This window comes from Megalobrama amblycephala, linkage group LG6 (assembly GCF_018812025.1).
Source record: "Megalobrama amblycephala isolate DHTTF-2021 linkage group LG6, ASM1881202v1, whole genome shotgun sequence".
In the NCBI taxonomy this organism is placed as follows: Eukaryota; Metazoa; Chordata; class Actinopteri; order Cypriniformes; family Xenocyprididae; genus Megalobrama; species Megalobrama amblycephala.
In genome coordinates, this window is record NC_063049.1 from 44,950,678 (window position 1) to 45,008,177 (window position 57,500).

General features: G+C 37.5%; 1 protein-coding gene across 1 annotated transcript; it reads right to left on the minus strand.

Annotated features, from left to right (window-relative positions):
* Positions 1–17,921: 17,921 nt before the first annotated feature.
* On the minus strand, positions 17,922–43,089 carry nlgn4xb (neuroligin 4 X-linked b). Its single transcript, XM_048194829.1, is given in 7 exon segments — positions 17,922–19,184; positions 20,160–20,949; positions 22,572–22,757; positions 29,086–29,176; positions 29,178–29,239; positions 34,080–34,710; positions 42,815–43,089. Coding segments are annotated over 6 exon segments (2,415 nt in total). The 5' UTR covers positions 34,510–34,710; positions 42,815–43,089; the 3' UTR covers positions 17,922–18,328.
* Between the last annotated feature and the right edge of the window lie 14,411 nt (positions 43,090–57,500).

Below are 57,500 nucleotides of genomic sequence, written 5' to 3' on the forward strand. Positions count from 1 at the left end.
TATCTATCTATCTATCAGCCAGATCTGAGTAAAGGTAGCACAGTTTAGATTGCAGAGATAAAAATTCAGATTCAATTCAATGAGATTTCTATCTCAGTGCTCATGAACAACACTGACGATCCTGAGGGCTGTTCTCTAGTCCAACATTTATGAACATGTTTTATTAATCATAGCAAAGATTTAAAAATTCCCTTTAGTTTCTCTGTTTTTTGGTCCAAAATTAATCATCATATTTAACACTAATTGGGTACTATAAGAAATTTATCTTTTTACAGTGTAGAAGAATCTAACGTCAGCTATGGAAAAGCAGAGAATACAACTTGTAATTTCAGTCTGCATATGATTAACAATCAGAAAATGGGATAGAGGAACTCATCATCAATCTCAAACAGATCTGCTTCACAACTGACCCTGTCTAATTTCAAGTTTATTTGGTGAGAGCTGGAATGATTCAGTCTGTCAGTCGTCTTATGAGACAAATGTGAAGTTTTGAGCGATTCTGCTAATCTGCAGGAAAGGCATTAGAAAATAAATTACTGTTAAGACGTACTCAGATAAGGCGACTAACCTCTATTACCCCGATTTGCATTTTTCCCCGTTGGGAAGAATGACAGCGTAAATCATTCAGGTGTCGTCTCACTCATAATTAGATCTAGTGCTGACTGCTCGATGAAAAGCACAAAGAAAGACACTGAAAAATGAGCCAGATATCCATGAGATGAAGAAGAGTTAAAGGGCAGCTATTGCAACAAGCAATTGACAAAACGTCCCGTCGCTCATCAAATCATATTTAAATTCAAGAGATGGAAAAAATATACAGATTCTTGAGACACAAGACAAAACATGTCCTGCATTTTTATCTGCAATAACTAGAATGTTCAACAATAGTTGTATATGTATATAAAATACTGTGCAAAAGTCTTCGGCCACCACCAGCTTTGTTGTTTTAGCAATGTTTTAATGGGTGTATACACACACACACACCGGCTATTAGCCTGCAACTTTTATCACGTGAAGATATCAAGACAAATCAGGTGCAGGGTGTGCTGGAAATGAGCATCACATCGTCTAATCTCAGAAAACATTTCAGTAAGAGCATTTCATGAAAAGAAAGCACAACTGCCCTGGGCAGATAGAGAGATGGACGGCTCAATGTGAATGTGTTCATGCAGCACTGCAAGTAAAACAGATAAAAATGACCTTATTTCAAGCACGACTGCGGTTTTCATTTCCGTGTGGCTTTATAGAGCATGTTATGGCACACTGTAAAAAATCTTTTTTTCATTTTAGTAAAATAAATTTAATTTACTGTGTCTATCCAATTGATTTTGGGAGTAAGTAAAACTCAAAAAAGCCTATACAAAAAAATAATAATATAAATAAATAATAAAAAGATTTTTTTACAGTGCAGCATCAAAAACACCGTTTATATGGAATCAAAACCATGCAACAAATGTACTTGTAAAAGAATGAAAGTTTTGCAAACGAAAAAAGTATTGAACAAATGTTTTTTTTGCAAACAAGGGTGTTGCAAGGGTATATAGGTGGTTGCTAGGGCGTTGCTACGGTAGGAAGTTGCTAGGGTGTTCTGACTGGTTGCTACCACTTTGTTAGAATGTTGCTAGGTTGTTCTAGGTGGTTGCTAGGGTCTTGCTCCAGTAGGCGGTTGCTAGGGTGTTCTGACTAGTTGCTATGGCTTTTTTAGTATGCTGAAAGAGTGTTATAGGTGGTTGCTAGGGCCTTGCTCCAGTAGGCGGTTGCTAGGGTGTTCTGACTGGTTGCTATGGCTTTGTTAGAATGCTGAAAGAGTGTTATAGGTGGTTGCTAGGGCCTTGCTCCAGTAGGCGGTTGCTAGGGTGTTCTGACTGGTTGCTATGGCTTTTTTAGTATGTCACAGGAATGTTATAGGTGGTTGCTAGGGCCTTGCTACAGCAGGCAGTTGCTAGGGTGTTCTGACTGGTTGCTCCAGCTTTGATAGAGTGTTGCAAGTGTTTTCTAGGGGGTTGCTATGGCATTGCTACTGTAGGTGGTTGCTAGGTTGTTCTGATTGGTTGCTATGGCTTTATTAGAATGTTGCAAGGGTCCTCTAGGGGTTGCTAAGATCTTACTACAGTAGGCAGTTGTTAAGGTGTTCTAGCTGGTTGCTATGGCTTTGTTAGAATGTTGCAAGGGTGTTCTATGTGGTTGCTAGGGCCTTGCTCCAGTAGGCGGTTGCTGAGGTGTTCTGACTAATTGCTATGGCTTAGTTAGAATGTCGCAAGGGTGTTCTAGGTGGCTGCTATGGCCTTGCTCCAGTAGGCGGTTGCTAGGGTGTTCTGACTGGTTGTTATGGCTTTTTTAGTATGTCACAGGAATGTTCTAGGTGGCTGCTAGGGCCTTGCTACAGCAGGCAGTTGCTAGGGTGTTCTGACTGGTTGCTCCAGCTTTGATAGAGTGTTGCAAGTGTTTTCTAGGGGGTTGCTATGGCATTGCTACTGTAGGTGGTTGCTAGGTTGTTCTGATTGGTTGCTATGGCTTTATTAGAATGTTGCAAGGGTCCTCTAGGGGTTGCTAAGATCTTACTACAGTAGGCAGTTGTTAAGGTGTTCTGGCTGGTTGCTATGGCTTTGTTAGAATGTTGCAAGGTTGTTCTATGTGGTTGCTAGGGCCTTGCTCCAGTAGGCAGTTGCTGAGGTGTTCTGACTAGTTGCTAGGGCTTAGTTAGAATGTCGCAGGAATGTCCTAGGTGGTTGCTAGGACCTTGCTACAGTAGGCCGTTGTTAGGGTGTTCTGGCTGGTCGCTATGGCTTTGCTAGAATGTGAAAGAGTGTTCTATGTGGTTGCCAGGGCATTGCTATAGTAGGCGGTTGCTAATGTGTTCTGACTAGTTGCCATGGCTTTGTTAGAATGTCACAGGAATGTTCAAGGTGGTTGTTAGGGCCTTGCTCCAGTAGGCAGTTGCTAGGGTGCTCTGGCATCTAAACAGATAAGTGAAGTCTGATGTTGTCAATTGTCTGCAACAGTATCCAGCTCAGCCATTAATAATGAATCACTATTTTAATGCCGAAACAGAATCTAGAATCCTTTAGCAGAACGCATCTGACGCAAGTTCAGTGTTAGTATGTGATGCTGGCTGTGTTTCTCTTGTTCATGTCATGTGGAATCTCTGACAAGAGTTTGAACAACAAAGAGATGAGAAAGACTGAAGAGCATCAAAGTGAAGCTCGGATGTTCTCAGACAGACTCATGTTCAAGCATTTTAAGTGAGTGAATGAATTAACTATTTCATTTAATACACTATTTATTTAACTTTTATTCAGCAAGGATGCATTAATTTGAACAAATTTGACATTAAAGACATTTATAATGTTACAAAAGATTCTATTTAAAATAAATGCTGTTCTTTTGAGCTATCTATTCATCAAAGAATCTCACATTGATGATAATCATAAATGTTTCTTGAGCAGCAGATCAGCATATTAGAATGATTTCTGAAGGATCATGTGACACTGAAGACTGGAGTAATGATGCTGAAAATTCAGATTTGATCATTGGATATAAATTACACTTTACTATATATTCACATAGAAAACAGCTGATTCACATTGTAAAAATATTTCACAATTTTTACTGTATTTATTTTAAATAAATGCAGCCTTGGTGAGCAGAAGAGACTTTCAAAAACATGAAAAAAAAAATCCCCAAAGTTTTGAACTTTGGTGTATGTCTTGAATCGCTGTAGTGCTAACTTATTAAATCCTATTTGACAATGAAACATATAGTCAGATCAATATTTGACCACCGGAACATGCTTTGAATTTGCATCTTAACGTTGACAGGATTCAGAGATTCTCTATAATAGCACATAAATATACTGTTAAATAAAAGGCAATTTCTTCTGTTTCCCCACTTTCACACACATTTTGGCGAGTACAAGCAGCACCTTGCTTCTCCGAAACGCCCTTTTCCATATGAGAAAATGTCAAGGATATTTCCAGGAAAGACAGAGTAATTTCTCAGACTAAATGACTCTGGCAGGTATTTGAATGGCCTCTGAATGAGAAGAACAACAGAGCACTGAGTCTCTCTTCAGAGGTCAATCTCTCACACATCTGTGAATGTTAATGCTGCGAGACTGTAATGAAACAAGTGAACTGATTCGAAGTGATTCACGACAGTAAAGCCGCAGAAATGATGGCCTGACCGTGACGTTGTGTTTTCTGTCCAATGCAGTGATTCACATGTGAGCGTATCGATCTGCTTGTTTAATTCTCCTGAACGAGTCCAACACCTCTGCAGAAAAACAGTTGATGTGGAGGAGTACTTTCCTCCCAGACAGTTACATTCCCAAAATAGGAGCGCTCGACATGTGCGCAGACCCTCTCAGCTCTTGTTTGTCTCGGTGAGACGAAAGTTAGAGGTTAGGTAAGATAATGGCCATGTCTACCTGCCTGATTCTCTCTCTGGTCCTCTAATGCTCCCTCACACACTAATAACACAGCACAGCACCGGACGCGTGTTAATTATAGAAAACCCTCATCTGTCATTTTAGTGTTCACTAATGAGTGTTCGTCTGCTGAAGGCTCAAGAGGGATGATGCAGAGACCCGTGTCGCCTCTACAGCATGAAGAAAACAGCTGTCAGGTGTGTGTCCTGAGCGACTCCAGTAAAAATGAACTGAATTTGGAAACAATTCTTTTCTGCACTTTATGAAACACAATGTAAAGCATCTTGCAAGTGTAAAATGTAAATGTTAATGTAAAAGCAATACATACATCGGTCAGAAGTTTGGAATAATTCAGATTTTTTCAGATGTTTTGGTAAAAAAAAAAAAAGTCTCTTCTGCTCACTAAAGCTGCATTTATTTGATCAAAAAATACAGCAGAAATTGTGAAATATTATTCCAATGTAAAACAGCTGTTTTCTATGTGAATATATAGTAAAGTGTAATTTATTCCTGTGATCAAAGCTGAATTTTCAGCATCATTACTCCAGTCTTCAGTGTCACATGATCCTTCAGAAATCATTCTGATATGATGATTTGCTGCTACAGCTTTATTAGAATGTTATAAGGGTGTTCTAGGTGGTTGCTAGGGTGTGCTGAATAGTTGCTATGACTTTGTTAGAAAAGTTGCATGGGTGTTCTAGGGGGTTGCTACCACCTAGGCAGTTGTTAGGGTGTGCTGACTGGTTGTTATTACTTTGCTACAATGTTGCATGAATGTTCTAGGTGGTTGCTAGGGCCTTGCTACAGTAGGCGGTTGCTAGGGTGTTCTGGCTGGTTGCTATGGCTTTGTTAGAATGTTGCAAGGGTGTTTTAAGTGGCTGCTGGGCATTTGCTACAGCAGGTGGTCATTAGGGTATTCTGGCTGGTTGCTATGGCTTTGTTAGAATGTTGCAAGGGTGTTCTAGGTGGTTGCTAGGGTGTGCTGAATAGTTGCTATGGTTTTGTTAGAAAAGTTGCATGGGTGTTCTAGGGGGTTGCTACCACCTGGGCAGTTGTTAGGGTGCTCTGACTGGTTGCTATTACTTTGCTAAAATGTCGCATGAATGTTCTAGGTGGTTGCTAGGGCCTTGCTACAGTAGGCGGTTGCTAGGGTGTTCTGGTTGGTTGCTATGGCTTTGTTAGAATGTTGCAAGGGTGTTTTAAGTGGCTGCTGGGCATTTGCTACAGTAGGTGGTCATTAGGGTATTCTGGCTGGTTGCTATGGCTTTGTTAGAATGTTGCAAGGGTGTTCTAGGTGGTTGCTACGGCATTGCTACAGTAAGCAGTTGCTAGGGTGTTCTGACTGGTTGCCATGGCTTTGTTAGAATGTTGCAGGAATGTTCTAGGTGGTTGCTAGGGCCTTGCTACACCAGGCTGTTGTTAGGGTATTCTGGCTGGTTGCTATGGCTTTGTTAGAATGTTGCAAGGGTGTTCTATTTGGTTGCTACGGCATTGTTATAGTAAGCAGTTGCTAGGGTGTTCTGACTGGTTGCTATGGCTTTGTTAGAATGTTGCAAGGGTGTTTTAGGTGGTTGCTACGGCATTGCTACAGTAAGCAGTTGCTAGGGTGTTCTGACTGGTTGCCATGGCTTTGTTAGAATGTTGCAGGAATGTTCTAGGTGGTTGCTAGGGCCTTTCTACTGCAGGCTGTTGTTAGGGTATTCTGGCTGGTTGCTATGACTTTGTTAGAATGTTGCATGGGTGTTCTAAGTGGTTGCTATGGCATTACTACAGTTGGTGGTTGTTAGGGTGTTCTGACTGGTTGCTATGGCTTTGTTAGAATGTTGCAGGAATGTTCTAGGTGGTTGCCAGGGTCTTGCTACAGCAGGCCGTTGTTAGGGTGTTCTGGCTGGTTGCTATGGCTTTGTTAGAATGTTGCAGGAATGTTCTAGGTGGTTGCTAGGGCCTTTCTACTGCAGGCTGTTGTTAGGGTATTCTGGCTGGTTGCTATGACTTTGTTAGAATGTTGCATGGGTGTTCTAAGTGGTTGCTATGGCATTACTACAGTTGGTGGTTGTTAGGGTGTTCTGGCTGGTTGCTATGACTTTGTTAGAATGTTGCATGGGCGTTCTAAGTGGTTGCTATGGCATTACTACAGTTGGTGGTTGTTAGGGTGTTCTGGCTGGTTGCTATGGCTTTGTTAGAATGTTGCAAGGGTGTTCAAGGTGGTTGCCAGGGCATTTCTACAGTAGGTGCTATGGCTTTTGTTAGATAGATAATATTTCACAATTTTTACTGTATTTTTGATCAAATAAATGCCGCCTTAATGAGCAGAAAAGACTTAAATATTAATATAAATGTATGTGCTCTGCCACTAAAATGACTTAACCGCCATCAATCCCTCATATTTTAATGTTTACTTTGCATCATAATATGTATGTTTAATGTTTAAAGAAGTGCGTCAATCTCTGTTTCGAGACCCCACAGGTGCAAAGAAAGCTCAGATAATGATGGATGACAGATGATCTGTGTCTGACAGGATTCAACCCCGTGAACTCTGACAGATAATCAATGAGAAAGTGCTGATTGCTTCTGTTCAGGAGTCACGGTGAGGCGACACGCTGCATGATGCATTAAAACATCCAAACAAACAAAAACACGAAAGCAATAACTAACCAAAAATTACAGAAAATTAATGACCGCATTATTTTTGCACTGCTTTTCTCTAAAATTTTAGAGTTTGAAGCCCCTGCTTTAAATATAAAATGACTGATGCTTTGTAATGTAATTTAATGAAGGGTGTTTGATGCAGCGGCATGTTAGATGACATAATGGCTGAGTTCATCTGTCCTATTCTAGTGTGTATCGTCACATATTGTGATCCCAGCATCCAAACTGCATGTGCTGCGTCATCTGCTCTCAAGGTCCAAACACTCTTCACAGAAAACAAATTAAATTTGCCAGAATTTTTTTTTCCACAGAAAACCATCATACATATTTAATCAGGGACGCCCTAATCATGACTGGAATGAGAAAAACTGCTTCAGACAAAACAAGAACAGCAACGTAAAGGACTTTGATACTCCAAAGGAAAGGAGATTCACTGTACGAAGTGATTTTGAATTAATAAGATCAAATGAATCAGTAATGGTGGTTACATGTTTGGATGGTTCATGAATCAATCAGTATTTATGAATGAATCTGCTGAATTATGATTCAGAGACAGTGGCTAAATTTTAAACAGCATTCTGCCATATTATGCTTACTATTTTTACTGTATCTTTATATGAATCATGATATTACGCTAGTCCGAATTAGGCAACTCGCTTGTTTCTTTCCTGAATGAATCAGTGTTTCTGAGCAAATCGGTTGAATGAATGATTCAATTACTCACTCACCAAACCACTTGTTTTGTCTCTGAATGGATCAGCATTTTGAACTAATCATTTCAGTAAAAGATCAGCATTTTTTAACCTAACGGTTAAATAAATTATGAACAGTCAATTGTCGCCCCCTAGTGGCAGAACTATGAAACCTGTATAGGCCTATCCACATTATTTTTCAACACGGAAGCTTTTTGTTCCAATTCTTTAGTCGCTATAAGTAAATATCTTACGTAAAATGGAAAACTATTTGCTACAAACCAGTTTATGATTATGATAGTGGATTAAAATAATATGATACCAAACAAACACCAGTTTACAAAATGTACTGTTTTTGCACAGGAACCGGAAGCTTCGTACATTCGCCTTACAAAATGGCCGCGCCTTACGTTAAAAACAATATGCATCTGATAGTGTGAATGGGAAACACATTTCATCATAGCAAAGCTTTAATCTGCATCCCATTTTTTCAGCAATATTTCACATATAAAACTGTCTGTGAATGTGATTAAATACTAAATACAGTCATGATAGCACACTGTCATACATTCACTGCTGGATCGCCCAATAATAATAACTGCAGAGCCAGTAATAAGCTGTGTACTGTATGTCACCATGACCGGCCTCGCAGGAGCTGCAGCTGCTGTAAATTGGCCAGAGGGGAAATGGTCACTATTTTAAAACCTGCACCGAGTTCAGCGTCCCACATTAAAAGTCTTGCTTTGCTGAATTCTAAGGCTCGGCAAAAACTATCTCTGCATTTGCATTTTCTGAGAAAAAATGCATTAGTCAGTCTCTGAATCAGACAGAGAGATGGATGCATATATCTTCTGTATCATAAGCATCTGCAACACCAGGAGAACAAGCATCACTTCTGTTCATTTGACAATGTTTGATTTGGGTGTGCAACCTTAAAAAATGCTCATATTGCAGAAATGTTATCATTGAGACTCTTCCCAGCAAACAGGGAGCGTTTTCTCAAAGTTATGAACAAACGTTTGCACAAAAACGTAACATTTAAGTTGGATGTTCGTCTAACGTTTTTTTTTACATGTTACTACTTGTTTTGGAATGTTCAGAGAACATTCAAAAGTAATGTTCCATTAATGTTTAAAGAATGGTAAAATGGAATGTTCCCTTGACATTGACATATCATTGTTCTGGAAACTGAGCTGCACTTCTGTTGTAAACATGAGCTGGTCAAACACACGGAGTATCAGAGTCTGACAGGGAAACATAATGACTCACTCAATCTGTGTAGCTGGATGTGATCAGATCAACTTCAGTTACAAAACAACAAATGAATCAGCTGAAGCACATGAAACTGAATCAGAAGTTTGTTTTTACCAGCAGTGTTCATCCCAGTTCTGAAGAGTTTCAGCTAAAGAAAAGGGTTTATCATAACTAAAAGCCACTATAAAATTCTGTATTATTTACTCAATGGAAAGTAAATGAGCAGGAGTTATTCATTTCCCAGTTCGTTTTCATATTGGTAACTATCTTTTGAAGTGTTGATATTATCAAACTCATTTGTGCCATTTGAAGAAGTATGAATGTTTTAGAGAGACACGAAACTAATTGCAGCACAAAACATTCACAAATTCATCAGATCAGTTCATGATACTCACTAATGTTTGTGCTCCAATGATGATGTCACTTCCTGCAGGATGATGTCATTCAGGAACTGGCTTTTATTACAAAAGACTAACTGGACGGATAACAATATGTAAAATCTATTAGTTGTTTATTTATTTATTTTTTTCGTTTTGTTTAACTTGAAGTAGTAAAATAAGTAAAACTAAAAATGATAACAAAATGACTTAAACTTGAACTAAAATTAAAGTGAAAAACAATCTAAAATATTAAAAACTATAAAAGTATATCAATGATACTAAAACGCTGACGTGGAGACATGACAAAACTGAACATTTAGATTTAAAAAAAACTCTGCATGTTCACTTCATTAAGATTTTGTGATAAAAGAAACTAATATGATTTACTCGTGAAAATTGTGAGTTAAAACTGTTAACTGTCCCTAATTTCCTTCAATCATATTTTAGTAATCATCATCATAAATTAGGTATCATTCAAAAGCTTAAACTTGTTCACAGCCATTGACTGAATTTTTCCTGCAATCCATGTTTCCACTGTTATACGGTAGGGGGCGCTATTACACATCTTCTGAAAGAGTACAGAATCTCCGGATCAAAACACAGGCGAAGAAGCAGAAACAAGCGATAGAAGCATTGCTGGCGCACATAAATAATACAATAATTAAACATTAAACGGCATATAAATCAAAACTGCCTAATGTTACTGAATGAAATGTTGAGCTTTGGGGGTGTTGATGGACTCGATCTACTCCATCTACTGTATGTTTTGATCATCGTTCTGAATCCGATCCAGATGAAGCCTTTACAAAAATGCAAAGATGCATCAAAATGTTGCTTTTTTAAATTAAACATATTAAACCCACATTTGAGTGTAAAAAAGAATGCATGAAGTTAGAATAAAATGCTGGCAGGGAAAGAGTTAAACACTCAAATTTCATCCTGTGAAAACCATTCTGACATTGCATTAGCATGGAAAGGGTACTTTAAATCCTTTTAGCTGCTCAATTTTTTGTGATATCAACTTCAAATTTGGAACACGTCTTGGTTAGACATAGGGCTTTGGTTTTCTAGCAATTTTAGAGTCCAGATTATTTTGTTAAACATATATTTTGTATAAAATATAAATGTTTAGTTCAGTCCATTTGCTTTAGAGTAAACTTAAACATCTGTACCTTTTTTACACTTTCATGTTTCATATTGTTTTTGCAATAATCTGCTGAGTGTCTTCTGTAAAAAGAGTCCAACTTTAGGTTTGTAATGAATTACAAGAATTACAAACAGTTAACAGATAAACAGTTAACAGGTTAATTATTTATCCTGTATTTTAAGAACATTTAACTCTTTCCCTGACATTGATGGAATTTTCCTGGCAATCCATGTTTCCACTGTTATATGGTAGGGGGCGCTATTACTCATATTCTGAAAGAGTACAGAATCTCAGGATCAAAACACAGCTGAAGAAGAAGCAGAAACAAGCGATAGAAGCATTGCTGACGCACATAAATGACACAATCATCAAACATCAAAAATGGCTAATATTACTGAATGAAATGTTGAGCTTTGTGGGTGCTGATGGACTCGATCTACTCCATACACTGTATGTTTTGATCATCATTCTGAATCTGATCAAAGCCTTTACAAAAATGCACCAAAATGTTGCTTTTTTTTTTTTTTAATTAAACTTTTTAAATAAACCCACATTCAAGTGTAAAAAAAAGAATGCATGAAAAGTTAGAAAAAAATGCTGGCAGGGAAAGAGTTAAACACTCAAATTTTGTCCTGTGAAAACCACATTCTGACATTGCATTAGCAAGGAAAGGGTACTTTAAATCCTTTTAGCAGCAAATTTGGAACACGTCTTGGTTAGACATAGGGCTTTGATTTTCTAGCAATTTTAGAATCCAGATTATTTTGTATAAAATATAAATGTTTAGTTCATTTGCTTTAAAGTAAACCTAAACATCTGTAAATTTTTTACACTTTCATATTTTGAAGTGCTTCTGTAAAAAGAGTCCAACTTTAGGTTTGGAATGCATTACAAGCATTTAAGTTCAGATCTGCGACAGACAGTTAACAGGTTAATGATTTATCCAGTATTTTAAGAACATTTAACCCTTTCCCTGCCATTGACAGGCAATTCACTGTTTTACTGTAGGGGGCGCTATTACACATCTTCTGAATGAGTAAAGATTCCCTGGATCAAAACACAGACGAAAAAGAAGCAGAAACAAGCTATAGAAGCATTGCTGACGCACATAAATGACACGATCATCAAACATTAAACAGCATAGAAATCAAAAATGTCTAACGTTACTGAATGAATTGTTGAACCCACGAAGAGGAAACGACTGTGAAGTTTTGTGGGTGTTGATGGACTCGATCTACTCCCCCAAATCCCACCCAGTACTGGCAACTTTTGTAAAAATTCACTGCGTGGAAAGAGTTAAATGCATTGAATAGGAAGCCTGAATCACATGCAGAACCCTCCATATACATCCACCCTGTATGTTTTCATGCTCCAACTGCAAAACCTCACATGTATTTGTGTTTCTGTGGTCCGTGAGTGACCACAGATGGTTGCAGTGCCACAAACTGAGCGAGAGCATGCAGTTACTGCTTCTGTCACTGGAGAAGCTGCAGCTCCACCATCTGTCATCAGGAGCCGCCGCCGTCTCAGGCAATGTGACGAAGACCAAGGTTTACCTGCACAGACACATTTGCTCTGTGTTCAAAGCGTGTCATGTAATCTCCACATGAAAAGAGCATCGGAGCATCACAGATCAGTGATTTTACAATGTACCAAGAAAGAAGTGTGCAGATAAACATTGTAAACATGCATAAACAGAAAGAAATGGAAGCAAAAACTGCTATTTATACACGAACACTAGAGCTGCATTCACTAAAATATCCCATATATATACAAACATGAAAAGTGACTGAGCAAATGAGTAAAATCTAAGTTTATTTAAGTTTAGAAAAAGCAGCAAAAAGTCTCTTACATATACAGTATCCATCATGTTTCATACAGCGTAAAGTATGGAAAGATTTAAAGAAGCAACATGATTGAAACATGTACATGTCCATCAGTACCCTGTTAGGCAGATTAATATTGACCAATGATAATTCATAATAATTACGGATCCTCTGATGAAGCTTCGCTGGAGCTTGTGTGTCACTTTGTTGCAGGGAAAGTAAAAATCATGTCCGTGTACATTAATTAATAATGTTCAAAACAGCTGCACAACGAAAAGAAAAAAAAAATCTTTTATAAATCATAATGGAAGGTAATTACAGGAACTGACAGTATGCAAACTTCCTGTTTACAAATTACAATCACTGGAAGTTGGACACTGAAATTTAGAACAATTTGAGAAAAAATTTAAATCTGTTCTCACCGCAGCTCATCTTTCTGGAAAACAACAAAGTTGAAGCGTGTCATTTCTAAATGGCCTGACTTCGTCAACCAATGACATGATTTGGGGGTGGGGCTATCTGTTTGACTGACCAATGGCAGATGGGGAGTGTGTTCAGGAAAGCACTCATTACTTTTGCTATTCCATTTGATGCAGTTTCAAGCAGAAGGACATGAGTATATGGAACTATTCACTGTCACATAAATAATGTTCAAACACAGAGGGATGAAGATGGCAAACGTACATTCAGAACTGTACACGAGCCAATGAGAAAATGTAATTGAAAGCAATACTACAAGCTGCAGATGTTCTTTTTACAATTTATTCTATATGCTATATACACTATGCACTAAAATAACACTATTCAGGCTGAGAGGGAGAATACTGTCAGATGACGACTGATACGAGCGCTTAAAGGTGCTGTAAGCAATAGTATAAATGGAATAATACATATACAATCGCTCTACAGCCTGACAGATATCAAAGAAACACGTGCTGTAAGAAATCAGAAGAAAAGAGTTTTAGCCAATCAGAAACGCTCTCCACATGTCGATCATGTTGTGTGTTCTATTGAAAGCACTTCCAGCACCTTTAAGATCTGACAGAAGATCCTCTCAGAGTTTCACACTGCAACCTGATCTCATGTTTAAGATGTAAGATGTGACTCTTGTGGCTCCTCGCACAAGATTTTTCTTGATATTACAAAGTATTCAAGGACTTTTTGAGTCACACTTAGAAAAACAATGGGAATGTGGTTAGTTTAATTTGGCACAGAGACAAATCCTCTTAAATCAGCCACAGTAATCCATGATCCCATAAAGCACTGCTGCACATGACAGACAGAACTCACTCTAGAACAACAGAGGGAAATTCAAAGATTGACACTAGAGATAGATAGATAGATAGATAGATAGATAGATAGATAGATAGATAGATAGATAGATAGATAGATAGATAGATAGATAGATAGATAGATAGATAGATAGATAGATAGATAGATAGATAGATAGATAGATAGATAGATAGACAGATAGATAGGATCAAATGATAGATAGATAGATAGATAGATAGATAGATAGATAGATAGATAGACCACTCAGAACACACTAGCAACAACCTAAAAACTTCCCAGAATACTCTAACATTTGCATAGTAACACCCTAGCAACCACACAGTAGCAAATGCCTTAGCAACATTCTAGCAACCACCCAGAATGCCCAAGCAACACCCTCACAATGCTACAACAATACTCTAGCAACCACCCAGAATACCCCAGAAACTGCCTAGCAACACAATAGGAACAGCCTAGAAACTGCATAGCAACACTCTAGCAACCACCCAGAACACCCTAGTAACTGCTTATAAATGCCCTAGCAATTGCATAGCAACACTCTAGCAACCACCCACAATACCCTTGCAACTGTCTGGCAACACCTTAGCAACTGCTTAGCAACACTCTTAATGACCACCCATAATACCTTAGCAACTGTAGAGCAACACTCTAGCAACCATCCAGAATACCCTAGCAACTGCCTAGCAACACAATAGGAACAGCTTAGGAACTGCATAGCAACACTCTAGCAACCACCCAGAACACCCTAGTAACTGCTTATAAATGCCCTAGCAATTGCATAGCAACACTCTAGCAACCACCCACAATACCATTGCAACTGTCTGGCAACACCTTAGCAACTGCTTAGCAACACTCTTAATGACCACCCATAATACCTTAGCAACTGTAGAGCAACACTCTAGCAACCATCCAGAATACCCTAGCAACTGCCTAGCAACACGATAGGAACAGCTTAGGAACTGCACAGCAACACTCTAGCAACCACCCAGAACACCCTAGTAACTGCCTATAAATGCCCTAGCAATTGCATAGCAACACTCTAGCAACCACCCACAATACCCTTGCAACTGTCTGGCAACACCTTAGCAACTGCTTAGCAACACTCTAGTAACCATCCAGAATACCCTAGCAACTGCCTAGCAATGCCCAAGGAAATGCCTAATCTATCTATCTATCTATCTATCTATCTATCTATCTATCTATCTATCTATCTATCTATCTATCTGTCTGTCTGTCTGTCTGTCTGTCTATCTATCTATCTATGTTTATCTGTCTGACAGACTGCATGGCCTTCATAAACCTTCATATTTCAAGCTTTCACTGCAATCATAAACACATTTAAATTTCAACCTATGAAATCCATTTCAAACTGGTCAGGCTTTCTACAGCCGACATAATTATGAATATCAGGTAACAGTGCAAAAACACCCCAAAACTGAGTGAGCAAATCCACGTCCTGCCGGCCGGTTCAGAGAGTTACTATGATCTGCCAAGTTCACCAGCATCATTCCACCGCTGTGATCCAAATCTGCGTATATGGCTGATTTTCTCCATAATTTGATGAATTACTGCTGTCATGATCAATAGCACGTTCACAAATTCACCTACTGCTTTCACATGAATTAAGGGCCATTCACACCAATCACGAAAACTATAACGATAACTATATTAGCATCCACATCAATGCACACTTCTATTCTAAGCACACTACAGTTTTGTCATCTGCTGCTTTAAATGCTCAGGCTCTTTAAAGCAGGATGAATTCTGATTGGCTGTCAATGCTTTTATCACTCATCAGCTGCAAAAAAAATCGTTCCGAAAGTGATTTCATCGATATTGCCGTTACCATTCCTTTACATTTAGAACATACTATATCTTTATCGTTATTGTTATACTTATCATGCTTGGTGTGAATGGGCCTTAAAAGGATAGTTCACCCAAAAATAAAATTATTGTATTTACTCACCCTCAAGCCATCCTAGGTGTATATCTTCTTTCAGACGAACACATTCAGAGTCATATTAAAAAAAATATCCTGGCTCTTCCAAGCTTTATAATGGTAGTGAATGGGGATGAGATTTTGAAGCCCAAAAATGTGCATCCATCCATGCATCATAAAAGTAATCCATACGGCTGCAGGGGGTTAATAAAGGCCTTCTGAAGCGAAGCGGTGCATTTTTGTAAGACAAATATCCATATTTAAAACTTTATTAACTATAATAACTAGCTTCCGGCAGATGGCCGCACGCATCAAGTTACGGAGGAAGAGTAACCTTTGATATACACCATATTGCCAAAAGTATTGGGACACCCCTCCAAATCATTGAATTCAGGTGTTCCAATCACTTCTATGGCCACAGCTGTATAAATCAAGCACCTAGGCATGCAGACTGCTTCTACAAATATTTGTGAAAGAATGGGTCGCTCTCAGGAGCTCAGTGAATTCAAACATGGTACCGTGATAGGTTGCCACCCGTGCCACAAGTCCATTCGTGAAATTTCCTCAGTGCTAAATATTCCACGGTCAACTTTTAGTGGTATCATAACAAAGTGGAAGCAGTTGGAAACATCAGCAACTCAGCCAAGAAGTGGTAGACCACGTAAAATCACAGAGCGGGGTCAGCGCATGCTGAGGCACACAGTGTGCAGAAGTCACCAACTTTCTGCAGAGTCAATAGCTACAGACCTCCAAACTTCGTGTGGCTTTCAGATTAGCTCAAGAACAGTGTGTAGAGAGCTTCATGGAACGGGTTTCCATGGCCAAGCAGCTGCATCCAAGCCTTACATCACCAAGTGCAATGCAAAGCGTGGGATGCAGTGGTGTAAAGCACGCCGCCACTGGACTCTAGAGCAGTGGAGACGTGTTCTCTGGAGTGACCAATCACGCTTCTCTGTCTGGCAATCCAATGGACGAGTCTGGGTTTGGCGGTTCCAGGAGAACGGTACTTGCCTGACTGCATTGTGCTAAGTGTAAAGTTTGGTGGAGGTGGATTATGGTGTGGGGTTGTTTTTCAGGGGTTGGGCTTGAACCCTTAGTTCCAGTGAAAGGAACTCTTAATGCTTCAGCATACCAAGACATTTTGGATAATTTCATGCTCCCAACTTTGTGGGAACAGTGGGGATGGCCCCTTCCCGTTCCAACATGACTGCGCACCAGTGCACAAAGCAAGGTCCATAAAGACATGGATGAGGAGTTTGGTGTGGAGGAACTTGACTGGCCTGCACAGAGTCCTGACCTCAACCCGATAAACACCTTTGGGATGAATTAGAGCGGAGACTGTGAGCCAGGCCTTCTCGCCAACATCACTGCCTGACCTCACAAATGTGCTTCTAGAAGAATGGTAAAAAATTCCCATAAACACACTCCTAAACTTTGTGTAAAGACTTCCCAAAAGAGTTGAGGCTGCTATAGCTGCAAAGGGTGGGCCAACTCCATATTAAACCCAACGGATTAAGAATGGGATGTCATTAAAGTTCATGTGCGCATAAAGGCACACGTCCCAAAACTTTTGGCAATATAGTGTATATGCTAAATAAAATTGGGCCCAGCACTGAACCCTGAGGAACTCCCTGACAAACAGGCATGGTATCAGATTTATGATTACCCAAGCTAAAACAACTGGGCACGACTGGTTAAGTAAGACAGTACTGTGCTTCATGCAGTGCATGTATTCATTTTCTTCAATCGTTAGCAAAAACAGCAGGGACCTTTAAAGCTTCTCTTTTTTTGATCAGTTCTTCTTTTTACAAGTATTTCAAGATGTTTGGCACATGTTTTGTTCCCAAATGTGGGTTAAATTGACTCATTTTTTCTGATAATCTGCCGAAGTGGAAGCATATATATGATAAATAAAACTGGGCCCAGCACTGAACCCTGAGGAACTCCCTGTCGAACAGGCATGATATCAGATTTATGATTACCCAAGCTAACAAACTGGTTAAGACTTTACTGCGCTTCACACTGAAACATGCAGCACATGTATTTATTTACTATACTCCTACATATTACGTCATTCGTCGCGTCAGACATCACGCTTCCACCGTAACTTGATGCGTACAGCTGTCTGCCGGAAGCTAGTTTTTATAGTTAATAAAGTATTAAATATTTTTCTTACAAAATCCTATTGCTTCACTTCAGAAGGCCTTTATTAACCCCCTGGAGTCGTATGGATTACTTTTATAATGGATAATGCACTTTTTTTGGACTCCCAAGCCCCATCCACTCCCATTATAAAGCTTGGAAGAGCCAGGATATATTTTAATATAACTCCGACTGTGTTCATCTGAAAAAGATAGTCATATACACCTAGGATGGCTTGAGGGTGAGTAAATCATGGGTTAATTTTCATTTTGGGTGAACTATCCCTTTAAGATGCAGGTGTTTGTGCTGCAATTATACGCGCAAAAGCGAATTTGAGAGTCTGAACGATAAATCGTCTCACACGTTAATCAGGAAATCAGGATGCAAATAATACTTCTTAATTTACGTAATTGTATTTTTTGAGTGCTTCGGTCGCTGTACCATGAATGCGAAAAATGATTACATTCACTGATCACATTATACAGGTTAATAAGTGTAACGTTACTTAATTCATAAAAGAGTCCGTAACAAAATAACACCCTCAGTGTTTGGGTGCGCATCTAAAGAGTCTGTCAACTAGTTATACTCGCGTCGTGGAGTGTCCGTGAGGGAGACCTGTGCTGCTCGGAGTGCTGTTTCCGAACGCGTTAAAGGGGTTGTGATACGACGGCTGCATTCCCGCAAAAGAGCTGGGAATCATCGTGATGGTGTTCGGCGCCATGAGCGGCACGTCGTCGGGCGATCGGCGCAGCGTGAGCGCGTAATCGGGTGGACAGGTCAGGCGGATCATGTCGTGGCCCTGCAGCGAATCGCAGTCGTGATCGTGGTCGAGCTGTTTCATCTGCAGGGACATCAGCTCCTCGCTCGGCACGCGGGGAACGTCGTTTGCGAGGTTTCTCGGAGGACTGAGCCGGCGACTTGATTCCAGCCGGTGTTTGTCCTTTTTGTAGTAGAGCGCCGCAAATGCCAGGATGTTCAGGAAGAGCAGCGAAGCACCGACTGCGATCGTCACGCTCAGCTCGGTGGAGTAATCTCGCGCCTCGATGATGACCGTCCCGTCGGCGTGCTCGGATGTCTTCTGCTGATCCGACATTTGTTTGGTGTTGGCCGGAGGAGCGGGAGGATGGCGAGTGGTTGAAGGCCAGAGTTTGTTGGACAAGCGTTTGGTGTAGGAGAAGGGCGTCGTGTCTTGCGGTGGGATTTTGGTCGTCGATGAAACATACTGGAAGAGTTCATTGATGTTGTGCAAGTGCGGCACTAACTCCAACCAAAAGGCAATCTTGGTGGCTCTGTAGTGGTCACGAACGCGAGGCTTCAGGCCGATGTGCAGGTACAGCTGGTCTTTAGGGTTGTACTTAGACCAGGCCACCTCCTCAAAGCGGTTCGGTTTAGTGTGGATGAATTTTGTGTCTTGAGGAACTGGTTGATTTGGGTCTCTGTAAAGTAGATCAACACAATATGCCTTTAATGGTGTTATGGGCAATATATACATTTCAAAGTGCAATACATATAGTAGTGATGTCCAGAGGGGATATTTGTTTTTTATGATCCTAAAAGTTTGATTAAACAATCAAATTTAGAGGAAAATATTAGATATTTTTTAAATATTTTAAATATGAAGGGGGGGAGGGGGGGCACAAAACGTGGTTAAGGTGTTTAATTTTTGACAAAATTATTTGTCAAAAAAAGGCAAACTACAGATACAGGTTTTATTTACTATGCAAAAAAGTGCATTGAAAAACAAAAAGCTGACAGGAAAAAGCAAACATGCAAATAAATCACAATGTGGTTTTCCTTAATCTAATAGATTATAATATTTTTTTCCCCCAATATTATAATTTTTATGTGAAGCCCAAATGAAATGGCTATATTATAGGAATTTAAGCATAGATAAAATAGACAGATCACAAATTTAATTTATGAATTTAATTTTATTTGTGTCAGTGTCTATTGTTTCTTTAATAAAATAAAATAAAATAAAATAAAATACTGAATGTATGTGGTAAATTATTTAATATATTAAATATGTTAATTTAATAGAATTTATTAAGTATATTACATGAAATAATGATGAATAATTTTTGTGATACTAGAAGTTGTTTTCTGTATTCCAGAATTATTAAGAAAAAAAAAAAAAAACACTTATTAATAGGAAAAAAAAAAAATATGATTGCAGTTTCCATATTGATTTTGTGGTTTTTAGCATTTTAATTTAGTTTGGTTATTTTAATATATTAATAATAATTTATATAACTTTTTAATCAATTTTAATCTAATTTAAATTCTTGCGGCAAATAAAGGTAAGAATGTTTAGATATTTGTATCGAAAAACAAGACATATTCTGCAGTGAGGTGGTCATGTATTTTCTCTGCTTTATTACTTCATGTAAACACACGCGTCATGTACTCACCCAGTTTTGGCAAAGTTAGTCCAGTACGTCATGACCACAGCGCTCAGCATAATGTCATTCTTGGAAAAGTTGCAGTTGAATAGATCTGTGGGTCCGATCATGGGAATGCCGAAAACATACGGAAGTTCGTCTCCATGTGCGGAATCGGCCCAGGCAGGCTTCATATCGCTCTGGCAATGGTGGTAAAATGCATAAAAGTACGTCGGTGATCCGTACTGAGCATGCAGATCCGCTGTAGCCACGGCCGGCGCCACCCACTGGTGATCCGTGAAAAGCGCGACCAGCGTTTTCCGCCGCATCTCCGGGTTTTCCCTGTCCGCCCAGTCCGTGTACATGAACTTTATGGTTTCCCGCAGGGTGTCTTTTCCTTCCGGGTAGCCGTACAAGTGGTCGACAAATTCTGATACCGCAAACTCAAAGTCGTTGCCGGTTACTCTGTCCTCGCTGTCTAAGATACCGTCCACAAACTTGTATCCCTCGCCCTGGTTGACTCCCAGCATGATGTCGTAGTTCAGGAACTCTCCTTGCTCCATGAGGATCTGGGGGTCATCCGGAATGACGTCTCCGTCGATCACGGGTCCGAAGGCGATGTGGTATTTGGCAGGGGTGATGTTCTGCTCGATGAGCTCCTTGTAGTTTTTGTTTTGGAGGCATTCGACCAGCTCGACAGTGTCGTCTTCGTTGCATCCGACCTTCTCGGCCAGCATGCGTGTGTATTTGGCCGGCTGGTAGTTGACGGCCCAGCTGGAGAGAGCTGTGCCGCTCTGAATGATTGCTTTCTGAAACAGATCTGGGACACAAACACTCGCTGTCAGAGAGTAATGAAACATTTAAACATTTAAATATCATGATTATTCATAGGGCTGCACGATTTGGGAGGGGGGGGATTGCGAAAATTCAAAAATACATAGTAAAAAATGATGTTCTTCCTCAGTATTTCTGTCTTGTTTTCCAGTACAAATATCTAAAGATTCTTAAATCAAGATACATTTACTGGAGAAGAGAAATGACTGAAGATATTAAGTCTTGTTTACAGAAAAATTAAGTGAGTTTATGCTTAAAACGGGAACAAATATCTGGCAATGGGGTGAGAAAAATATACTTATTTTAAAGGAAAAACAAGATTTTTCTGACCCCACTAGAAGATATTTTTCTTGTTTTATGCATAAACTCGCTTAAGTTTCATATTTTTTTTAGCATAAAAGACTTAATATCTTCAGTCATTTCTCTTCTCCAGTAAATGTATTTTGATTTAAGAATCTTTATATATTTGTATTGGGAAAACAAGACAGAAATACTGAGGAAGAAAATAATTTTTTGTAATGTAATATTTCACTGTAAGTGTTTAGGAAAAACATTTATAATTGTAATGTAATTACAAAAACATTAAAATGTAAAATTGCAATACTAATATTTCTGGCTTTCTTAATTTCTTCAAACGTTAAACCATCAAACTTTAATTTTGATGGAAAACAGCAGGGATCTTTTTTGTTGATCAGTGCTTCAGTATTTCAAGATGTTTGGCGCACGTTTTGTTCCCAAATGCAGGTTAAATCGAATTATTTTTCCTGATAATCTGCCCAAGTGGAAGCATATATATGCTAAATAAAATTGGGCCCAATACTGAACCCTGAGGAACAGCAGGGATCCTTAAAGTTTCTCTTTTGTTGATCAGTGCTTCTTTTTACAAGTGTTTCAAGATGTTTGGCGCACATTTTGTTCCCAAATGCAGGTTAAATCGACTCATTTTTCCTGATAATTTGCCCAAGTGGAAGCATATATATGCTAAATAAAATTGGGCCCCACACTGAACCCTGAGGAACTCCTTGTTGAACAGGCATGGTATCATATTTATGATTACCCAAGCTAACAAACTGGGCACGACTGGTTAAGTAAGACACAGCCCTCGCCATTTTCTTCAAATGTAAACCATCAAACTTTAATTTTGATGGAAAACTGCAGGGATCCTTAATGCTTTTCTTTTGTTGACCAGTGCTTCTTTTTAAGTGTTTCAAGACGTTTAGAGCATGTTTTGTTCTGGTTCCCTTTCGAGGGAACTCGCACTGCGTCCCAAAGGGGGCGTTCCCGTAGCGCCCCCTTCGGGATGCAGTGTCTCGTTCCCTCTCTCAGGGAACTATGGTTACAGTCATAACCTGAGACGTTTTTCCCAATAATCTGCCCAAGTGGAAGCATATATGTGTTAAATAAAATTGGGCCCATCACTGAACCCTGAGTGCCTGTCGAACAGGCATGGTGTCAGATTTATGATTACCCAAGCTAAAACAACTGGGCATGACTGGTTACAGCCTTCGCCATTTCACAATCGCAGAAATCCATATCGTGATTTCTATTAATCGTGCAGCCCTATATATTCATACACTTCAGCTTAAAATGCCTCAGTCTTCAACAGACCTTCAGAATAGTGTGAGAGGGTCAGCAGACTGACACACGAGGCTCCTGCTCCAGAGCCAAATATAGTTACTCGCTCTGGATCTCCATTGAAAGCCTGAATATTCTCCTTCACCCAGCGCAGAGCCTGGATCTGATCCAGCAGGCCGTAATTCCCTTTTGCAGCCTGATCTCCAGTGCTGAGGAAACCTGCAACACAACAACATCTAAAAGATCAAGATATGCAGCGCTGGACACACGTTTGGATATTCAAAGGTTGTTAGGCTGTTGGACACATAGTAAAAAAGGATGTTCTTCTTCAGTATTTTCCAGTACAAATATCTAAACATTCTTAAATCAAGATATATTTACTGAAGAAGCAAAATGACTGAAAATATTGTTTTGTTTACTGAAAAATGTATCAAAATGAAGTGAGTTTCCGCTCAGGGGGGTCAGAAAAATAATCACGTTTTCCCTTTGAATTAAGTTTATTTTTTGGACATCATTGGTAGATATTTGTTCTTGTTTCAATTTTGATGATTTCTTCATTATCTTCAGTCATTTTGCTTCTCTAGTAAATGTATCTTGATTTAAGAATGTTTAGATATTTGTATCGAACAACAAGACAGAAATACTGTGGAAGAACATAATTTTTTTTGCAGTGCATATATTGCATATTAAATTCACATGAACATAGAAATCACCACAAAATCACATTTCATCATGTCTGCAGGTGCGGGTATTTCTTAAACAAAACATGTTGGAAAATTAACACTTTATTTTCTGTTCATTTTGCTCATCTTCAGTGGTTACGTCACGTCGAGCAGAACCTTTAAAGCATTTTCAATCATTCTCAATGTACGTATCAGGAGCAGCTCAAGATCTGAAACAGCAAACTCAATTTCCCTTGAATCTGCCCTTGAGGATCAACACTATCATCTATCATATATTCCTGTTGATGCATTTCGGTAGATTTGTGCAGCATTAAACACCTGTTAATGCTTCTTCCTCCTTTAGCTCACTTGAAAAGAAAAAAAAAAGTGCAATGGATATACAAGAGGTGGATTTTGTGTATGTTATTTATTGATGAGCTTCATCCATCATCTTTCTGCATCATATACAAGCATCTTTAAGGCCGTTGCATTATTAATTCCAGCGCGGTACACAAATAAAAAGCGCTTTGGCTGACCTTCACCCATGATGCATATATCTCCTGACTCCAGGCCAGCATTTGATAAAGGTTAATTGAAGTCCTCTTCGGTGATGTAGGACTTTCAACTGGGCAATTTATTCCTGAGCAATAAACACACCGGAGCTTCGCCTCGTCCTTCAATGAGCCGTGCGACCATTAAGACAAAGGTTTCGCTGTTATACACTTTGAAAAGTGCCTGGTTATCTATGATGGTGAAGGAGCTAAACGAGCTCTTTAGCATCTGATGTCTAATGAGACAGATTCTGATGTCATCTGTTTATTTTGTGGCAAAATGCCGTGAGGGAGGCAGCATTCATCACACGCTAAACGTGCCGTGTGTTTTCCCACCACAGTATCTATCAGGGCCGTTTGCTTCAGTGAGAAGATCAATTATTTACACTATAAAAATATATAATATTGTGCAGCAGACTTTTATCAGACTATTATCGATAACTAAAACTAAAACCATAAAACAATTTGTTACACTGTTAACTGATATAAAACAATATATTAAAAATATATGAGCTCTGTTATCTGCAGACGACAGCACAGATCAGTGAATTACATCCGTCTTTTTGACAGAAATATTTTGACTTGAGATGATAAACACTGTCAGTTGTATTTCTACCTGAAAGCATTAGACGCTGCAGAAGGAATACGAGACAGAGCTTGTTCAAACAGACTCTTCAGAAGCTGTCAGCTGAAGACGAGGCCCGGGGAGTCTCTAGTTTGTCGTTTCTCCTTGGACCTCGAGCCGTGATCTGCTACAGTGTCAGTGAATCTGTCCCTGCTGGACTGTTTTGCCTCTAAAAACACTCTGAATCTGATTATATCTGAAGTACTGAAGCCAGGAGAAGAGAAAGGAAAAGTGATTCTCAACTGCTTTGTCTGTGGGATTTGTTTTCCCAAGGTCATTAAACCGCGACGCAAATTTTTAGGAAAGCAGTCATCAAAAATATAGAATTGGGTTATATATTTTGTGTTATGCAAAGTACAGTTACCATGGTAAATAAACAGTACTAACATGAACTGTTAGTGAAACATACACTCTACTGGGTTAAAAACAACCCAAGTTGGGTTGAAAATGGACAAACTCAGCGAATGGGTTGTTTTAAAAATTAAAAATCAAACACATAATTACTAGAGGCAACAATAATAATCGAAAGGTGAACATTTATTAATACACAATTTAATAAATATGTGTTGTTTAATTAATATTCATTAAACTTTTTAATAAATGTTAATTTCCAACATATTTTGGGTTCATTTTAAGAACTATATAGTAACCCAATCGCCGGGTTAAAACGACCCATTCGCTGGGTTAAAAATGACCCAATCGCTGGGTTAAAACAACCCAATCGCTGGGTTAAAACAATCCAATCGCTGGGTTAAAACAACCTAATCGCTGGGTTAAAACGACTCAATCGCTGGGTTAAAACAACCCATTCACTGGGGTAAAAACGACCCAATCGCTGGGTTAAAACAACTCAATCGCTGGGTTAAAACAACCCATTCACTGGGTTAAAACGACCCATTCGCTGGGTTAAAACAACCCATTCGCCGGGTTAAAACAACCCAATCGCTGGGTTAAAAAAAAACAATCGCTGGGTTAAAAACGACCCAATTGCTGGGTTAAAACAACCCAATCGCTGGGTTAAAAACGACCCAATTGCAGGGTTAAAAAACCCAATCGCTGGGTTAAAACAACCCAATTGCTGGGTTAAAAACGACCCAATCGCTGGGCTAAAACAACTCAATCGCTGGGTTAAAAATGACCCAATGGCTGGGTTAAAACAACCCAATCGCTGGGTTAAAAACGACCCAATCGCTGGGTTAAAACAACCCAATCGCTGGGTTAAAAAAACCCAATCACTGGGTTAAAACAACCCAATCGCTGGGTTAAAAAAACCCAATCACTGGGTTAAAACAACCCAATCGCTGGGTTAAAACAACCCAATCGCTGGGTTAAAACTACGCATTCGCTGGGTTAAAACAACCCAATCGCTGGGTTAAAAACGACCAACAATCGCAACAATTTAACAATCGCTGGGTTAAAACAACTCAATCGCTGGGTTAAAACAACCCAATCGCTGGGTTAAAAACGACCCAATCGCTGGGTTAAAACGACTCAATCGCTGGGTTAAAACAACCCATTCACTGGGGTAAAACGACCCAATCGCTGGGTTAAAACAACTCAATCGCTGGGTTAAAACAACCCATTCACTGGGTTAAAACGACCCATTCGCTGGGTTAAAACAACCCATTTGCCGGGTTAAAACAATCCAATCGCTGGGTTAAAATGACTCATTCACTAGGTTAAAACATTCTGTGTGAACCGGCAGTGACAAGTTAGGAAAATAAAGTTATAATAATGACAATGTCATAATGTCATCTGACAGCAGATACTGAATCAGGACTATGCGAGACACAGGTCAGTGAAAAGGAAAAAACACAAGTGCAAAAGATGCAATGGTCAAACATGTCTGCCTAGCATGTGTTTACATAGAAAAACAATGGAAAAGTAGTGCAGTGGAATGGAAAAACACATTGTGTCTGACAGAAGAGCAAAGTCTTTGCAGAGGAGTCAACAGCTTTCATGCACATCTTTCAAAATAAATGTCTCCCATCAGAAACAATATACATTTTTTGTTGTTGTTGCTGTTGTTTTGACTACACACTCCACGACCCAGTCAAAATGACCCACTGGATGAAAAACCGTGGTCTAAAGCATCTCAAATTTGACTTTATATACACTACCGGTCAAAAATGTGGAATAATCATGATTTTTTAAATGTTTTTGAAAAAAGTTTCACCAAGGTTGCGTTTATTTGATCAAAAATACAGTAAAAATTGTAAAAAAAAAAAAAAAAAAATTCATATTTCAAAAAAATGCTGTTCTTTTGAACTTTCTATTCATCAAAACACAAATCCTGAAAAATAAAATGTATGACGGTTTCCACAAAAATATCAACTGTTTTCAACACTGATAACAATCATAAATGTTTCTTGAGCAGCAAATCATCATATCAGAATGATTTCTGAAGGATCATGTGACACTGAAGACTGGAGTAATGATGCTGAAAATTCAGCTTTGATCACAGGAATAAATTACACTTTACTATATATTCACATAGAAAACAGCTGATTTACACTGGAATAATATTTCACAATTTTTACTGTATTTTTGATCAAATCATTGTAGCCTTGGAGAGCAGAAGAGACTTACTGTATTTAAAAAAAAAACATAATCTTTCCAAACTTTTGACCAGTAGTGTATATTTGGACAATATTTGCTAATATAGTGATTTTACACAGTGAACTTAATGATGGAGTCAAGAGACGTCAATCTCATTCATCCAGATCTGAACACACTGAATAATAAGGACTCTGAGGAAAAGCCTTGCTCAAAGTATCACATCATTTGGTACAAAATGTCTGATCATAATGACCAAAAGAGCATTCGGTCTGAACCTGATGCACTTGGATCCAGTGTTTGGATCTAATCCTCTTGGAAGATACAACACGCTCTATTCTTCTTAAAAGAGAGATGATGTTACAAAGTGCTCTTTAATTCACTGCAAAGAACCTCAAGACCTTTAAACAAAATTGCTTCAATATCTCCATGAGAAGAAGAGCCAGTAACAACTCGACGATTTGCTGAGTTCGCCAAGGTCGCCACATCCAAAACTGACCAATAACAGAGGAGAAAATGAATTTTGTTCTGCTGCACCAAAAATATAAATAACATAAACTGCATGTGTGGATTCAAAATGAATAAATCAAAAAGAAAAGCAAATCTGCACACTTAGACTGTAAATTTAGAGTTGCTTTGTGTTTTTTTTTAAAGTATTTTTAACGCTTTCAAATCCTCACTGTGTTCTTTTGTTCAAAGACAATGAATTTAAGGAATAAAAGGTTTATTTTCAGTGAGGAATCTATTTTTGTAATGTCAAACAACCTTCATTACGCAAATAAATAAAAGATCCTTTAATAAACGATCTGAAGGTTTTCTAACGTCATCTCTGTGAGCAAAAGAAAAGCTACAGCTTGAACAGCTTTCATTATCTTCACATATGCAGAAATACTTCATATTTCATGTACACAAATTTGGTGTGTTTTTAAAATGTTTTTAAAAGAAGTCTCTTCTGCTCACCAAGGCTGCATTTATCTGATCAAAAATACAGTAAAAATAGTGAAATATTATTCCAATGTAAATCAGCTGTTTTCTATGTGAATATATAGTAAAGTGTAATTTATATTCTAAATTTTCAGCATCATTACTCCAGTCTTCAGTGTCACATGATCATTCAGAAATCATTCTGATATGATGATTTGCTGCTCAAGAAACGTTTATGATTATTATCAGTGTTGAAAACAGTTGTGCTGCTTCAGATTTTTGTGGAAACTGTGATACATCTTATTTTTTATGATTCTTTGATGAATAGAAAGTTCAGCATTTATTTGAAACAGAATCTTTTGTAACATTATAAATGTCTTCACCCTCATTCTTGATCAATTTAATGCGTCCTTGATGAATAAAAGTAGTAATTTCTTGTGCTTCTCACATGACGGTCAAAAATGACCAATATATATATTTTTTTATTTCAATGAAATGAATATACTATATTATAGTTCGATAATGTTTTTGATTTAATATTTTGTATTTTTAGGGGATTTTATGGTACTTTAATTTTATTTTGCAGTAGTTACAATCCATTTATTGACCTTTTGAGCATGAAATGTCATGTCATAAATCTTGAATGCTCTGGATCACAGACTGAAGTCTGGGCTCTTTTAAAGACAGATTATTACTGAAGTGAAATAAGTGAACTTAAAAAAAATTTTTATAGAATTTTACGTTATTTATTGTTATGAAAAATGCACAAAAATACTATTTTCAATTTTTATATGAAATATATATTTTCTAAAACACATTTTACTCTAAAACTGTGATAAAATCAAAGCCATAAATCTAAACAAGTTTCAAATTTGAGGTTGGTATCTCAAAAAATGAGCTTTCAGTCAGATTTTGTTTGGGCGCAGTACCAAACGCTTCCACTAGATGAAATTCATCTCCCATTCATTTCCAATGCGCTCATTTTTGACGGCGAGGAGCACAAGTGTGACTATTTATTTCAGGACCATTTTACCTTTACGCAATCATGTCCATGATTTTATTTTTTGCTCACATAGTAATTGCCAAAATCTTTACCAAGTTACCAAGTAAAAAAATTCGAAAAAAGTTAAAAAGATCACCAAGAGGGTTAAAAAAAAATTTGAATGGTAATGTAAATAAGAACTTCATGTATCTGGGATTGAAGGGTTAAACTCTTCTGAAGGACTCACCTAAAACTCCTAACCTGTAGTTGACTGTGACGACGATCACATTGCCGTAGCTGGCGAGGATACTGCCATCGATCATGTTCCCTGTGCCCTCGAACGTACGACCCGCCGTGAATGTAAACCATGACCGGCTTCAAACCCGTGTCATCATGCGTGTCTGAAAGAAAAGAATCACTTTAATACACCCAACAGATACAGCCTTTAACCTCTCTCTCTCTCTCGTACAAGAGAATACAGCAGTTCAGACAGAAATTGTGCAATGCATTAAATGATTTTGAGTTTGTGCTTAAAATGAGAACAAATATCTGCCAATAATTATTTTTCTGACTCCACTGGCAGATATTTGTTCTCATTTTAGATATTTGTACTGGAAAACAAGACAGAAACACTGAATAAGAACGTTTTGTTTTTTTGCAGTGTAAATATTGACAGAATCTTTTTGGTGAATTATTCTATTAATGAATCTCAGTCTGTGATACTTCTGTGCATTTAGAGGAAATGTATTCAAGTTTTTGTACTTAATCGAAGACGCGGAGGTCATTACTGAGCTTTTAGCTGCTAGTGTTTTATATTACATCCATTAAGTCATTATGGTCTCCATTAGGCAGAAGATTTAGTCCAAAACAAACTGGAACTCTGGATTGTTGCTGGACAAAACCTGGCCAATTATGAAAAACTGCTGACTGTTTCCATTAAGCATGAAATATAATATGAAATAGTGTTTAATGAGAAAATAGGATGTTTACTGTTATAAGTTACTGTGTTTCCCAGGAGCATTATTGAACTCTGTTTTTTTTTTTTAAAAAGAGCTTCTTATGAAAACCATGCAGCGGCTCCATCTCATGTTAATTAAAATTTAACTCATCTCTGTACATATTCAATAAAACCTCTGAGTTTACAATAACACAAGCTCATTCTCATCATTTTTAGCTTTATAAAAAGCCTACTCTATCATATTTAACATGCAAACTTCTAAATGAGTTAGTTAGATTTAGTCTAAATAGTTTTATGATCTTTATGATATTTAAATGCTTAGTTTTATGATCAAAACTAAGCATTTAAATATCATCTTACTAAGACATATTATTGGCAGATATTGATATTTATATGCATTTTGTGTATCATATCTGCTGTTATAAAAATCTCATTGATTTACATTACAAGCATCAGAATTTCATATAGATATCAGCATCTGCACCAAATTACATATTTTTGCTCATTTTGAGGAACTGAATAAAATTTAGCTCCATATTCTCACTATATCAGACTATATGAGCCATAAAAGCCTGATGTACCAAATATGATACCCAAAAAACATAAAACTTCAGGGTTCAATAAACCTTTTCATTAAAAAAAAAAAACAATTTTTAGTGGATTTGGAGTAAACATTGTGGGGAAAAAAATCTCTTATGTGATCACTCAATTGTGTTAATTATGTATATAATAATACATAATATAAAAGTGCATTATATTGGGTCAGAATCCATAAGTCAACCACTATTACACGAATCCTGAAAAGAAAAAAACACCTAAAAAGTTTTGTAAAGTCAGCAAACAAGCATGTAGATTGATGTGAACCGTCTTAAAGCAAATGTAAAATATTTGATATTTAGACATTCTGCTGACTATAAGTAACTTTACATCTACATGTCAATGAACTATCTTTAGATTATAAGTAGAGGTGCACCGATATATCGGCCATCAAATATATCGGTATCAAATAATCGGTAGCAAATTTTCACACTATCGGGCAGGAAAATGCACTGATTTTGGGCTTTGTGTAAAGAAAATGGCAAGAAACCAATTTGATGTTCAATATTAATACTTGCATAGTTATTTATTGTTAGTAGAACGTCTAAAGTAGACTATTGAAATAAAGTGCTTACTCTAAACCCAGAGACGGTGTCGCATGACTAACACTCTTGAGTTTTTGATTTAGTGTTTTGTTTGCATCACATATTGCCTCCGTTCATCATGTGTTTCATTATGTTCTGCTCCTCGAGGTGATGAATCTATAACCAGAACTTCACAGCTTTAACCATCAAATCCATTTCCTTGTGGAGCAAACAGCATATTTTGTTTCGGTCTATATGATAAATAAGAAACAGCATTAACTGGACACGCACAAATACGATCATGGCAATCCCGTGAATGCATGGATATAATGATGAAACGGCTCTGTTCCAACACCTAGAGAGCCGACAATGTAGGCAGCGTGTTAAGGCGTCATAGACACGCTTCTGATCCACATTCTAAAGCTGCACTGCATGTGCCCTTTGTTGAGAAGTCAATCCCATATTTAGAAATAATCTTTCCATGGATAAAGCATGAGAACTGATGATTATAAATATAAGTCCTTTAATACCAAGAAATAAGTTTAAAATAAAAAATTACTATTTGATCAAATGTTTGTGTGTGCTATATACACTGCAAAATGATGTTTTCCAGCACAAACATCTAAATATTCTTAAATCAAGATACATTTACTGGAGAAGAGAAATGACTGAACATATTAAGTCTTTTACGCTGAAAAATTGATCAAAATGAAGTGAGTTTATGCTTAAAACAAGATCAAATATCTGCCAGTGGAGTCAAAAAAATAATTTTGTTTTCCCTTTTAATTTATTTATTTTTCTGACCCTGTTAGCAGATATTTTTCTTCTATCTATCGGCCGATACCGATAATTATTTATATTTGAAAGCCGATAACCGATATATTGGCCGATAAATCTAAATCTGATTTTTATGTAATTTTTGAGAGCCTGATTACAAAAACAAAAGTTTCACCATTAAAATCCATGTCCCAAACACACAATTATAATGTTTTCATTATAATTTTTGTAGTCTATATGACAGACTTGCGTTGCACATGTTGCACTTAACTGTATTTTTCTTTCTGAAGTGATTTCAATCATATTTCAAGCAATTCAAAACCATCATGGTGAACAGTGTCTCAGCTGAAGGAAATAATCCATTATTTATCACCTTTAATATATCGGCCAAATTTTCTTATCGGGCCGATAACGATAACATTAAAAATGAACATATATCGGCCGATACCGATATGGTGCCGATATATCGTGTGTCCATTGGATGATCAGGGTAAATTGTACTTATTTTGTCTTCTGGAAAACATGTAAGTATCTTTTGTAGCTTCTGAAGTACAGTACTAAATGAAAAACAATATGATCTTTTACACAAAATAAGAAAAATGTACACATTATCATCTTCTTCAAAAGTTTACACCCCCAGCTCTTAATGCATCATGTTGCCTTTTTGAGCATCAGTGAATGTTTGCAGCTTTTCTAATAGTTAGAGTCCTTCAACTGTCCTCAGTGTGAAAAACAGGATCTCAAAATCATACAGTCACTGTTGGGAAAAGGTTCAAATATGCAGAAGATGCTGGAAAACCAAAGAATGTGCGGGACCTGTGGGATTTTTCTGAAGAACAGTGGGTGGTTTAACTATTAAGGGCAATCAATGCACGCACAATCAACCATCACAAAACATTAAACCAATCGTGAATCATCAAGGTAACGACACAGAATTACAAATCAAGTGTATGTAAACTTTTGAGCACAAATATTCAATTGTTTATGATGCATCTTATAGATTCTGCAAGGAGTATGTAAACTTTTGAGCACCAATACAAAGTTCTGTCATGAAACTCTAGATGGCACAGGCTGACAAGTCCTTAACTTAATCTGCTTGCAATCACATCATTCTCTATAGGGCACAGCTGATTGGTTCTTGCTGTAGCCAATGAGCTCGCTGCTCAACTTTCAAATACTTAGTCAGCATTTGCTGTAGCAGCACAGTTTCAGAAACCCTCCACCTTCCCCAGCTCCACCTGTATAGATCTGTTACGGGTAATTCATGTACGCTATATTGTACAGCAAAGCATGTCTCACAGCAACGTGTTGTGTATGTATTGGCCAAACATATTAACATTGTCATATCCATTACCATGCCAAACACTCATGACAGAACTGCATATGGGTCAATGACGTGACAAGTCTTTTTTTTTTTTTTGTCCAAAGGCCTTAATAATAAAAAAAAAAAAAAAAAAAGATATGACATCCAAAGTATGTAAGGTAGTACAACTGGATCTCTTTTACTTGAATCCAAAAGAATTTAATTATATTTTTCTACATATTTTAAAGATTTTGAATTGTCAAAAGGTCATTCGGTTTAACCGTCCAAAGGCCAATACAGCCATTTCATTTGTGATTAAAATATCTTAAAATGTAATAAATGTATATATTTTTTATTCTGGCATGATTTTATAATATCATAAACCAACATAGCGCAAAATTATATTATAATTATGTGTAGAAGTCGTTGCTTTGTTATGAGAGAGAATGTCCGGAGAAATGAATTTCATTGATGTCATTCGGAGTAACCGATATAAAGAGATCCATTTTGGATCAAATCATGCGGTCAATATCATGTGACAGGATGTGACATCATTCAGACACCTGCAAAGGACCACATGGTCATGAAGCAAAGTAACTAACTCTCTCTTAACTATTTGAAAAATTCATGTTTTCTCTTGATCATACGCATGTCCTGAAACATCAGGTCATTCGGTGCAACCGCTATAAAACATGGAAAATGTTGTAATATTTTAAAAACTTGTACTAAATATAAAATGTTTGATTGTCAGTTTGCTAGATATCAGCCTGTTAGCATTGTCTGAAAATATCGTCATTCGGTATTAACCATAAGTGTCATTCGGTAAAACCGAAATTTTGGTTGAACCGAATGACTTTTTTGGTGACAAATTTTGTCCATCTTGTAAAAAATTACAAAATCCGTGTTAATTGATTATTTAAAAAAAACACATAGTCTCATTGTTAACACTTAATAAAATAAAACTTCAAAATTAATTACATTTCCATTATGTTTTTTTTTACACTATTAAAAAACCTTATTCATCAATGACCCATATATATATATATGCAAAAGAAATGTTTTTGTTAAGTAACATGATGTACCTTCCTCTGTGGGCACGTAGATATTGAGGTACAGACAGTCTTCGCTCTGGTCGTGCACGTATGTTGCCACCGTGTCCAGGTTGGCGGTAAACCACACCGGCAACATGTCAGTGAGCAGCAGTCGGTCCTCCAGGTACTGCGGACACACCGGAGCGAACTGTGTGGCGTTCCTGATGCCCGGCCACGACGAGGGCGGCTCGGGGGCCTGAAACCTGCGTTCTCCAGTAGGGGGCATCGCATAAGGTACGCCCAGATATTGCTCCACGGGGCCCAAGATCTCACTGGGCAACGCCACCCTCAATCCACGCAGCTTCCCGTAGTTCGTGGTGACGGTGGTGTATTGTGCTTGCTGACAAATGACGAGTGAAACTCCCCAAATCAAAGTGAGAATCTGAAGGATCATTCTTGTAGTGGGCAAACGTGCAAACATGCTGAAAGAAGTAGGTATCCGGGTGTAATCCTTACAACTGCAAATCTGTTAATCCAGAGCAAGAGTAAATGTGTCACGAATCCTCAGGCGAGCTCTTTCCATTCCTCCTGATGTTGGCGCGTTTGGTCTGTCGGAGCTCCGGCTCTCGTGTTGACGGTATCTTCCATGTTTGCTGATTTAATTCCAGTCAGATTGATCCGTCTGTGGGAGAGAGAAATCATGATTTACACCAGAAGCCCTTGAGCAGAAACATACTCAGTGTGGATGAGCAATTGGGGAAATAAAAACTCTTAAACCAGTCTGAGATGGTTAGCTAGTCTAGACCATCTCAGGTCAAGTCAGATTTATTTCTATAGCGCTTTATGCAATGCAGATTGTCAGTAATAAACAGGAAAATAACAGAATCAAGGATGCAAAGTGAATCAAATACGAGACCAATTTAAATTCAGCTTCACTGCAAAAAATGATGTTCTTCCTCAATATTCATGTCTTGTTTTCCAGCACAAATATCTAAACATTCTTAAATCAAGATACATTTACTGGAGAAGCAAATTAAGTCTTATTTTCTGAAAAATATATCAAAATTAAGAGCGTTGTCATAGAGGCATTGGGGTTGCTTTATATAATTTATACACACACTTTATGTGGCATCTAGCAAGCCACTCCCTAGCAACCGTTTAGGAAGACCTATATCTCTGCATCAGAACATCTGGCTCTTTTTCCTATAGACAGTTGTAATGTTGAATATATGCTAGTGTGTGGTTTTGGACCCCGATTTGTTATTGAGAGTATTTTTAATGTTTTTGTGTATGTGATACTTAATAATGTATGTTTTTTAATGGTTGTGTGGACCCTAGCGGTGCTCTTTGGAATAGCTAATTGGGATCCAAAGACATAAATAAGTTAACAAACTCATGCTAGCAGTGAATAGCTACACGCTAATAGCTATTAGCTAAGTGTGCTAAAACATGTTAAAAATCCTAATTATTAAAATGTGCAAGCATCAGGCTAACAACATGCTAACCGTGTTAGCATAATAATGCTAAACATAAATCCTAATTATTAAAACGTGATAAAAACAAGTCAAAATGTGCAAGCATCATGCTAACAACATGGTAAATCATGTTAGCATCGCCTAGCTGAATGCTAAAAGCACGTTAACACATGCTAGCAACATCTAATGTTAAAACATGCTAGCATCAATGCTAACAACATGCTAACGTGTTAACATAATGCTAAACAAAAATTCTAATTATTAAAATGTGATAAAAACAAGTCAAAATGTGCAAGCATCAGGCTAACAACATGCTAACCGTGTTAGCATAATGCTAAACATAAATCCTAATTATTAAAACGTGATAAAAACAAGTCAAAATGTGCAAGCATCAGGCTAACAACATGCTAACCGTGTTAGCATAATGTTAAACATAAATCCTAATGATTAAAACGTGATAAAAACAAGTCAAAATGTGCAAGCATCAGGTTAACAACATGCTAACCATGTTAGCATTATGTTAAACATAAATCCTAATTATTAAAATGTGATAAAAACAAGTCAAAATGTGCAAGCATCAGGCTAACAACATGCTAACCGTGTTAGCATTATACTAAACATAAATCCTAATTATTAAAACGTGATAAAAACAAGTCAAAATGTGCAAGCATCAGGCTAACAACATGCTAACAGTGTTAGCATAATGTTAAACATAAATCCTAATTATTAAAACGTGATAAAAACAAGTCAAAATGTGTAAGCATCAGGCTAACAACATGCTAACCGTGTTAACATAATGCTAAAAATAAATCCTAATTATTAAAACGTGATAAAAACAAGTCAAAATGTGCAAGCATAAGGCTAACAACATGCTAACCGTGTTAGCATTATACTAAACATAAATCCTAATTATTAAAACGTGATAAAAACAAGTCAAAATGTGCAAGCATCAGGCTAACAACATGCTAACAGTGTTAGCATAATGTTAAACATAAATCCTAATTATTAAAACGTGATAAAAACAAGTCAAAATGTGTAAGCATCAGGCTAACAACATGCTAACCGTGTTAACATAATGCTAAAAATAAATCCTAATTATTAAAACGTGATAAAAACAAGTCAAAATGTGCAAGCATAAGGCTAACAACATGCTAACCGTGTTAGCATTATACTAAACATAAATCCTAATTATTAAAACGTGATAAAAACAAGTCAAAATGTGCAAGCATCATGCTAACAACATGGTAAATCATGTTAGCATCGCCTAGCTGAATGCTAAAAGCATGTTAACAAATATTAGCAACATCTAATGTTAAAAAATGCTAGCATAATGCTAACGACATGCTAACGTGTTAACATAATGTTAAACAAAAATTCTAATTATTAAAACGTGATAAAAACAAGTCAAAATGTGCAAGCATCATGCTAACAACATGGAAAATCATGTTAACATCGCCTAGCTATGTGCTAAAACATGTTAATACAAGCTAGCAACATCTAGTGTTAAAACATGATAGTTAACGTGTTAACCGTGTTAACATAATGATAAACATATTATTAGCAAAATGTGAATCATGTTGACATCTTGCAAACAACATGCTAATCCTAAACATATTAGCCTCTTGCTAAACTACAAGCTATCAACATGCTAATCATGTTAACATCTTGCAAACAACGTGCTAATCTTGTTAACATGTGTCTGGCTAAACTAAATTTTAACAACAGTAATTGTGTTAACATCTTGCAAACGACATCCTGTTAGCATGATGCTATAAACATGCTAATTGTGTTAGCATTATGCAAACTTTCTATTCACGAAAGAATCCTGAAAAAATAAATTGTATGACAGTTTCCACAAAAATCTGAACTGTTTTCAACATTGATAATAATCATAAATGTTTCTTGAGCAGCAAATCATCATATCAGAATGATTTCTGAAGGATCATGTGACATGATCATGTGATGCTGAAAATTCAGCTTTGATCACAGGAATAAATTACACTTTACTATATATTCACATAGAAAACAGCTGATTTACACTGGAATAATATTTCTCTGTTTTACTGTATTTTTGATCAAATTAATCCAGAACACAATATTAAGTTTATTTCTTTAAAAAGCCTGATAAGCATCATCTCTGACTGATCAAAATGTCTTCTTGGTTCAACAAATTAAGCTGGAGTGGACAGACACACAAAAAAGCTGGATCTTAATGTCTCTGGTCATTAATAAACACCAACCAGGTTGAAAAAAGACCTCAGGAATCTCAAAAGAGATCCAGAAACCCAGCTATAGTTATCAGCGTGTCAACAAATATTCATGAGCGACTGTGAATCTTTGTTCTGCATTTCAATGCATTTGTCACTCCTAAAAGCATGGCAGTGTTTGCGTGGCCTAACAGTAAAGCCAAACCATAGTAGTGCATTTTTAAAGGCGTTTGTGTGCCGATGGAGCGCCAGGTAACGAGGCTGTGAGGAAACACACTCAGCTTTGTATTTTGCATCCATTAAAATGAATGAAATGTTCAGAGCCTTGCCTGGCAGGAGAAAGTCCAAGCTCTCTAATAACACGGGAACGTATAAATCTGGCTCGCTCATTCAGCAGTCGTCTCCGAACGCTTAAAGCCATTAACAAAGCTGTCAGCCAGACATCTGCAGCGGTTAGCAAGATCTCATCTGTGGGCGTCGACTCGCGTAATGTTGAGCAACACGGCAAAGGTACGAGATATATTCTTCATGAGGATCTTTGTCTTGTTTTCAAGTGAAAATGTCTAAACATCCTTAGAAAGCGAGATATTAAGGCTTGTTTTCAGTGGACGCATCTTGAATATAAAGATACTAAGAGAAAACAAGTATAATAACATTAAATAAAAATTAAATGCAAAAACAAAATACACTTTTTCAAAAAAATATAATGCTGAATATGAAGATAATATGCATAAACAAGAGAAAACAAGTGAAATAAAACTAAATAAAAATTAAAAGCAGACAAAATACACTTTTTTCAAAAAAATCCATAAGAGAAAACAAATGAAATAAAATTAAATAAAAAATGAAATGCAAAGACAAAATATACTTTTTTTTAGAAAATCTATCTTGAATACATATATATTACAAATAAACAAGAGAAAAGTGAAAATCTTAAATCTTAAATAGAAATATATCACACAAACAAAAGAAAACAAGTAATATAAAATGAAATAAAAATGAATGCAACAACAAAATACACTTTTTTTTAGAAAATAATTCATCTTGAATATAAAGATATTAAACAAACAAGAGAAAACAACTGAAATAAAACTAAATAAAAATTAAAAGCAGACAAAATACACTTTTTTTCAAAAAAATCCATCTGGAATATAAAGATATTAAGAGAAAACAAATATAATAAAATTAAATGCAAAAACAAAATACTTTTTTTTTCAGAAAAAAAAATAATCTTAAAAATAAATATATTAAAAATAAACAAGAGAAAAGAGAAATAAAACTAAATAAAAATTAAAAGCAGACAAAATACACTTTTTCAGAAAATTTATCTTAAATATAAAGATATTAAACAAACAACAAGAGAAAAAATATCTAAATATCTAATATTAATAAACAAGAGAAATCAAGTGAAATAAAATTAAATAAAAAATGAAATGCAAAGACAAAATATACTTTTTCAGAAAATCTATCTTGAATATAAATATATTACAAATAAACAAGAGAAAAGTGAAAATCTTAAATCTTAAATACAAATATATCAAACAAACAAACAAAAGAAAACAAGTAATATAAAATTAAATAAAAATGAATGCAACAACAAAACTTTTTTTAGAAAATAATTCATCTTGAATATAAAGATATTAAATAAACAAACAAGAGAAAACAACTGAAATAAAACTAATAAATGCAAAGACAAAATACACTTTTTCAGAAAATTAATCTTGAATATAAAGATATCAAACATAAACGAGAAATAAAATCAAATGCATCAACAAAATACACTTTTGCAGAAAATCTATCTTTAATATAAAGATAATAAGCATAAACAAATGAAATAAAAATCACACAACAACATGATACAACAAAATGCAATTTTCAGAAAACAATACATCATGAATATAAAGTTATTAAGCATAAACAAGAGAAAACAAGTGAAATAAAATGAATAAAAATGAAAGAATACACTTTAAAAATGTTTGTATAGGACAAAAAAAAGACAAAAAATGAGACTTTTCCAGTGTAAACAAGCTAAAGCAAAACCTCAGAAGAGTAACTTGTAATTGCGTTGAGTGTTATTGCTGCTTTTAAGAGGAAAAGCATTACATAAACTATTGAGCTTAAATGAATCGAGTCAAGGCAGAATTAAAAAAAGATGTATATCGTGTCTCAGTTGGTTTGTCAGAGCGCATCAAGCTAATTTAATTTTCAGGAAAATAATATTCTTCACTTACTCATCAGCAGGATTCAGGCTCAACAAACACAAAACTTTTAATTAGTTTTCACACAAAACCTTGACAATCACAACCACGTTGTTCTTGGCAAGTTTGGACGTGTCGCAGTTTTCACATCATCCCTAATTCCTTTCTAAACGAACAATGCTGCTTATTTACAGAGAATCTGCTGCGTGTCACAGCCGACAGAGCGAAACCATCGTTTGTGCTAAAACAAACCTGTCCGGCTTCAACTGAATGTTTGATCAGGCTGTTTGTGCGTTTCATGCATTCCTGCAGCTCAAACAGGCGCTCGCAACACCAAGGTCATGGGTTCGATTCCTAGGGAATGCATTAACTGATAACATAAACCTTGATAAAAGCATCTACCAATGCAAATGTGTTTCACTTATGATGCAGAGATTAACTTTTCCATGACTTTTCCAGTTGTTTGTGACTAATGGATAAGGATTTTTCCTGTGCATTTAAACTTCATTTCTAGCCATGCTGCCATCTTTTCTCATGGACGCTCACTGAGTCAATCACCAGAGCCATAAATGTCATGTAGCACAGTAGTGTAATTACAGCATCTACCAGCAGGTGACATCTGCTCGACACAACCAGCCAAACCTTTATAAATAAATAACTAAATACTGCATGCAAAAACTTCCCAGAATGTTATTATGTGTTCCTAATAAGCGGTTGTGTGCATATGATGCAACACAGATTAATATGCATTTGCTCAAGAGTCATATATTAAAAAACACTTTAACCAAACATCATGTTAAAGACGATCTATTCTGCTTTTCTCCATCTTCATCTTTCTTTAGTGTGTAATGTTGCTGTTTGAGCATGAAAAAAGCTCTGCACAGTTCCAGTTCTTCTCTGAAAACGCCTCCATCTTGAGTTTTCTTCACAGTATTCCTCATTTAAATAATAATTTATGCGCAGAATAAAGGGGCGGGGCCTGGTTGAGTTGGTTAGTAGTGTGTTTAAACTGGCGGTTATGGTAAGGGGCGGGACATTTCCCAAACACCAATCACAACACACTGCTCCGGCCGACCAATCAGAGCACATTGTGCTTTTCAGAAGGAGGGGCTTCATACACTCTGAAAAGTCTTGGGTTATTTCATTTTTTGGGGTTATTTTTCCAGCGTTTGGGTAGTTTTGTGTTACCCGGATCCTGGTTCGGACGTAACAACCCAGTGTTTGGGTAGTTGCTGGGTAAAATTAACCCAACCTGTGTTCTGTCCTATATTTACCCAGCCCTTGGGTTGAAAACAACCCAAATTGGAATCCAGTGTTTTTTACAGGAACTAAACAGAGCGTTACTGACAGACTGGGAAGAGAGGAGCTGCAACAATGGAGAATTTGAGGAAAATAATCAACATTCAAGCAGGAAAACCTGTTCTAGTAGAGCCTAAAAAAACTCTATAATTTTTGTTTTATTTACAACTTTGAAAAGTCATTTGGAGCTTGACAGACATGGTCACTGTGGAAAAATGCACATTTTTCCAAAGCAGGTTTAGAATGACATTATGAAGTGAGAATAATGACAGATCTTTCATTTTTGGGGTGAACTTTCCTTTTAAACCTGCGGTAATGCTTGTGGCTGTTCTTTTGTGATGCTTTTAGAAGCGTCTCCCTGCGGGTGGCTTTTAAACTCTATTCCTGTCTGCCGAAGCTATTTGTCCATGATTTTTGAGGCTGTGACACATTTAATAATGATGCACATGCAATTCAGACACTGACTATAGTGCATCAATGCAAATCAGACCTCATTTACTGCTGACAAATGCTGTTGATTTGCAATCAAACTAATGCATTTCACCTACTTTAAAGGTGATTTAGTCCTCTTTCATATAGCATTTCAGTTACTTTGTGCACCTGGAAGTTCTCTGATTTAATGTTGAGAACACAAAGAAGACAAAAAATAATGAAATCTGATCACTAATAGAATGAATAATACTCACATTAATGGCAATGCATGCATCCCGTACCATGACAATGTGTATACACTAAAAAATGCTGGGTTGAAAATAACCCAAGTTGGGTTGAGAATGGACAAATTACTGTATTGTTGCTTAAAGTGAACCCAAATATGGTAAATGAACATTTATTAATACGTTTAATGAATAAATGTTCACGTTTTGATTATTATTGTTTCCTCTAGTAATTATATGTCTGATTTTTAACCTATTTTTGGGTTCATTTTAAGTCAGACATACAGTCATTTTTAAACAATAGCTGGGTTAAATAAAACTGGCCAGCATGTTGGGGCAAACATTTAACCCAACCGCTGGGTTAAAACAACCCAATCACTGGGTTTGTCCATTTTCAACCCAACTTGGGTTGTTTTTAACCCAGCATTTTTTTTGTGTATGATCAGATATATATTTTAAAGCTGTCCACCAGAATGATCAACTTCAAAAAATAATTGTAATCATCTAAACCACCTTCGACAGTTTCCCGTAATTCTATAAGACTGCCATCTTTTTAATGACAATGTGTTTATTTTTGAAAACATGGCTGAAAAAAAGTGATGCACCAAGTACCTTGTCTCCTATAGCAGGATAGATGTGCAACTCTCTCAAAAATCCTTTTGAAGCAAAAATGGGAATGTTTCTAATGCTATAACAATATTAATCATTCATGCATCAGAAGGTTGATATAAGTGGGTCTTTGCATTAAAGCACAGGCCGTTCCATACAAGTCACCAGCTATTATTGGGGTTCTCGAGCATCATCATCTAAATCTGAATGAATGAAACGAGATGCAAATCCAAATATTTAAGATTTCTGGAAGAAAAAAAAAACCCAAAAGCATGACACATTAAAGCTGTGCAATAGATGTGAACGTGTAAAGTAGGTTATTAAATCCCTCACAGATCTTACCTGCTTCACCCGGTTACTGTCCTGCGACTAACAGCCTGAATAAACCCTGCCACTTCTTTATGAGGTAAAAAATGAAAAATTGGCAAAAACGTAGCCGTATTTTCGACTATTTTTCATAAATCACGCTGTTGTCGTGACTCAAAACGATCGTTAAACATCTATATGCTGATATACAGAAAGTCGAGAAAAATCTGAGAGGGGGAAAAAAAATACCATCTTCATACAGATATAGCCTGTGCAACCTGCGGGGACATTTAAAATGCATAACCAGGCACAGCTGCTTACCTTCACAACAGCAAAACCTGAGGTGAACGAAATCTTAAATCCGAGAGATCAAGAAAAAAGACCGTCCGAACGAGCAAAAGATGCGGACACTGACGCCAGCGCGGAAAATCTCCATAAAACGGCGCGCATATTCATCGATTCCTAAAAAGGCAGTGAAAAAAACGTCCTTGCATCAGTGAAAACCGCGCAGATAATCCCGCACACAATAATCTCGATGCTCTGATCGATTCCAGCGTCTTGATGTGTGTCCTGCTCGATTCAGCTCTATTGGGTTTGTGTCGAATGAGAATCTCAGCGGCTGCGGTCTGACCGACTGCATTAAACCTCACCGAGAGATTTACATGAGAGAAAAATGGAGAACTTCAGAAATGACAGGACACTGAGCCTTCAGAAAAGTGTTGTAGCGAGACACACCTAATGCCAGGTTGTGCACCATTTGCGATGGGATGAAGAATGGTTTCTGCCCAGCTAACAAAAATATGCTCTAAGAACGTTTGGTTAACGTTCCCATTAAGTTATGAACACGTTATTTCCATTTTAACATTTTGCAAACATTATGGCAACATTTTGAATGTTCTGAAGCTTTTGAAAAACGTTAGAAAAAATCCAACTAAAATGAATAATGTTTTGAGTTGATAACGTTATGTATTTATAACCTATTGAGAACATTATTAAAGAGCAGGTAACTCGAGTTATGAATAACTGAATATATGAATATTATTTCTGGCACATTTTTGGGGATTCTGGCGTAATATCGGTCCAGTTATGGGTGTATTCTGGGGCTTCTGGATACACTTAAAAATTGTGGGTTATTTTTTCTACCCAATTGCTGGGTTGAGACGTTTAGGTAATTTTTGGGGTTATTTTTCCAGTGTTTAGGTAGTATTTGTGTTACCCAGATACAGGGTCAGATGTAACAACCAAGCGTTTGGGGAGTTTTTGTGTTACCCAGATCCTGGGTCAGATGTAACAACCAAGCGTTTGGGGAGTTTTTGTGTTACCCAGATCCTGGGTCAGACGTAACAATCAAGCGTTTGGGGAGTTTTTGTTTTACCCAGATCCTGGGTCAGACGTAACAACCCAGCGTTTGGGGAGTTTTTGTGTTACCAAGATCCAGGGTCAGACGTAACAATCAAGCGTTTGGGGAGTTTTTGTGTTACCCAGATCCAGGGTCAGACGTAACAATCAAGCGTTTGGGGAGTTTTTGTTTTACCCAGATCCTGGGTCAGACGTAACAACCCAGCGTTTGGGGAGTTTTTGTGTTACCAAGATCCAGGGTCAGACGTAACAACCAAGCGTTTGGGGAGTTTTTGTGTTACCCAGATCCTGGGTCAGATGTAACAACCAAGCGTTTGGGGAGTTTTTGTGTTACCAAGATCCAGGGTCAGACGTAACAACCAAGCGTTTGGGGAGTTTTTGTGTTACCCAGATCCTGGGTCAGACGTAACAATCAAGCGTTTGGGGAGTTTTTGTTTTACCCAGATCCTGGGTCAGACGTAACAATCAAGCGTTTGGGGAGTTTTTGTTTTACCCAGATCCAGGGTCAGATGTAACAATCAAGCGTTTGGGGAGTTTTTGTTTTACCCAGATCCAGGGTCAGACGTAACAATCAAGCGTTTGGGGAGTTTTTGTTTTACCCAGATCCTGGGTCAGACGTAACAATCAAGCGTTTGGGGAGTTTTTGTTTTACCCAGATCCTGAGTCAGACGTAACAACCCAGCGTTTGGGTAGTTTTTGTGTTACCCAAATCCAGGGTCAGACGTAACAATCAAGCATTTGGGGAGTTTTTGTGTTACCCAGATCCAGGGTCAGACGTAACAATCAAGCGTTTGGGGAGTTTTTGTGTTACCCAGATCCAGGGTCAGACGTAACAATCAAGCGTTTGGGGAGTTTTTGTTTTACCCAGATCCTGGGTCAGACGTAACAACCCAGCGTTTGGGTAGTTTTTGTGTTACCCAGATCCTGGGTCAGATGTAACAATCAAGTGTTTGGGGAGTTTTTGTGTTACCCAGATCCTGGGTCAGATGTAACAATCAAGTGTTTGGGGAGTTTTTGTGTTACCCAGATCCTGTGTCAGATGTAACAACCCAGCGGTTGGTTACCCAGTCCTGGGTCAGTTAACAACCCAGCATTTGTGTTTTTGTTTTACCCAGATCCTGGGTCAGATGTAACAACCCAGCGTTTGGGTAGTTTTTGTGTTACCCAATCCTGTGTAACAACCCAGCATTGGGTAGTTTTGTGTTACCCAGTCCTGGGTCAGACGTAACAACCCAGCGTTTGGGTAATTTATGTGTTACCCAGATCCAGGGTCAGACGTAACAACCCAGCGTTTGGGGAGTTTTTGTGTTACCCAGATCCTGGGTCAGTAAAACAACCCAGTTTTGGTTAGTTTTTGTGTTACCCAGTCCTGGGTCAGACGTAACAACCACGTGTTTGGGTAGTTTTTGTATTACCCAGATCCTGGATCAGACGTAACAGCATTTAGGTAGTTTTTGTGTTACCCAGTCCAGGGTCAGATTAACGACCCAGCGGTGGGTAGTTTTTGTGTTACCAGATCCTGGGTCAGATGTAACAATCAAGTGGGGGAGTTTTTGTGTTACAGATCCAGGGTCAGACGTAACAATCAAGCGTTTGGGGAGTTTTTGTTACCCAGATCCTGGGTCAGACGTAACAACCCAGCGTTTGGGTAGTTTTTGTGTTACCCAGATCCTGGGTCAGATGTAACAATCAAGTGTTTGGGGAGTTTTTGTGTTACCCAGATCCTGGGTCAGATGTAACAATCAAGTGTTTGGGGAGTTTTTGTGTTACCCAGATCCTGGGTCAGATGTAACAATCAAGTGTTTGGGGAGTTTTTGTGTTACCCAGATCCTGGGTCAGACGTAACAACCCAGCGGTTGGGTAGTTTTTGTGTTACCCAGATCCTGGGTCAGATGTAACAACCCAGCATTTGGGTAGTTTTTGTTTTACCCAGATCCTGGGTCAGATGTAACAACCCAGCGTTTGGGTAGTTTTTGTGTTACCCAGATCCTGGGTCAGACGTAACAACCCAGCATTTGGGTAGTTTTGTGTTACCCAGATCCTGGGTCAGACGTAACAACCCAGCGTTTGGGTAATTTATGTGTTACCCAGATCCAGGGTCAGACGTAACAACCCAGCGTTTGGGGAGTTTTTGTGTTACCCAGATCCTGGGTCAGATATAACAACCCAGTGTTTGGTTAGTTTTTGTGTTACCCAGATCCTGGGTCAGACGTAACAACCAAGTGTTTGGGTAGTTTTTGTATTACCCAGATCCTGGATCAGACGTAACGACCCAGCATTTAGGTAGTTTTTGTGTTACCCAGATCCAGGGTCAGATGTAACGACCCAGGGGTTGAGTTATTTATCACAGGCTTTTTGCACCCTCTTCAGGAGAGAGCAGTGCAGCTCCATCAAATTGGTGCATGTCTTTGGTAAAATACAGGTTTTTGTACGTTTTATTTTATCAAAAAATGTAATTATTTTTATTAGTTATTGTTCTTTATATCATTTAATTTTATGCAAAGCACCATACGGGACGCAATGTGAATCATCTAAACGGTCTTTTCGCGTGATGGATATGCCTGATGCCTTGCATAAAATTTTATGATTTTATTTAAAAAGATACAAACAGAAACAAAATATAAATACTTAGGATGTTAAAATATGTTCTCAGAATTGTACACTGATTATTTATGGACAGGTTATGGAGTCAGTCACAGCATTTTTCAGCTACGAGTGAAACACAGGCGGCGGTCTGAAGTTACCAGTTCCCCACCGAACGCGATCCATCTCCGGCATGAGATCCAGTGCCGTTACGGTGGAAACAGACAACAGAGACTGGTCCATTACACTTGAATTACTTCTATATGTTTAATTTTTTATTTATTATTATTGAATATATGAATATTATTTCTGGCACAGTTTTCAGGATTCTGGCATATTATGGCTAATTTCTGGGTAGGGTTAGGTTTCATTGTAAAGTTCTGGGTGAGTTTTGGTGTGCTTCTGGCATTGATCTGGTTGACTTTCGGCAAACAGCACTTGGGCCAACCTTGGGTCATAAGTCCATGCGGTATGTGGGCCAAAATCTCTGCCGAAACTCAGCCAGATGCAGCCCAAAACCAATTTGCTATGTTTGAACGTTTGTTCAACTTTAAGAGAATGTTGCCAGAGCGTTAGGCAAAATTCTGCGAACGGCCCCTGTTTGCTGGATACTTCACAACCAGCCAAACTGAATTGGAATTCAGGTTGAATTTGAATTCAAGGAATTAGAATTACCATGAAATTCAATTCAAAGAAATTCATTTAACTGTTGTAAGTATTTGAGGCATAATTCACCCAAAAATGAAAACCCTCGTTACACATTTCTGAACACACAACACGTCCAACCTTGAAGCAGATGATCTACAGCAGCAGAAGACACATCTGTGCCACTCCTGTCAGCTGAGAACAGAAAACTGAGGCTACAATTCACACGGACTCACCAAAACTGGACAAGAGAAGATTGGAAAAACGTTGCCTGGTCTGATGAGTGTTGATTTCTGCTGCGACATTCACATGGTTGGGTCAGGATTTGGTGTAAACAACATGAAAGCATGGATCATCCTGCCTTGTATCAGCGGTTCAGGCTGCTGCTGGTGTAATGGTGTGAGGGGGATTTTCTTGGCACACTTTGGGCCTCTTAGTCCCAATTGAGCATCGTTTAAATGCCACAGCCTGAGTATTGTTGCTGACCATGTCCATCCATTTATGTCCACAGTGTTCTCATCTTCTGATGTCACAAAGCTCAAATCATCTCAAACTGGTTTCTTGATCATGACAGTGAGTTCACTAAACTCAAATGGCCTCAACAGTCACCAGATCTCAATCCAATAGAGCAGCTTTGGGATATGGTGAAATGGGAGATTCGCATCATGTATGTGCAGCCGACAAATCTGCAGCAACTGTGTTATGATATCATGTCAATATGGAGCAAAATCTCTGAGGAACGTTTCCAGCAGCGTGTTGAATCTGTGCCACAAAGAAGTTCTGAAAGCAAAAGGAGGTTTTATGAGATTTGCTGAGATGATCATTGGGACAAAATCAAGTATAGTAGAGCACTTCCATTAAACCCTGCAGTGTCATTCAGAAAAAATGTTCTCTTAGTGTAAAGAACATTTACACAATCTAAAGGACCATTGATGATAAAGGTTACTCAAGGAACCAGTAATGCCAATAAAGTACATTTATTTTTAAGAGTGTACATTAACCAAAAAATCTTTTTTTATCAATTCAGGATAATTGGGACATTTTTCCCCAGTCATCTCAATGGCAAAAACTGTCCCAATTTACTCTACATCACGACTGTATATTATGCTGTAGCACAATATAAAAAAATGTGAAGGGTAAACTTACTCATGCTGTGATGAGAGGAGATGAGATGCACTTCAACTGACCCCCAAATGGGACATGAGGACAGAAACGCAGGCCCGGCTGATTGATATGTCATCCCTGACATTAGGTAGGAGGTTAAATTAGTTATTGAACCAGCTGCAGGCTCATATCATCTGTTTAACAGTCTGGACAGCCAGACAGATGATTGCATAGATCATACGACCATCCTGATACATAAAACAGCTTTGACTATGTTGTGTATGAGTTTGGAGAGAAATAAATTATTTTACTAATCCCTGTTAGTGGAATATGAATGTGTGTTTGTGTAAATGTGGATGGACACCTGTGTTTTTAATGCATTTAAATGTGAGCGTGAATCCCATAAACCGCTGCTGTGATTCTGTGAATGAGTCGAGACACAATCCTGAGTGACGTCACTGCAAAAAAACAAACAAAAAAACACAGATTTAATGCATGTTTGTTACTGCCTTTTTCAGGAGTAAAATGCAAAAAAAAGAAAAAGAAAAAAATTATTTTCTTATCTAGTATTTTTGTCTTGTTTTCCAGTACAAATATCTAGACATTCTTAAACCAAGAGCTGAAACAGAACGTCCTTCTGTGAGGTGCAGTATTCTCTTCACTGGTTTGATGTTTGCTCTTTTATCTTGACATCTAGATTATTTATCAGCTCTGACAGGTAAGCGTTATCTACTGAATTCAAAGATGCTGGTTGTATTTTTGAAGTGTATAGAAGCTTGTTTCTGCCATAGAACAAAACATAAAAGAGGTAATTGCTGCTTTTTGTCTTGCAAATCTGATTATATATATATATATATATATATATATATATATATATATATATATATAATAATTCTGGAAAAATAATTGTCGTATATGCAGCAAAATATCTCACAATTCTGATTGTTTCTCGCGATTCCAAGTTTATATTATGTCAGTTATCAATTATGACTTTTTTCAGATTTGTGAAATATCGGGCCAGATTTACAACAGCTTGCGCAGCTTATTTTTGCTGCTGACCTTCTTGCATATATGCATTTGTAGGAGTTTCCCTTTCAGATGCAAAAATTATGGGAGGAGAGTATTTAAATAAATCATGCACCATGATTTAGTAAGGTTTACGCTAGTCGATTTAATAATTATTAAATCATTTATAATTTATTTAAAGATTCAGTAAGCAATTTCTGAGAAATGCTCTTGAAAGTGGATCGGACCAAGCAGCACAACACGCTTGTAGCCAATCAGCAGTAGGGGGCGTGTCCACTCATGAAAGGGGAGGAGAGAGAGTGAACCAATCAATGGTAAGGGGCATGTCCACTCATGATGGGGGAGGAGAGAGAGTCAATCAGCATTAGGGGGCGTGTCCATTCATGATAGGGGAGAAGAGAGAGGGAGCCAATCAACGTTAGGGGGCGTGTCCACTCATGATGGGGGAGGAGAGAGAGTCAATCAGCATTAAGGGGCGTGTCCATTCATTATAGGGGAGGAGAGAGAGTGAGCCAATCAACAGTAGGGGGCGTGTCCACTCATGATGGGGAAGGAGAGAGAGTCAATCAGCATTAGGGGGCGTGTCCACTCATGATGGGGGAGGAGAGAGAGTTAATCAGCATTAGGGGGCGTGTCCACTCATGATGGGGGAGGAGAGAGAGTGAGCCAATCAACATTAGGGGGCATGTCCACTCATGATGGGGGAGGAGAGAGAGTCAATCAGCATTAGGGGGCGTGTCCATTCATTATAGGGGAGGAGAGAGAGTGAGCCAATCAACAGTAGGGGGCGTGTCCACTCATGATGGGGGAGGAGAGAGAGTCAATCAGCATTAAGGGGCATGTCCATTCATGATAGGGGAGGAGAGAGAGTGAGCCAATCAACAGTAGGGGGCGTGTCCACTCATGATGGGGGAGGAGAGAGAGTGAGCCAATCTGATAAAGAGACATCCAATCTTGCATTGCATGTTCATGCATTTTGGGGGCGGGGCAATGAAGGGAGGGGCGTGTTTGTTGGGGTTGATATCAGATATCATCAGTGTTTCTCAGAAATTGCTTACTGCACCTTTAACGCCCCCAAAAGCGTTTCTTAACCCATATTGTGCCTGTGTTGTCAGTAGAAGATCCACAGAACTTTCCCATCGGCGTTTTTATGGGATTGTGGTCTACTTTGCCGTTTAGTAAATTTGGCCCATAAGCACACAATTGCAGAAGTCAGAATTGTGAGATTTAAAAAAAAATTGCAATTACTATTTTTTATTGTTTATTCCGTGGCAGACGCTTCCATGGAATTAGGCTTTAACTGAGACAAACACATCAAATCTTCAAAGACGGTCCTGTCTGCAGAGAGTCAAGCTGTTATTTATAAAGTGCAACAAAACATATTGCAAAGCAGCTATAAAAATTCTTAAACATAGTGACCATCAGACTCTTTCTTCCTTTGGACGCCATGTTTGCCTCTCTGATCAGTAGTCTGAACGCACGGCGCGTCCAAGGTGCCTTTCCTCACGCTGATCTCGCTCACGTATACTGAAGCACCTCTACAGGAACAGACGCTGGGTGTTTTTTCACATTATATCATGCTATTCAGATAAAGATGATATTTCATATGCACTTCACTTCAACGGCACGTTATAGCAGGACTAATTTGCGCACAGAGACGTGAGGTCGTTTCTAGCACGTCGCTTTATCGACACTAGCAGATAGACTCAAACAGATCAGCATTGTATTACAGCATTAGAAAACACAGGGGGCTCCTGGGAAAAGACGTGTTTTACATTACGAGAGTTAAAGCTTGGTTTAAAGGCTGTATATTGTGGGACTCGGTTGTTTTAGAATAAAAAAAGCCAGTAAAGACACAACAAGCCTTGGGTTATTATGAGCCATATTCATGTGATTTTCACATACAGACTCAGTGACAACTGTGAACAAACTGTTTCATTAAGAAACAATATTTCCCCCAGGAACTGGTTTTCTGGGGCATTTTTGGAACATCATATACAAAAGTAGCTGTAAATAATGCACAAGAACACAAATATTCTGCAAGAACACTTGTTTACAGAGACACTAAACCATCACTTGAGGCTTAAAATAGAGTATGATAAAAAAAAATATGTGTTGAATAATATATATATATATAAATACTGTGTATTATTCCTAACTTTTGACTGCATCAAATCATCATATCAGAATGATTTCTGAAGGATCATGTGACACTGAAGACTGGAGTAATGATGCTGAAAATTCAGCTTTGATCACAGGAATAAATTACACTTTACTATATATTCACATAGAAAACAGCTGATTTACATTCTAATAATATTTCACAATTTTTACTGCATTTTTGATCAAATAAATGCAGCATTGGTGAGCAAAAGAGACTTCTTTCAAAAATATAAAAAAATCTTACCAACCCTAAACTTTTGAAAGGCAGTTTATTTTGAATCATAAAGGTAATTTAAATATAAAATTACTATTGTTTTGCATTAATAAGTGCAGTTAATAATAGTTAATAGTGCATGTTTATTTCTTGGAAATGCACATTTGACAGTAAAGCGCTGTGATTTAGTTGAGATGCAGATAAAATTAACTTTTATTAACAACAATAATGTGCAAAAAAATGATTTTTATAGGAAAAAAATTAAATATTCAACTCTGATTAAATCTATCATTATTCTTAGTATCATACTGAACTGCTTTAATGATTATAACTTACTTTCTGTGTAATTCAGTTGCAGTTTGAAGAAAAGTTTTTGTTTTTCATGAGACTTCTAGTTCATACTTCAGTACAAAAAAAAGGGCTAAACTTTGGCAAAATTGATTTCTTGATGATTTTATATTTTATAATAGTGATTTCATAATGTCTAAATATAAATTCAAAAGCAAAACATGTGAAAAAATATGTATATTAGGGAGTGAAAATTCCTCTATTGACCATATCCTGAGACAATGTTGAAACTTCATTTACTCCATTCATTTTTCAGTATAATGACTGAAAACCCATCTTTTCTGTAGGCACTGCTGTAATTTCGTGAACTGCTTCATGTCTTTTGTAATGCGTCGAACTGGAATGGTTTCCATTTGATTTTTATCTTGATTATTTCAAACTTTTGAACAACCAAATCTCATTCAGGTAATTGGAAAATACTGCTCATGTAGTCTTTCCTATTCAGAGCATTGACTAATGTAGAAAGGACTTGATTTTATCAATGAGGAATTAATTGGATGATGAAATTGGATGGTCTCTGTGTGACAGGTAACTATAAAACAAAACAAAATGACATTTTTTTGATTATGAAGACAATTGTTTTCTTCAGAATAGCCACAATAAGACCATGAACGTGCATTTGGGTAAACAGCATCGATTTGAATTCCTCGTTAATTTTAAACAAATCATACATATTCCCATTTAAAAAAGAAAGGAAATCACTAGTTTATATTATACTGGCACTATAAACACAGTAATTGGCCTTTAACTAGCGCTTCCACGAAAATGTTCAGCTAGAGTGGAATTTAGAGGATTAAAGGAATAATGTTACATTTGTAGGGAATGTAATTGTAAACGTACTTGATCCTGTCAGCGCTCCGTTTGGAGCTCCCGGAGAGACTTTAAACATTTCCAGCCAGAAGGGAGATGACGTGTGCTGGCTTGAAACTGAATTTTCTCTTTCGGGATCAGTTCACATTAAAGAAAAGGCCTTTATTTTCTCTTTGATGAAGCCAGTTCTCGTCCAATACATGCAAGAAGATTACAGATGCTTTAATGTGTTTGAATCCACACGACTGCTCATTAAAAGACCTAAATAGAAAACGCCTCGGGACGAATGAAAATGACTTGGGGATAGTTCATTCATTCTCTCACATTCACTCACAGCCAGGGAGGCTTTCTCGTTTATTTGAATCCAGTAGTTAAAATAGCACTTCATGCAGGTTTCCATCCTTACTGTGAATGATTTGATGCATGTTATAGACAAAAGGGGGAAAATCCTTCATCGTGATGTAATATGAATTTAAAGGAATAGTTAATTTCATCCAAAAATTCTGTCATGTTCCAGACCAAACCTGGACGTGTTTCTTTGTTCTGTTGAACACAAAAAAAGATATTTTGAAGAATGTTGGTAACCAGACAGTTTCTGGTCCCCATTGACTTCCATATTGTTTTCATATTATGGATGTCAATGGGGACCAGCACATGTAAATGTTGGTTTATGTAAAGCTGCTGAAGTGGAGATTTCTGAATCAAACTCACCATCTTTAAAGATAGGTATTGGAACTGAAATATAGATAAAGTGTAATAAAATAAACACTTAAAAGTGTATTTTGCATGGATTATTTCCACCAGTCTGAATCTAAAACAACAGTTTGACAAAAACAAATATTCATAAACCAGAAACTGACCAGTGCATGAAAAAACAATGAAAATGGGATGGATGGATGGATGGATGGATGGATGGATGGATGGATGGATTAGAATGGTGGATGGATAGATAAGAAAGGTAGATGGATGGATGGATGGATGGATGGATGGATTAGAATGGTGGGTGGATGGATAAGAATGGTAGACAGATGGATGGATGGATGGATGGATGGATGGATGGATGGATGGATGGATGGATGGATGGATGGATGGATAAGAAAGGTAGATGGACGGATGGATGGATGGATGGATGGATGGATGGATGGATGGATGGATGGATGGATGGATGGATGGATGAGAATGGTGGAGGATGGATGGATGGATGGATGGATGGATGGATGGATGGATGATGGATGGATGGATGGATGGATAAGAATGGCAGGATGGATGGATGGATGGATGGATGGATGGATGGATGGATGGATGGATGGATGGATGGATGGATGGATGGATGGATTGGAATGGCAGATGGATGGATGGATGGATGGATGGATAAGAATGGTAGACAGATGGATGGATGGATGGATGGATGGATGGATGGATGGATGGATGGATGGATGGATGGATGGATGGATGGATGGATGGATTAGAATGGATGGATGGATGGATGGATGGATGAAATGTAGATGGATGGATGGATGGAATGGTGGATGGATGGATGGACAGACAGATGGATGGATGGATGGATGGATGATGGATGGATGGATGGACAGATGGATGGATGGATGGATGGATGAGAATGACAGACAGATGGATGGATGGATGGATTGGAGGCAGATATGATATGATGGATGATATGGATGATAGATAGATAGATAGATAGATAGATAGATAGATAGATAGATAGATAGATAGATAGATAGATAGATAGATAGATAGATAGATAGATAGATAGATAGATAGGAATTGCAGATGGATGGACAGATGAATTGATTGGTATTGGAATGGCAGATGGATGGATTGGAATAGTGTATGTATGTATGAATGGCAGATAGATAGAAGCTTCTTGTCTTTCACCAGAGCACAGAGTGTTCATACTGAATGCAGACACAGAACAGCAGACACACATGGCAGAGGAAGGTTTGGCATTGATGTCTCACAATGATAGAGTAGCCAAGAACAGAGGAGGGTGACCTTTCCTTATTGGAGAAGGGGCACAACTGGGCCGCTGCAGAGGGAAAACGGCCAGGCCAGGAATGTGTCGTCATAACGGAGCACTTGAAGGTGCCAGGAGCGGGATGAATCAGGCCTGTGAATCACAGCGTCACTGCCAGAACAGAAATAGAAGCAGGACATGTTCTGAACTGAAGTCTGCTCTACCTGCAGAGAGGGGTGGATTACTTCACAACTGTGTTCTAATACAACAAATGACATACATCATTTTGTAATCATATTAATGTTGTTTTACTATAAAAATTATGCAAAATATTCTTGCACTTTGCATGTGTTTTCCTTGTACAATGTTTTTCAAATTGTAATTTTCCATGAATTATCATTTTTATCATTCATATCACTTTCAAAATTGCCATTTTTGCACAAAACTTCATTTTTATTATTTCACTTTCAAAATTATAATTTTTGTGCAAACTATAATTTTTATCATACATTTCACTTTCAAAATTATCATTTTTGCACAAACTATCATTTTTATCATACATTTCACTTTCAATATTATCATTATTATTGCGCAAACTATCATTTTTATTATACATTTCACTTTCCAAATTATAATTTTTATTATACATTTCGCTTTCAAAATTATATTTTTGCACAAACTATCATTTTTATCAAACATTTCACTTTCAATATTATCATTTTTGCACAAACTATCATTTTTATTATACATTTCGCTTTCAAAATTATATTTTTGCACAAACTATCATTTTTATCATACATTTCACTTTCAATATTATCATTATTATTGCACAAACTATCATTTTTATTCTACATTTCACTTTCAAAATTATAATTTTGGCACAATCATTTTTATCATTCATATCACTTTCAAAATTCTAATTTTTGTGCAAACTATCATTTTTATCATACATTTCATTTTCAATATTATCATTTTTGCACAGACTATCATTCTTAACATAAATTTCGCTTTCAAAATTATCATTTTTGCACAAACTATCATTTTTATCAAACATTTCACTTTCAATATTATCATTTTTGCACAAACTATCATTTTTATTATACATTTCGCTTTCAAAATTATATTTTGCAATTATAAAACATTTTTGCACAATTCTTATAATAAATTTCGTTTTCAAAATTATCATTTTTGCGCAAACTTTTTTTATTTACATTCTTACACAAACTCATTTTTGGTTTATTTTTCTTACTCCACTGGCAAATTTCTGTCTGATTCTCTATAATGCTGATGATAATGAGATAACACTTCACAAATCTGTTTACAAATGTATATTCCTTTTCTTAATTTAAATGATCATATTCACACATCATTCACACAGAATATGTCATTATCTATTGCCAAGTTATCGGCCGATACCGATCATCTCGAACTATACAAATATGATTCATTAATCAGCTTGGCCAGTATATATTGGTGTGTCACTAGAGCAAACATAAATATTCCTCTTGCGTGATTTTTTATGTTTGTGTGTGTGTGTGTGTGTGTGTGTGTGTTCATGCTCTGCTGCCTCAGTGGGACACACTGTGTGTATCAATTAGACGTCGGCCCGCTCTGGCCTTGTAAAGCCTGAGGAAAACGTGTTTGACATTCATAAAGCATCCTCTGCCATATGAATCATTCATAGTCACCTCAATGTCACCTTCACTACAGAACCCAACAAAAACACAACATGAAGACACAAGGAGTTCTCCAGCAACAGCTCAAATACATATAAACCACACAATCTGCCTGTTTTTCCTCTAAATAAGCCGATCACTGACGCTGCTGCTGCCTGCATCAGAATGACCGAGGCGGAGCGATGCTGATGTGGACGTGCTGAAGAGCAGAATATGATGGTAATACAGCGGTCGTCCACAGGCTGTCGTCAGCGACGCTTCAGCACAGAAACTTTGTTATTCCCACTTAAATAACGTCTGTGAGCTGAGGAAGATGTGCTTTATGACACTGACAGGAAAGCCACGCAAATAAAGACAGAAGAGCATGGTCAGATTTACATCTACAGCTGAACCTAGAGATGTTCTGTACTCTCTATAAGAAATCTGATCCATACTCCAAAAGGGTTTTTTTCTCAGCGATGCCATTTTCACTTTCCCAAAGAATCTTTCAGTGGTCAAGAACCATGTGTATCTTAGTGAGAAGAACATTTTAATAATCTAAAGAACCTTTTTCCACTATGAAGAAATTTTAGTGGTTCCAACAAAGAACCTTTATTTGTAGAGTGTAAAACCAGAAATGATCTCAGCAGAGATAATCAACATCACAAAGATTGAGAAGTTGTAAAAAAAAACTGATTATTGGAGCACGTATTACAAGAAAATACTATTTAAAGGTACAATATGAATTTTCTGTCCGCTAGAGGTCGCTAGAGGCCTATTCAAAACAAAGGCGTAGCTTGATGACGGCAAGTTTGAGAGCTGAATCTTGGGTCATGTGGT